At 45.9% G+C, this 72,089-nt stretch overlaps 2 protein-coding genes across 3 annotated transcripts; one reads left to right on the top strand and one right to left on the bottom strand.

Annotated features, from left to right (window-relative positions):
* Window positions 1–20,603: 20,603 nt before the first annotated feature.
* On the bottom strand, window positions 20,604–28,213 carry DNAJB9 (DnaJ heat shock protein family (Hsp40) member B9). Of its 2 annotated transcripts, none has more exons than XM_088457730.1 (3): window positions 28,107–28,213; window positions 23,581–23,807; window positions 20,604–22,601 (listed from the first exon to the last, which is right to left on the bottom strand). In XM_088457730.1, exons 2-3 carry the CDS (start codon window positions 23,795–23,797, stop codon window positions 22,153–22,155), a joined length of 666 nt encoding a protein of 221 aa, XP_088313856.1. In that variant the 5' UTR covers window positions 23,798–23,807; window positions 28,107–28,213; the 3' UTR covers window positions 20,604–22,152. The 2 variants fall into 2 exon arrangements, with proteins under 2 accessions (XP_088313856.1, XP_088313860.1); XM_088457734.1 differs by having other exon boundaries at window positions 28,074–28,212.
* Window positions 28,214–28,438: 225 nt separating this feature from the next.
* On the top strand, window positions 28,439–59,120 carry THAP5 (THAP domain containing 5). The gene is made up of 4 exons (XM_088457745.1): window positions 28,439–28,705; window positions 32,703–32,761; window positions 41,110–41,290; window positions 56,702–59,120. Exon 4 carries the CDS (start codon window positions 56,738–56,740, stop codon window positions 57,335–57,337), a length of 600 nt encoding a protein of 199 aa, XP_088313871.1. The 5' UTR covers window positions 28,439–28,705; window positions 32,703–32,761; window positions 41,110–41,290; window positions 56,702–56,737; the 3' UTR covers window positions 57,338–59,120.
* The last annotated feature ends 12,969 nt before the right edge of the window (window positions 59,121–72,089 follow it).

Below are 72,089 nucleotides of genomic sequence, written 5' to 3' on the forward strand. Positions count from 1 at the left end.
TCCACTGACTCCAAGGGCTCAAAAGGCGGACCCTGTAAGGCCCGAAGAACCACCGCCAAATCCCACGGGGCCACAGGTGGCACAAAGGGAGGCTGGATTCTTAAAACTCCCTGGAAAAAGGTGTGTACGTCCGGCATAGCAGCGATCCTGCGCTGGAACCACACCGACAGAGCAGACACGTGCACCTTCAGTGAGGAAAGACGTAATCCTAAGTCGAAACCCGACTGAAGGAAAGCCAAAGTACGCGAAACCCGGAACACCTGGGGATCATATTTTCTGGCCTCGCACCACTGAAAGTAAGTGTGCCACACTCTGTGATAGATCCTCGCGGAAGCAGGCTTGCGCGCCCTCAGCATGGTGGTAATAACGGAGCTAGAAAAGCCCCGAGACCTCAGGACGGCTGTCTCAAGAGCCACGCCGTCAAAGATAGTCGACCCAGATCCGGGTGAAGACAGGGCCCCTGAGACAACAGGTCCCGCCGTTGAGGTAGGAGGAACGGAGCGTCGATGGACAAGCTCCGCAGATCGGAGTACCACGGCCTTCTGGGCCACGCTGGGGCCACCAGGACCAGTGTGCCTCCGTCCTGTTTGAACTTGCGCAGGACCCGAGGCAGCAGAGATATCGGAAGGAACAAGTAAGCCAGTTGAAACAGCCATCTTACCGACAGCGCGTCTATCAGACTTGCGCCTGCGTCCCTTGTCCTTGACCCGTACACGGGCAGCTTGTGATTGTGATGGGACGCCATCAGGTCCAGCTCTGGCAGCCCCCACTTGTCCACGAGTAGTTGGAATACCTCTGGATGAAGCGACCATTCCCCGGGATGCACGTCATAACGGCTGAGGAAGTCTGCCTCCCAATTGAGGACTTCTGGGATAAAAACTGCCGAGAGAGCTGGAAGATAGCGCTCCGCCCAAGCCAGGACGCGGGACACCTCCGACATCGCAGCTCGACTGCGAGTACCTCCCTGGTGATTGATGTACGCCACCATGGTGGCGTTGTCTGACTGCACCTGAACGGCCCTTCCGTGAAGAGCGGTGGCGGACCACTGCAGGGCTCTGTATACTGCCCTCAGTTCCAGGATGTTGATGGGAAGAATCGCTTCCTCCGCCGACCAAAGACCCTGAAGTGACAAGGAGCCTGTCACCGCCCCCCAACCCCGGAGACTGGCATCTGTCATGAGCAGAACCCATTCCGGGATCCAAAAGGGGCGCCCCTCTAGGAGATGAGCTGTCTACAGCCACCAGGCTAGGGACAGACGCACCTCCGAGGACAACACCAGCATCTGAGAGCGGATCCTGTGTGGCAATCCGTTCCATTCCGAAAGAATCAGCTGGAATGGAACTGGGCAAACTCCACCATGTCGAATGCCGACACCATGGACCCCAAAACTCTCATCGCTGAGTGCACCGACACTCTGCCACTGCTCAGACAGCCGTGAATCCGCAGCTGTAAGGAGGAGACCTTCTCTGGAGTCAGAAAAATCCGTTGCTGACGAGAGTCCAGCAGGGCCCCCAAATGAACCATCCGCTGTGATGGGATGAGGGAGGACTTCTTCCAGTTGATCAACCAGCTGTGGAGAGACCAAAGGGTAGAGCCCTGAATTGGTAGTGGTTGTGGAGAATAGCAAACCGCAGAAACTGTTGGTGCGATGTTGCTATAGGCACATGGAGGTAGGCGTCCTGGATATCCAGGGAGACCATATAATCCCCCGGTTCCATCGCCAGAATGATGGAACGCAAAGTTTCCATCCTGAATTTGGGAACCCTGAGAAACCTGTTCAGGGACTTCAAATTGAGGATGGGGCGATGAGAGCCATTGGGTTTCTGCACCAGAAACAGCGTAGAGTAATACCCCATCCCACGTTGAGACTGTGGTACGGGTATAATGACCCCCGCCGTCAGCAAGGCCTCTATGGCTTCCTGAACCTGTAAGGCCTTGGTTTTGTCCTGAGAAGGACTTGTGCAAAAAAACTGGCAAGGCGGCCTGTGCCGAAAAGACATGGCGTACCCCTGGGAGACCACTTCTCGCACCCAGGCATCCGTGGTGGTATTGTGCCAGCACTGGGCGAATTGAAGAAGTCGGCCTCCCACTCTGGGGTCCCCCAGAGGGAGGCCCGTCCCATCACGCAGAAGGCTTATCCTCTGGCTTGGAAGAAGGGCGCCTAGCACTCCAGGCTTGCTTCTTTGGCTTTGAGGCGGTCTTGGGTGCGGACTGCCTCGGGAAGGACTGACCCTTTGCCTTGCCCTGAACCCGAAAGGAACGAAAGGCCGAGCTCCGGACCTTAGCAGGTGTAGTAGCTGAAGGGAGGAAGGCTGACTTGGATTTCGCCAGGGTATCTACTATTTTGGCCAGGTCCGGACCAAATAGTAATTCTCCATTAAAAGGTAAGGCCTCCAAGCCTTTCTTTGAATCCGCGTCTGCTCTCCAAGACCGCAACCACAAGGATCTACGAGCAGACACTGCTGCCGCCGAAACCCTAGAGGTCAACAGGCTAGCATCCAAAGATGCTTCTCCAGTGTAGGAGGCGGCATCTCATCTGTCCTAACAACGCCCTCTGGACGTCTGGAGCTTCATCCGTAAACGCGTCCTCCAAGGCGTTGGCCGACCCCTCAATGGCCTTGGCCACCCAGGAGATGGCCATGGACGGCCGGGCTACCGCCCCTGAGAGAGAATATATAGACTTTAGACAAGTCTCCACCTTCCTGTCCGTAGGATCCTTCAGCGAGGATATAGACGGCAATGGCAAAGTAGCACTCCTGATGAGGCGTGTTACATGGGAATCGACTGCAGGCGGAGTTTCCCATTTCTTACAATACGCCTCCGGGAATGGATAATTGGACGCCAAGCGTTTCTGTGGCAGGAAACGCTTACTGGGTGTCTGCCAGGCCACCACCATGTGATCAGTCAACTGATCAGACAAGGGGAACGCTGCAGAAGTAACCTTAGCTCTTTTAAAACTAGGATACCTCGACTTGGGAGCGGGTGCCTCATCCTCAATCAGAAGAATGGCCCGCACCGCCTTAACCAGAGCCCGCACATTGATGGAAGACTTAGTGTCTACCACCTGGACTGAGGCATCTGAGGCTGAGTCATCCTGCACCTCACCATCGTCCGAGGACCCCTCAGAATCCGGAAGATGCGCAGCCTGCGCCATGACTGAGCGTTTAGACACCCTGGAGGGCACGTCACTGCGCAACATCGACTGAAAGGCCGAAGATGTTGCCGCCAAATCTTGGACAGTGTGGGAAAGCGCATCCACCCAGGGTGAAGGAGTTGCCACAGGAGCCTGAAACTGCACCACAGCCTGCTGTGCCACAGGGGTGGACTGAATATACATTGGCAACCCCGCATAGAGACCAACAGGCTGAGACCCCGGGGGAGTCTGCAATAATTGTGGGACACCCGGGGAATGGGGGATGGCAGGCTGGGGCAACGCCCTAGTAGGGGCGGCAGTCGGGACCGACAGACGGTCCGCGATGGACACCAGCACCTGGGAAAACATCGCCCACGGTGGCTCCTGCGACATGGAAGGTTTAGACATACCAGGGAGCGCCTGGCACCGTCCGCACAGGCCGTCCTGTGACAAATCCTCCCTATCCACTCCTGCAGAACAGCGCCTGCAGGAGAACAATACCGGAGCCCCGGAGTGCTCAATCTCCTCCTCGGACATGACGTTGGAAGAAAACGTGCGCACTCACCCGTGTGCTGGACAACAGCCCACAATATGGCACCGTGTAGCACACAACTGTATGTGACGGACCTCACAAATACGTGATTTATATAAGTGAGCTCAGTAGAAACACCCTTCCCCCGCACACCTGTAGGGCTTGTAGGAGAAGGAAAGGGATAGGTATAGGCTGACAGTAAGTAGAAAAAAGACAGACAGGCAGCACTAGCAAAAGTTACATACCATGCAGGAAGATATACTCACTGCACCTTTCCACTACAATCAACCTCCCAGATTCAGTGTCTGGGAGGGCTATAGTGCTGTGTACACTGTCCTTGTCGGGGGAGAGGTACACAGGGGGACCGGTCCGCGTGCTCCCTGAGAGTATCCACGCTGCCACAGAGAAAATGGCTGCTGGAGACCTCAGAGGAGGAGTGGCCCGAGTAGCTGCAGCTCAGCGACGCCAGACTCCGTGCTGAAAGGCACGCTGAGCTGAGGGGAGGAGCCGCTAGACAGGGAAGGCTTCCTCCCCTGGCTAGCATATTAACCCACGGGTTGCCAGCATCCCGCTTGCCGCTTAATTTACCCTGGTGGTCTAGTGGTCTGGCGGGGTATGCCTCCGCTGGAGGGGGGGCCCGTCGTCACCGCTAGCGCCCCCGGTCTGTCCCCTAGAACCGGGGGCATGGGACTGCATTTGAAAGGAACCCGCGCACCGCCGCTAATCAGCGGTGCACGGCTTACCTGATCTCCCCGGCGTCTTCCGGCAGCAGTCCAGGGGGAAACCAGAGTCCGGCTGGTACAGACTCTGGCTTCCCCCGCCGCGATCCCCAGTTCAGTGCTGGTGTCGCAGCGCCAGCAGGGAGAAGGAGCGGCAGCGTGGGCATCTGTACAGACAGCCCAGCGCTGCCGCTCTGGAGAAAAACTGAAGTAAAAAATAAATAAATAAATTTAACTAAGTTAAATAAAAAATTAAAAGCTTTAGGGGGCTGCTCCTGCAGCCCACCCCGCAGGGTGACCCGACTCCGGCCGGGCACCATCTAAAACTGAGGAGCCTGTGGCTCGGGGGCGGGGTATAGGGGAGGTTGGACCCAAGTGCATCCTGGGAGCAGCTGAAAGCTTAACTCCGTGGTGCCCGAGGATCCAGCTATAACCAAAGGTCACCCTGTGGACCCCTATGGACCCTGAAGTAGAAAATAGGATTTAGTGCTTATTATGATAGATTATATATTGCAAGCAAATACACAACAATATGGAATTGTGGAAAGATTACCATGAAGATAAGCACAATTGCATAGCAGCCATTAGTAACCTATTGCAATAAGCATAACTGTTGAAGATAAAAGTGTGATGTAGAATTCGGTGTAAGAATTTACTTGTACCGGACATAGACACACACAAATTGTTACGTATCCATATGTATGTTATTTGTGCTTATAAAGGTGTAACAGAAGGGTGGGGGCTTGCAAGCATTGGCATAGTATATAGGTCATAAAGATGCATATGGGTGTGGTATGTTAGTTCAACATTCATCATGTCGACATGTATTAGGTTCATATGAGAATGTCAACATTGTCAAAATGTCCTGTGACATGATAGAATGTAAACCAAATGGCCCTGACCACTTACCTGGTCCCAGCAGCATCAGCAACTTATTACGACCTGGTGTTCACGTGTGCAGCAGTTCCGGTGCAGGCATCTGACGAGCGGCGATTATGGTATTATTCCCATAACCCTCCCCGCATCTCCTGTCAGCATTCTGAGAACGTTGACATGTCACATGGAATATGTATAGATAGCTGAATATATACAGATGTAGAAATGAGTGAGACAAACAATAGGCATGCAGCTAAAATTTGTGTTTCTTTTTAAACTGGTAACACAAGTTATTAAGACACTTGTTCCATTGGTCCCTTTTCAACAATTGCCCCATGCAAGACTTCCTTGTTGAAAACTGGGGAACACTTTTTTTTAACACTTCTAATTGTAAATAGACAACTTCCATTTTCTACCTTTCCCCTCCCGTAGAACGTAACACCTGGCTCCAATACAAGTACTTTGGGTGCTATTTTCCTGGGCAAACATTTGGTATGCTAACATTTATTACAGCTGTTACACTCTCGTAGGTTAATAGGTTTTTTTGTCTGCATTAGTCTTTGACTAATATCGCTTTTACACTTAACTTCCGGCTCTGACACGGAGGTTGGAACAGGGTTCTAATCCGGATCAGACCCAGAATATAGCCGGCGCCGTTCACACCGGAGCTGGGTCTGCACAGACCCGGCTTTTCCTGAGTTGAAGTGGACGCTTGGAGATGACGTCATCTCCAAGCGCCACTGAGGCCGGCCAATCGGCAGGCATGCGGCACGATCCAGGTCACCGTGACCCAGATTGCGCCATTTACACTGCAGAGTTTCAAGGGTTATTCCCGTGTTAAACCCTGCTAGTGACCTGGGTTGGATTGCCGGATCACTCTACCTGGAAATCCAGCCCTTTCCCCCTTTTACACCAAGGAGCGACCCGGGTTAACCCTGCAATAACCTGGGTTTTAGCTCTGGTGTAAAAGGGGTATAAGTAACTATCCATTCTACAAACTGCAAACTGCAAATCACAGCTTATCTACATTTGGCTATGCACAGGCTCAGGGCTGTAAAGGCATAAAAAAAAATGAAGGCATGTATATGTGAATATTTAAATCAATAAACTAATTTGTATTCTAGCTCCTGAAGATTAATCATTCTCTGTTTGGCAGATGTTATTTTATAATGGTTTACAACTAGATACTGGCTGTCAGCCACAGGCAATAAACCATTTAGGCATAAATAAAATACACCTGCAGCATTGCTGGCATAAAATGGTCTGTGATGAAATGTAGTAACTATGAATTAACGGTAGAATCCAGATGCTTAGCCAGTTTATTTTAAACACATAATTTGTTGACGATATCTTAGAACAATTTATTGGCTTTCAGCAGTGTAATGCAGCATAAAACCAGTGCATCGCCTAATGCTTATAATTGGTCCACCAGCATATATCTACATGCAAATATACATAGTACAGCTGTGAGACTTAATGTATCATTAATCTCAGAAGAACAGAGAGAACAGCATTCACAGGTAAACAAAATGAAATTTAAATAATAAAAATAAAAAAAATATGAGATATGGTAAGAACTTACCCTTGTTATCTCTATTTCTACGAAGTCCATAGGGTTCCACAGGATACCTTGGGGTATAGGTGTGACGTCAGTCGCAGGGCACCAAAGAGTTAAGCTTTCAGCCTCCCAGGATGCACTAGGTCCCCCTCCTATACCCCGCCCCCGAGCCAAGGCACCTCAGTTAGTTACCAAGCCATAGGCCGGAGGAGGAGAAGGAAGAGAGAGAACAAAGATCTGGACACATACAAGAATCACATTCTCACCAGAGGGAGACGGAAAACCGGTGACCAGAGCAAAGCCCATCTGCAGCACAGGTGCGACAGGGCGGGAGTCCTGTGGAACCCTATGGACTTCGTAGAAATAGAGATAACAAGGGTAAGTTCTTACCATATCTCATATTTTCTACTTCAGGGTCCATAGGGTATCCACAGGATACCTTGGGGATGTCCCAAAGCAGTATCCTTTAAGGGTGGGGACGCTCCTGTGCAGAAAGGAGAATCCGCCGCCCGAAGGAAGCATCCTGAGAGGCGAAGGTGTCAAACCTGTAATACCTCACGAAGGTATGGACAGAAGACCACGTAGCAGCCTTGCAGATCTGAACTGCCGAGGCACCACGTCGAGCTGCCCACGAAGGACCCACAGACCTAGTGGAATGAGCCTTCAGAGAAGGAGGGACCGGTAGGCCTTCATGAAGATAAGCTTCAGAAATAGCCATACGGATCCAGGCTGCCAAAGTTTGCTTTGAAGCAGGCCAACCCTTTTTACGGAAGCCAAAGAGGACAAACAAAGCGTCCGACTTCCTAAATGAAGAAGTGCGGTCAACATAAGTCCTTAAGGCCCGCACAACATCCAAAGAGGCCTCACCCACGGAAAGACCCGGTGAGTTAAAGGCCGGAACAACTATTTCCTCGTTAATATGAAACTGGGAAACAACTTTGGGAAGAAACTCGGGCCGAGTGCGGAGCACTGCCCTGTTCCCATAAAAAACCAAGAAAGGGGGTCTACAAGAAAGAGCCCCTAACTCAGAAACACGTCTGGCCGAAGCAATGGCCAGAAGGAAAACAGTCTTAGCTGTTAGCCATTTAAGATCCACTGAGCCCAGTGGTTCAAACGGCGGTCCTTGGAGAGCCCTCAGGACCACAGCCAAATCCCAAGGCGCCACAGGTGGAACAAAGGGCGGCTGAATGCGGAGAACACCCTGCATAAAGGTGCGCACATCCGGGATTGTAGCAATCCTACGGTGAAACCAGACAGATAGGGCCGAAACCTGTACCTTCAAAGAAGCAAGGCGAAGCCCATGATCTAGTCCCGCTTGCAGGAAGGCGAGAATCCGAGACAGACGAAACTCCCGCGGTGCATAACCTCTCGGTCGACACCACTGGAAGAACGTATGCCACACGCGATGGTATATCCTCGCGGAAGACGGTTTCCGAGCTCGCAACATGGTCCGCACCACAGAGCTGGAAAACCCCCGGGACCTCAGCATGGCCGTCTCAACAGCCACGCCGTCAAAGACAGCCGAGTCAGGTCCGGGTGAAGGCAAGGACCCTGAGACAGAAGGTCCGGTCGTAGCGGCAACCGCAGAGGAATGTCCACGGACAGACCCTGAAGGTCTGAGAACCAGTGCCGTCTGGGCCACGCGGGAGCTATCAACAGGAGCGTCCCTCCTTCCTGTTTGAATTTCCGGATTACCCGTGGAAGAAGGGAGACCGGAGGGAACAGGTATGCGAACCGGAACGTCCACCGGACGGACAGAGCATCCACCAGAGACGCCCCTTCGTCTCTTGTGCGAGACCCGTACACCGGCAACTTGTTGTTGTGCCGGGACGCCATGAGGTCGATTTCTGGAAGACCCCACCTGTCCACCAGTAGTTGAAAAACGTCCGGGTGCAGGGACCATTCCCCCGGATGAACGTCCTGGCGACTTAGAAAGTCCGCCTCCCAATTGAGCACTCCCGGGATGAAGACCGCTGATATGGCCGGAAGATTGCGCTCCGCCCAAACCAGGATCCGAGAGACCTCTACGAGAGCCGCCCGACTGCGAGTTCCTCCTTGCCTGTTTATGTAGGCCACGGTGGTAGCGTTGTCCGACTGGACCTGCACCGGGCGACCCTGGAGAAACCGCTGTGCCTGCTGGAGAGCATTGAAGACCGCACGGAGTTCCAAGATATTTATTGGAAGCTCCGCTTCTGTCGGCGTCCACCTGCCCTGGAACAAGTGTGGACCCGAAACTGCTCCCCAGCCCCGAAGACTGGCGTCCGTTGTCAACAGGACCCAATTTGGAACCCAGAACGGACGTCCCTTGTTGAGGTGGGTCGTCTGTAACCACCACGTAAGGGACAGGCGAACCTCCTGGGTGAGCACAATCGTCTGGGACTTCAGAGACTGAGTCAGCCCGTTCCACTTGGACAGGATCAGGTGCTGCAGAGGTCTGGAGTGAAACTGGGCATATTCCACAATGTCGAACACCGACACCATGGAGCCCAGTAACCTCATCGCCGAGTGTAAGGACACCCGGCGGCTGTGCAGACAACTGCGCACCCTTGACTGTAAAGCAGAGATCTTGTCCTCCGTCACGAAGATCCTTTGCTGTCCCGAGTCCAATAAGGCTCCAAGATGCAGAATCCTCCGAGACGGGATTAGAGTGGACTTCTGCCAGTTGATTAGCCAGCCGTGCCGTTGCAGCAGTGCAATGGTCAGGTCCAAGTGGCGTAACAGGAGCTCTGGAGATCCTGCCACCAATAACAGGTCGTCCAAATACGGCAACATGCGGACTCCCTGCAGCCGCAGAGAAGCCGCCATGACCGCCATCACCTTGGTGAAAACACGTGGTGCTGTTGCCAGGCCAAAAGGTAACGCCCGAAACTGGAAGTGGTCGCTGCTGATTGCAAACCTGAGGAACTGTTGATGGCGCCAAAGAATAGGGACATGCAGGTAAGCGTCCTGTATGTCCAATGACACCAAGTAGTCCCCAGGTTCCAGCGCCAGAATGATGGACCGTAGGGTCTCCATCCGAAACTTCGGGACCCTCAAAGACTTGTTGAGTGCTTTGAGGTTGAGAATCGGACGATATGACCCATTGGGTTTCTGTACCAAAAATAGATTTGAATAGAAACCCTGGCCCCTCTGGGAGAATGGAACCGCCACTATAACTCCAGCCTGGAGCATAGTGTGCAATACCTTCCGCAGCTCCGTAGCCTTGTTCCGGTCTGATGGGAGACCCGTGGTAAAGAAGCGAGCCGGGGGTCTGTGCCGGAAGGAGAGGGCGTATCCGTGGGAAACCACCTCCAGAACCCAAGTGTCTGTCGTAGTGGTCGACCAACACTGGGCGAACTGTAGCAGGCGGCCTCCCACCCTGGGATCCCCCAAAGGGAGGCCCGGACCGTCAGGCCGCAGGCTTGTCATCTGGCTTGGGGGCCGGACGTCTGGTACTCCATGCCTGCTTCCGGGGCTTGACCGATTTCTTAGGGCCAGCCTGTCGAGGAAACGACTGTGGTTTGGGCCTGCCCTGGGCCCTAGATGACCGAAAGGACGATGGTCCCGAACCAGAAGGAGCAGCGGCCGACGGGAGACAGGCAGATTTGGCTGCCGCCAGCGTGGCCACAATCTTATCCAGATCCGGACCGAAGAGAACTTCTCCGGCAAACGGCAACGCTTCCAGACCTTTCTTGGAATCTGCGTCCGCCTTCCAGGATCGCAGCCACAAGGTGCGACGAGCAGCTACCGCTGCTGAAGAAATTCTAGACACCAGAGTACTAATGTCTAGAGCCGCCTCGTTGATGTAGGTGGCCGAATCACGGAGATTGCCAATCAACTCCGCCTGATCGGCCGGACAGTCGGATTCAAAAGATGCCTCTAATGAATCCGCCCAGCGCTCCATCGCTCTGGCAACCCAGCAAATGGCCATAGCCGGCCGTGCTGCCCCCCCTGCAAGGGAATAAGCGGACTTCAGGCAGATTTCTACCTTGCGGTCCGTAGCATCCTTAAGGGAGGACATGGATGGCATCGGCAATGTGGCACTACGGACAAGACGGGTCACGTGAGAATCCACCTGTGGAGGGGATTCCCACTTCGCAAAATAATTATCCGCGAACGGATAAGCCACCGCCAGGCGTCTCTTCGGCTGGTATCTTTTGCCAGGTTGTTTCCACGCCTCCTCTAAATGGTCCACCAACTGACCCGAAAGAGGAAAGACTGTGGCATCGCCCTTCACATCTTTGAAAAAGGCATACTTAGATTTAGCCGCTGGGGGAACTTCGTCCTCAATCACCAAGGCTGTGCGGACCGCCCGAATAAGTCCAGGAATATATACTTTGGACTTAGCATCAGCGTCCTTAGTATGGAGAGGTTCCTGATCGTAAGGATCTAGAATCTCCCCATCATCAGACGTCCCTTCGTCATCCTCATAAGGAGCGGACAGAGACGCCACCGGCCTTTTATGAGACCACATCACAGACTCCCCTTGCAACACATCCGACAAGTGCTGTACAGAACTCGTCAGGGAGTTAACCCACGCTGGCTCCTGAGAACCCGGGAGCGGGGAAATAGGGAGACTGTGGGGTACCACCAATTGTCGTGGGAACCCCTGCATGGGTGACGACACCACAGACTGCTGGGACAAACCCATCGGAGTAAGCGCGGGCTGCGGAGCTAACTGGCCCACTAAAGCTGTTAACGCCTGAGCGAAACAAGCCCAGGGCGGCTCCTGTACCGGTGCTGTAACCGTAATAGGCCGCGCCAAGGACAAACACTGCCGGCAAAGGCCCTCCGCGCTACCCTCCCCCTCCGCTAACGGTACTTTGCACGTGGTACACTGTAGCCGGAGGGGAAAATCACTTTCAGACATGATGGCACCACGTATGTGACCTCTCTCACCAATTAAGTATTAAATAGGCGAGAGACCACCCTGCAGCACCGCACCGCAAGGGCTTTAGCAGAAAGAACAGGGACAGTAATAAAGCTGACAGTTTAGAGAAGAAAAGATTACAGGCAGCAGCGCTAGCACAGTCACATACAATGCAGAAAAATAACAATTCCTGCACTAACAGCGCTGATCACTCAACTACACAGACACAGGGCCTGGTAGGACACAGCGCTGCATACACAGACCTGACCACAGCGGAGGAGAGGTATGCGGGGGGACCCAGACCACGATGCTTCCTTCCAGCGCTTCCAGCAGCGTTCACCATGCGTTCTGGAGAAGATGGCCGCCGAGGAGCAGAGAGGAGGCTGGCCTGTGGGAGGAACGCTGCCACAGGACCAGTCGGCAGCATGCAGAGAGGGCTGTGTGCAGCGGGGGAGGCGCCGGCTGTGAGACAGGGAAGGCGCGCTCCCCTGGCATGCATTTAACCCCTGGGACGCCGCAGCGCTACCGCTCTGCTGCGGTCCGCTGTCCCAGGGGGTAGTGGAAGCGCAGGTTGGTCGCCTGGCTCCACGCTGCAGCCAGTCCCCAGGGAGCCCCCTGCCTGGGGACTTAGGACCATGTGATCAGCGGGGACCCACCGCGGGACCCCGCTGCTTACCCCTGTCCCCCTTGAATCCGGCCATGGTCCGGAGCATCTGGGGTCACCGCTAGCTGTGACCCCAGACGCCCACCAGCATCCCCGGATCAGTACCGGCGTTCTGGTACCGGCGGGGTGTAGGGAAGACAGCATGGACGTCAGGACTGACTGTCCATGCTGTTCATCCAGTTGTGCAGCCACAGCTGCATGAAGAATAAGCTTCAGGGGCTCTTCTAGCCCCCACTCCAACAGGTGCACCCGACTCCGGCCGGGCACCAAACTAAACTGAGGTGCCTTGGCTCGGGGGCGGGGTATAGGAGGGGGACCTAGTGCATCCTGGGAGGCTGAAAGCTTAACTCTTTGGTGCCCTGCGACTGACGTCACACCTATACCCCAAGGTATCCTGTGGATACCCTATGGACCCTGAAGTAGAAACAATTATTTTTGCAAAGATTTATCACATATTCCCCCCAATGTTAAAAATGTGATGTCCCACCTTGTAATGATCAGCAATTCTCTTTCATGCCATATTCTCCTATAACGCATTTTGCACAGTGCATGGTAAGTAGAAATGTGGAATGAGTGGGGTTGAGCAAAGCAGATATTACTGCTGTAGGCTACAATGTTAATATGACAATGTTCCGGATCTAAGACATCTTCCAATTCCTGCATCTCCAAATGGCATAGAATGACAATTATAAAACACTACACACGTACTACTAATACCTATGTCTTAATAAAGTCTGGCAGCTACTGCATAAACCAAGAGAGTAAGAAATTACAGCTCAATAAGTAGCACTCAAAATCCTAATGAAATGTTCCAAATGCTCTTGAGGACTGGACAAATCCCAGGAAACACAATGCAACAAAATATCTCCTGCTTGTGAATAACTTTTTTTGACTATTTATTGAAATCATATACTTGTCTGACTTCTACAGTATTTTGTTCACTCCTGATTACAATTCACGTATGCAGTGACATGCTCAGATTAACATTGTGCTAGTGAGTCATATCAGTAGGCAAGTAAAAACAATTGCCTCCCAAGTCCCCACCATTATAAACTACACATACCAGACAGCCACATTGTGCACCATCGTTCAAGGAGTCACTGGGATCAGGTTTATGAGCACATTTTTACAGAGCAGTTTTCTTTTCAAACCACTAACAATGCTTCTTGTGGAGTGAACTAAACAATGTATTATGCATGCTCATATCTTTGATTTCAATTAAATTGGTCTGGTGGGTGATAAAAATATTTCTGATGGTGACAGTTTATGTATTTGTTTTGTTCATTTAGGATTCTGAGTAGTTATCATTGAACATTTTCACAAACCCTCCACATTTACAAAGCAGAGGTGACCAGCAAAGGTTTATTGCTGGGACACCAGAGCACACTCTCACTAAAACCATAACACTATATAAGAAAGCTGCAGCACCTACTTCACCATAATTGGTCTAGTGAGGGACTAGCTAAGTTATCATAATGCTACAACTGGGATAAAGATGAAGTAGGAGGACAATAGCTTTGATTAATCATCCACAGAAGGATGACGGTTACATACTTTGGTGTCCTATTGTAGAATGTGTCTTAACAAAATGTAAGTCTTGTGGGGTTTTTTTCCCCGACTATACCCCATGCCACCACAGGAAAACAGACAGCGCAAGGTCTGGAACCATGATGAAACCTCATGTTAGGAGGTAAAAAAATAAAAATAAATGCCCACGCTTAAGGGGGAACATGCAGGACATTTTTCCCCTAGCACCACACAGCTCCAGGTCACTGCAGAATAAGGCCCATCCAGGCCTAGAAGGGTTACTTTTTATTCTACAAACCATAGGGAGGCTGTGGAACTGCCATAGTTGTGTCTTATAGGCATTCAGAATATAGATAAATGAAACAGTGGACAGCAATATGTCCAACACTGCTTGTAGACAGGGTAGTAATGAGATTGTTACAGTGAAGGCTTTGGGGGAAAAAAAAAAAATTAAGGTAAGGCATTGTTTAAAGTTCAATTATCAGACACTGTTACACAGCTTTAAATCGCAACACTACCATATGCAGTGTTCGACATAAGCTGTTGACAGTGACAACAGGGACAGTGTTAAACTACATCCTATAGAATAGTGGGTGGGTGCATATGGTTAGGCATACCCAGATAGTCACCTGTGCAATACAATGTAGCATTGGGGCTGAAAGCAGGAGGCTGAACACATACAGCCATGGCCAAAAGTTCTGAGAATTACACCAGTATTGGTTTTCACAAAGGTTGCTGCTTCAGTGTTTAGACCTTTTTGTCAGATGTTACAATGGTACAGTGCATCCGGAAAGTATGCACAACGCTTCAATTTTTCCACATTTTGTTATGTTACAGCCTTATTAAAAAATGGAATAAATTCAATTTTGTCCTCAAAATTCTACACACCATACCACATAACGACAACGTGTAAAAAGTTTTTTGCGATTTTTGCAAATCTAAATAGAAAAAAAAAAAAAAAACTAAAGAAATCGCATGTACATACAGTAAGTCTTCACAACCTTTGCTCAATACTTTGTTGATGCACCTTTGGCAGCGATTACAGCCTCAAGTCTTTTTAAATATGATGCCACAAGCTTGGCACACCTATCTTTGAGCAGTTTCGCCCATTCCATTTTGCAGCACTTCTCAAGCTCCATCAGGTTGGATGGGAAGAATCGGTGCAGCCATTTTCAGATCTCTCCAGAGATGTTCAATTGGATTAAAGTCTGAGCCACTCAAGGACACTCACTGAGTTGTCCTAAAGCCACTCCTTTGATATCTTGGCTGCGTGCTTAGGGTCGTTTTCCTGCTGAAAGATGAACAGTCACCCCAGTCTGAGGTCAAGAGCGCTCTGTAGCAGGTTTTCACCCAGGATGTGTCTGTACATTGCTGCATTCATCTTTCCCTCCATCCTGGACTAGTCTCCCAGTTCCAGCCACTGAAAAACATCCCCAAAGCATGATGCCGCCACCACCATGCTTCACTGTAGGGATGGTATTGGCCTGGTTGATGAGCGGTGTTTGGTTTCCTCCAAACAGAACGCCTAGCATTCACGCCAAAGAGTTCAGTCTTTGTTTCTCATGGTCTGAGAGTCCTTCAGGTGCATTTTGGCAAACTCCAGGCAGGCTGCCATGTGCTTTTTACTAAGGAGTGGCTTCCATCTGGCCACTCTACCATACAGGCCTCATTGGTGGATTGCTGCAGAGATGGTTGTCCTTCTGGAAGGTTCTCTTCTCTCCACAGAGGAATGCTGTAGCTCTGACAGAGTGACCATCGGGTTCTTGGTCACCTCCCTGACTAGGGCCCTTCTCCCCCGATCGCTCAGTTTAGATGGCCGGCCAAGTCTAGGAAGAGTCCTGGTGGTTCCGAACTTCTTCCATTTAGGGATGACTGAGGCCACTGTGCTCATTGGGACCTTCAAAAGCAGAAGATATTTTTCTGTACCCTTCCCAAGATTTGTGCATCGAGACAATCCTGTCTCAGAGGTCTACAGAAAATTCCTTGGACTTCATGATTGGTTTGTGCTCCGACATGCACTCTCAAGTGTGGGACCTTATATAGACAGATGTAAGCCTTTCAAAATCCTGTTCAAACAACTGATTTTTACCACAGGTGGACTCCAATTAAGCTGTAGGGACATCTCAAGGATGATCAGTGGAAACAGGATGCACCTGAGCAGAATTTTGAGCTTCATGGCAAAGGCCGTGAATACTTATGTACATGTGATTTTAGTTTTATTTTTTTATTCAATTTGCAAAAATCTCAAAAAAACACAAACTTTACACGTCGTCATTATGGGGTATTGTGTGTAAAATTTGGAGGACAAAAATTTTTTTTCCCCATACTGTAATAAGGCTGTAACATAAAATGTGGAAAAAGTGAAGCGTTGCGAATACTTTCCGGATGCACTGTATACTGAAGTAAAATTACAAGCATTTCATAAGTGTCAATGTAATTGTCAATAAGCGCCTTTAAGTTTATGTAAACAGTCAATATTTGCAGTGTTGATCCTTCTTTTTCAAGATCTCTGCAATTCGCCCTGGCATGCTGTCAATCACCTTCTGGGCCACATACTGACTGATGGCTGCCCATTCTTGCCTAATCAATGCTTTGAGTTTGTCAGAATTTGTGGGTTTTTCTTTGTCCACCCACTTCTGGAGGATTGACCACAAGTTCTCAATGGGATTAAGGTCTGGGGAGTTTCCTGGCCATGGACCCAAAATTTCAATGTTTTGTTCTCCGAGCCACTTCGTTATCACTTTTGCCTTATGGCAAGGTGCTCCATCATGCTGGAAGAGGCATTGTTAATCACCAAGCTATTCTTGGATGGTTGGGAGAAGTTGCTCTTGGAGGATGTTTTGGTACCATTCTTTATTCATGGCTGAGTTCTTAGGCAAAATTGTGCGTGATCCCACTTCCTTGGCTGAGAAGCAACCCCACACATGAATGGTCTCAGGATGCTTTACTGTTCTACAGGTCTGACTATACATGCGGGACTTTGCTACAACTGTAAGTGATAAACGGACAATAGTGTGTCCGTACAAAGGGCGAAGACTTTTGGAGGGTGGCCTGGTGTCAAGAATGGCAGCAAAGAAGCCACTTATTTCCAGGAAAAACATCAGGGACAGACTGATATTCTACAAAAGGTACAGGCATTGGACTGCTGAGGACTGGGGTAAAGCCATTTTCTCTGATGAATCCCCTTTCAGATTGTTTGGGGCATCTGGAAAAATGCTTGTCCAGAGAAGGAAAGGTGAGCGCTTCCATCAGTCCTGTATCATGCCAACAGTAAAGCATTCTGAGAACATTAATGTGTGGGGTTGCTTCTCAGTCAAGGGAGTGGGATCACTCACAATTTTGCCTAAGAACACAGCCATGAATAAAGAATGGTATCAAAACATCCTCCAATAGCAACTTCTCCCAACCATCCAAGAACAGCTTGGTGATGAACAATGCCTTTTCCACCATGATGGAACACCTTATCATAAGTCAAAAGTGACAACTAAGTGGCTCGGGGAACAAAACATTGAAATTTTGTGTCCATGGCAAGGAAACTCCCCAGACTTTAATCCCATTGAGAATTTGTGATCAATCCTCAAGAGGCAGGTGGACAAACAAAAACCCACAAAACTCAAAAGCATTGATTAGGCAAGAATGGGCGACCAGTCAGTATGTGGCCCGGAAGTTGATTGACAGCATGCCAGGGCGAATTGCAGAGGTCTTGAAAAAGATGGGTCAACACTGCAAATATTGGGGTAGATGTATTATAGCGGCACTTAACATGCCGCTATATTGCTTCCTGCTTCGCCTCTTTACCAAGGCGAAGCAGGAAGCACTACCGATGAGATGTTTATATATCTCATCAGCCGGAGGAACGATAACTTCCCTTCTCTGGCACTACCCGCTAGAGACCGCAAAGCATCAGCCTAGTGCTGATGCGTTGTGTCTCAGTCCCAGCCCATCCACCAAGCATGTGCGGGTTCTCGCAAGCATCGCGAGATCCCCACGTGCAGGGACAGCGCTGTCCCTGCTGTGGGGATAGGGCATCGCCACACTGTAGCTGTTGATAGCTATAGCGGGCCGAACAGTCAGGCGATCTGACCGTTCATACATGGCCCAGTCTATTGGCGAAGCCATCTTGTAGATAGCAGCGCCGATAATGACAGTGGCACAAAGCGCCTCTATCATTTACTGCCCAATCTCCTGATCATACATCGGGTAGAAGTGGTATCAGCGCACATAACATGCGCCAATACAGCTTCTTACATCTCCCCCTTTGACTCTTGCATAAGCTTAATGTTATTGTCAATAAAAGCATTTGACACTTATGAAATGCTTGTAATTTTACTTCAGAATACCAAAGTAACATCTGACAAAAATGTCTAAACACTGAAGCAGCAAACTTTGTGAAAACAAATACTTGTGTCATTCTCAAAACTTTTGGGCATGTCTGTACAGTGGTGCTTGAAAGTTTGTGAACCCTTAACAATTTTCTATATTTCTGCTGAAATTTGGCCTAAACCTACCTCAGATTTTCACTAAAGTAGATAAAAGAGAACCAAATCAAACAAATGAGAACAAAAAATTAGACATGCTTAATATATTGAGGAAAATGACCCAAATACCACATCTGTGAGTGGCAAAGGTATGTGAACCTTTAAACTGAGCAGATATTTTGAAGATGAAATTCGAGTCAGATATTTTCAGTCTACGAGATGACAACCTGTCTTTAAAAGAACAGGGATTTATCAAAATCTGATGTTCACAACACGTTTTTGTAAGTGTATCATGCCACGAACAAGGGACATTTCTGAGGACATCATCAAGAGTTGTTGATGCTCATCAGGTTGGAAAAGGTTACACAAACATCTCTAAAGAGTTTAGACTACACAAATCAAACAAATTGTGTACGAATGGAGGAAAATCCAGACCATTACTACCCTTCCCAGAAGTAGTCGAAAAACAAAGATCACATCAAGAGCAAGGAGTCTAATAATTCGCAAGGTCACAAAAGGAACCCAAGGTAACCTCTAAGCAACTGAAGGCCTCACATTAGGTAATGTTAATGTGTCCACTATCAGGAGGACACTGAACAATGGTGGGCATTGCAGGATTGCAAGGAGAAAGAAGCTGCTCTCCAAAAAGAACATTGCTGTCAGTCTGCTAAAGATCAGCTGGACAAGCCAGAAGACTATTTGAATAATCTCTTGTGAAAAGAAGATTCCAAAATAGAGCTTATTAGTTTAAATGAGAATCATTGTTTGGAGAAAGGGGAACACTGCATTCCAGCATAAAAACCTCATGCCATCTGTGAAACACTGTGGTGGTGGTGGTATCATGGTTTGGGCCTGTTTTGCTGCATGTGGCCCAGGAAGACTTGCCATCATTGATGAGATAATGAATTCTGAATTATACCAGAATATTCTAAAGGAAAATGTCAGGACATCAGTCCATGACCTTCATCTCAAGAGAATGTGGGTCATGCAGCAATACAACGACCCAAAATATACAAGTCATTCGACCAAGGAATGGTTAAAGAATAATAAATTTAAAGTTTAGGAATGGCCAAGTCAAAGTCCTGACCTTAATACAATCTAAATGTTTTGGAAGGACATGAAGCAAGTAGTTCATGGGAGGAAACTCACCAACATAACAGAGTTGAAGCGGTTTTATACAGAGAAATGGGGTGAAATTCCTCCAAGCCGATTTTGAGGACTAATCAATTACCGGAAACGTTTAAGAAGCAGTTATTGCTGCACAAGGGGGTGGTCATACCAGTTACTGAAAGCAAAGCTTCACATACTTCTGCCACTCAGATATGCGATATTGGATAATTTTCCCTAATAAAAATTATATATATATATATATATATATATATATATATCTATATCTATCTCATTTGGTTCTCTATCTACTTTTTAGGACTTGTGTGAAACTCTGGGAGGTAGCTTTAGGCCAAATTTCTGCAGAAATATTGAAAATTCTGATGGGTTCACAAACTTTCGAGCACCACTATACATCATAGCAAACATTTCTCCTGCCCATTGCCCAACATCAGCGATATTAAACTCAATGCTGATATTACTATTTATTGACCACAATAAAGACACTTGTTTAGTTTATGGTTTTCTCCTGCAGAGCAAAATATAGGTTATGTATTCTAAGCTAGTAAAGTCACTTTAAAAAAAAGCCCAACTGAAAGGGCTCACTTTGAGAAAATTTGAGAGGAAATGGGGATCTTTACATTTTCCACGTAAACTGTCTGAATGGAGTAACAAGCATACCACCTGGAGTTGAGAGTCAATTAGTTCTTAATATTAGCAAGCATCAAATTGCAGATCCAAACTTAATTTTTAAAACCCTACAAGAACTGGTTTGCATGTCAGGCTTCACAGGAATTGTGGTTGCTTGTATCCATTATAAGAATACTGTGGTGTTAAATGACCAAATTAGGAGAAGTATTGCTAGATTCTGAAATGCAGAGTATAGTACCTATTTATACATACACACATGCTGGTAAATGGATAAAAATATCAGATTCTGTTACTCAGCTTTTGAGTACAGATAATTCCAAAAAGGATGACTTCTACTCCTTGTGGAATCGCTACAGAGAAATTATGAGAACACTCACCAGCAAAAACAAAACATGGCCAATTCAGATTACTTTTGTACAGTGAGCCATTTGTAATATCAGCCTGTATTCTTTATGCAGGCGATTGATTTTGTAGAATAACCAGACAAATTTACATAAACAAAAACCCACTTGAAGTTACTGTATCGTTTATTTTCACTCAACACATGAGGTAAAACAGGTGGCATTTATACTATCCATAAGATGAATAGTCATATGGAGCATGCCAGGAAAAGTGCAGTAATATTACACAAAAATAAAAACATCTGATCACAAAGCACCATCAGGCACTATAAAAATATTGCACATTGCAAGTGTTCCACAGCTCTAGCTGGCTAGGCCAATAATGTATTGCTTGCATTACAATGGAAGTCAATGTAACCCCTTTAATGTTCTAGGGAATTAAAATATGTTGTGGGTAAAGTATATTTTTTTAAGAAGTCCAGAGAGGGTTATTGTAGAGGCAAGCCATAAGCTGGAAGACTGGTACATTGACATGGCACCCTAAAATCCCTCAAAGAATTTTGGGAGTTGCAATTCACTGGTATTTTCAACACCTTATCAAAATAAAGCAATATGGGAGAATGCATTTAGTCAAATTAGTAAACAGAAAAAAAAACTAGCAAACCGAAAACTTCATATGGTCGCTCAGTTAGGCTTTTATGACCACTTGAACTAGAGCATATAACAAGCTATAATCCACTTATGTTTTGAACACACACTCAAATAGTGCATGTCAAACAATGGGCAGTATTCAATTGTTTTATCGTGCCCGATCTCCAGTCTAAAGTGACGGGAAATGCAGGACAACTTTCAATTAATTGATTATTGCGACCATAGAGGTTGGGTTTAGTTGCATAAAACTGCTAAACCCGACCAAAGTGCTGGGCGCGATCGCGAAAAGTGCCAAAATGGGTCACTTTTCGCGCATTTCAGCTCGCCACCCCCAGGAGTAGCGATCTGAAATGCCGGCGTCTGCAACTGTTTGTGCCCGACAAGAGCAACAATTGAATAGATCCATCGGGTGCGAAGGGGGGACAGCTGCCGGCACCAACAATTGAGTAATGCCCAAGGTGTTAGAAAGAGCCAGCAAATTACTAAATTTGGTTTCCTCCTGCTTAAAGTGACATATATATATATATATATATATATATATATATATATATATATATATATATATATATATACATACATACATACATACATACACACACAATTTCTTTCATTTGAAATTGGAAAAGTGCAACAAAGAATGGGAAGAACACAGAATTTATCTTAGAGCATTTTGAAATATCTGGTTTTAAAGCCAAAATAAAACCATTCAATGTAGAAATTATACAGTGTATGCCATGCCTAAAGAAAGCTACTGGAATCATGCATAAACAAAAACTGAACTGTTCTTAAATTTGCAGGAAATAATGTACAACTGGTTAGGGTTCTATTATTACACATGTTTTCAAAACCCTAAAATAAATTATTAGTATGGCAATGTAATTATATAGCACCCTACTATTATGTTACAATACATGGTCTTCTACTGGTCACTGTGCATGAGTTAGCCATTTTCCTGCCATTTGATCTGCTTTATTGTATTTCTATATTCTAAAATAAAGCTTTGTTGGGTACAGTTCATAGGTTCTCCACTTTGCTGAAGTTTAGCGTTTTGTGCCAAGAGCACTGCTCACTGGCCTGAACAATCTGTATAGGTAGTAACCATATTGCCTCTTCGCTGAGTGACAGTCCTACAGTGCTTGCTGGATCCATGAAATCTATTTTCTGTTCTTCTATTGTGCCTCTGAGTATTATCAAAACTACCAAATGTAAACATTTTTTCCATGTCTTCAAACATGTCATTAAATAAACTTCCGCCAAATGCAAAGTCATCAAAGTGACGTCTGTGCCTACTTGAAGGATCCTGGTGGCCCCTAAAATGCTGGTTTTCAAAAGGTCTCTTCGAACGAGGGTTTTGATGCTCTCCAAATAAGTCAAAATCTTTAAACAGATCATCGAAATTGAAATTGAAAGATTGGTGGAAATTCTCAGTGCTTCCTCTTTCACCATTTGTGAAAGCATCATGGCCAAATTGATCATACTCTTTCCGTTTATGTTCATCTGAAAGGGTCTCATATGCTAAAATGGAGAAATAAGAAAAAGTTAGCATATTAAAGAAAAAAAAAAAAAAAAAACAACCACACAAGATATGCTTTAATCTACTTGCCCATCCCAAGACTGCAAATTATACTGAAATGTGACATTTAAGGCAGAATAATCCTATTGGTGCAAAGGAAGACAAGCATCTACAATATGCAAACAGAGTGAACAGAATTGCAAAGTGTCTACTACATCAGTTAGTTAAACCATCTTATATGACATACAGATGTCCAGAATATTTGCACAACTCTGACACTTATGGCTGGTATGCTCCTCGAGTGGTGCGAAAGGGGGGGGGGGGGGGGGGGGGGAAATAAAAAAAGGGGGAAGACCATTCTACCATAAACCAAGAACAGTAAAGCTGTGCTCATTCAATTGTGCACGCATGTAGACAGGGAAAGACCAATATATACATCTGAGAAAGCTGAATTATTTGCAAATGCAAATAGAAGATTATGGTCGACAGAACTAATGAAATGCTTGTAATTAGCTGTTTGATGCTGAAGATGACTGGTGTTTTCATTGTTCATCAAGCTGATTTTATGCTTCTGTGCATATTTAAGAATTTTTATATATTTTTTTTCCCCATTTCATTACACATGCAAGATTAAAGAGGTTTTTTTTAAGTATATGAAATGTAATTGATGCCTAATAGTGACTATGTATTACTATACATACTACTGGTGCCAACCTGCACATTTTTTGCAATTGTTACAGCTTCGCATATATAGGCAACTGCATCTTTTCTAGTGATGCAAAGTGCCCCAGTGATGCTAATTGAACAATAGTGGTCATTGAAGACAAATCATCAACATTAAATCCAATAAAACATAATAGTCTATTTTATTAGATTAACCAGCTATTTTATGGGTCACACTAAGCGAAAGTAGGAAAAAAAACAGTATTCTCAACAAACAAAACAAAAAAAACCCACAATCACATCATTAGGTTTCCTTACCTTCAGCTATTTCTCGAAACTTTGCTTCAGCATCAGGACTTTTATTCTTATCAGGGTGATATTTCATTGCAAGTTTGTGAAATGCTTTTTTGATCTGTCGTTCAGAGGCATTTTTTGGAACCCCTAAAATGTCATAATAGCTCTTTTTTGCCAATATAATCTCAGTTATCAATAATATACAAACTGCAAATGTGAGCACAGACTGAGCTGAAGCCATCTCTAGGGTTCTGTAAGACAAAGCAATTATTTGTTACAAAGTGCAAGATATGTTGCATCAGAAAACTGCTTTTAGCCTCCAAGCATAACAAAGTCTGGTGTAATACTTGCAGAAATCTACACAAGTGTTGAAGCTGTTTATATTACAATTGAAACACCACACACACAGCTATGGCTTGTACAGGGTGTCGCATAATGATGGAACATATTTTATTTTTAATTTACAAGAGCGTGGGTACTCGCCCACCTTTAAAATGTATTGTATTTCAAAGTCTGACTTTGGGAGTTAATGTTGGTCTACTTTCCAAGACATTGATACTTAGGGCTTGATCCAATTAGGTGCGAATTGCAAGTAGCGATTTTTTTTTCTTTAAACTCGCACACTTCTCTGCGAAGCGCACTCCCGACAATTCTCTAATCCAATTAAGAATGCCTTTTCGCACTACTCGCAGCGGAGGGGTGTGAATTGACTTCCAACTGAGATTTGCAGGAAATGCATGAAAATGTGGGGAGACCATCCTGGACGCCCCAAAATGGATAATTTCGTTAGCAGGACTGCATAGACAGCTGTTTGTGGGCATTAGGAAGGTACTGTAAGTATTGAAATGCTGTCAAATGGCTGATTTGTGCTTTTTTTTTTTTAAATGCAAGAAAATAATTAAAAAAAACAAAAAAAACCTTTTTCGTTTAACCTTAAACAAAAAAAAAAAAAGTAGGAAAAAAGGGTGATTTTGGGGTACTTTGAGGACACCTTGAAAAATTGGAGAAAAAATTATAAAAAATTATTTTTCAATTAAAAAATTGTAATTAAATTTGGGGTGCCTAAATTAACGAAAAAGTTGATTTTGGGGTAATTTGAGGAAATTTTTCTAATTTTCAAAAAAATAACATGTAATTATTGGACTAAAAAAGCTAATTAGAAACTTCCAATTGCCTAATTGGTCATGGGGGGGGGGGGGTCCAAGGTGTTCAGCACAGAGTCCCCCACATTTTAACCTTAAAATAAAGATTTTCCTTTCCATCTCTCACCCTCAGGGAGGTGCGAGTGGAAAGTTGCTAATTCAGTCTCACTGATCAGTGAGTGTTGCTATTTGGATTGCAAAATGAATTCGCTGTGCGAATTCAAAGTGAAAATTGCAACTCTCACCTGACACCTCGCAATTCACACCCAATAGGATTGACCCCTAAATGTTACGGCGGAGCAAAGAAGCTCTCACCCACTGGCTGACTAGTCTAGTCGTGGACAGACACAGACGCTGTAATTTTCGAGGTGGTGATCTTATTTCCCTCCCCTGATCTAAGAGATGTGATACTGAAACCTTTAAACAGTGCTATAAACTCCTGTGCATTGGTTATGTAGGGCCGTATTCAATTTGAGGCGAAATGTCGGAATTTTCGCCTATTTCAATTGTCCCCGTATTAAATTACTTTTTGCAGGTGCAAAAAGTCAATGTAAAAAAACGGGGATAAGTGTTCACCAGCCTTTTGCTGGCGTAAAAAAAAAAAAAAGTGTAGAATTGAGGTTTAGGGATGCAAGCTTAAAAAAAAAAAAAAAGGCGCAGCCTGCACCCCAGGGAATGTCCCCTAAAAAAGTTGTGTCGGAAAAAAAAAAAAAAAAATTCGGGACAACCCAAAAAAATTACCTTTAAATTTGGGGTGAAAAAAAAAAATAAAAAATACAGAATATACTTATAAAAAAGCCAAATTAAATCCAGAGAGGTTCCCTTATATGTGGCAGGTGTTTTCTCCATTGCTGGAATAGCGACAGGTTAATTTTTTAAGAATTTTTAAAAATCATTTTAGGGACTTTAAAATATGCTTACACCCATTTTCATGTACCCCAAATTTGATGGAACACATTAATCTTCCAAAGAAAAAAAAAAAAAAGACACCCAAGTGCTATTCTTCACTTCAATAGCCGCATTTAAGAAAATCAACCCATACGCACAGTGAGAAGTAGTAGCTTTGCACTGTCAATTTCAGCAATGCTTGCAACATTTAAGAATTAAGGCACTTATATTTAGAATAAGTTTCAAGGCACATACCATGAAAAGTACATTGCACACAACACTGTGGCACAACTTAAGACCTATTCAATAATTGGTCTTAGAGAAAAAACACGAAAAATGTTAAAAAAAAAACCTTATAAATAAAAGTCTTAGAAATATTAAGAGTGCCAGCAAACAATGCAGCACTTTTGGTAACAAACATGGTAATAATAAAAGACGGTATTAAAGGACAAACAAATCAATGAGAGACCAGCACTTACTGCATCAGTGGTTTTAAAAATCTGTGTTTAAGAAGCCTAAACATGCTTTGAGGTGATTCAATTGTTTTCTCCAGCAGCTGTTAGTAGTGGGCACCTGACAGCAATTCAATTGTTGCTCAGGTCTGTAATGAAAAGCAGTTGGCGCCAACATTTCTGCTTGCCACATCCGGAGGTGGCGAGCAGAAATGTGCGATAAGTCAGCACATTGGGTTCCCAAAGCAGTACTTTAGACTGGTTTAGTCGTGAGCCGGTGCTCTGGGCAGGCACTCACGCTCTATGGGCCCACAAAACTACTGAATTACTCCTTTAGGACTCATTAATATGAACCGGTCTAGTGCAGGGCTCGACAAATTTTTGTAAATCTAGGAGCCATCTTAAAAGTTTAGGAGCCAGACCATCGTCCACTACCAATATATATGAAAGCTTGTATTGACCACCACACATGCTCTTTCAGTGCTCCTCAACCTAGTTGTAAGCCCCCTGTAACAGCGCCCCCAGGAGCAAGCCCCTTGTAACAGCACCCCCAGGAGCAAGCCCCCTGTAATAGCGCCCCCAGTAGCAAGCCCCCTGTAATAGCGCCCCCAGTAGCAAGCCCCCTGTAATAGCGCCCCCAGTAGCAAGCCCCCTGTAATAGTGCCCCCAGTAGCAAGCCCCCTGTAATAGTGCCCCCAGTAGCAAGCCCCCTGTAATAGTGCCCCCAGTAGCAAGCCCCCTGTAATAGTGCCCCCAGTAGCAAGCCCCCTGTAATAGTGCCCCCAGTAGCAAGCCCCCTGTAATAGTGCCCCCAGTAGCAAGCCCCCTGTAATAGTGCAGAGCACACAAAAAAAATACAGCTTACTTAAGCCCACGATCCTGCGTCTGCTGCCATCCGCCGCTGCTCAGAACTATGGGAGAGACGTCATCCCCCCCCATAGTGCCCGTGGGGGGACCACACGCTGGAGCTCAGGAGTGAGCTCCTGCATCTGTCGCTCCTCGTTACTATGGGAGAGACGTCATGACATCTCTCCTATAGTGCCCATGGGGGGAGCCAGACGCCGTATCTCAGGTGAGAGCTCCGGCTGCGGGGATCGGGCGCCTGGCAATTGGAGCTTCCCTGCGGTGGTGGGGGTGGTGCTTTACTTGGAAAACTTGGTCGCCAGGAGTAAAATCTTAGTTGCCATGGCAACCGGGATTTGTCGAGCCCTGGTCTAGTGAGTAGTACTAAAGCTACCGTATGACGGGAGGAGCAGTCCAGATATGGAACAAGCAAACGTGAACACTTATCTAAAACACAAACGTGTCCTTATTTGTCTTTGATGGAGTCACGCCAAACAGTCCCTCTCAGGAGCAAGTTCATGTGAGAATCTTCTAGCACCGGGCCTCTTTTTTGCTGAAATTGCATCTAAGTCGCCATGTGATGTGACTAGGACACACCAGGAGACTGTGCTGATTAATTTGACATGTGACACTTGTATATATGTGGACCGAGTCTCTGAATCAGCATGCCAAGTGCTACGACACAGATTTTTTCCACACCAAGTTCTGTTTAGTCTCAAGTATACAGGTATACAAGCTCCCAACTGTCATTTTTTAAACAGTCTGTAAGATGACAGTTAGGAGCTGATTAGTTGGTCGTTTATCACTCTGCACTTTAGCACTTTCCAGGGCTTCATACATCTGCCCCACTATACTAGGAACAGCAAAATGAACCAACTCCACATTTAGACAAGTCACCATGCTTCTAGTTTAACAAGCAAATATCAGTAACAACTGGAGATACATATCTCACTGGATGTTTTTTTACAACTACCCTATTTATGTATATTTCTTAAACAAACTTTGCCAGAGTGCATTTGCCGCTTATATGTTATACACCTTCCCCACCTTCTGTGGGCCCAGTATGTGCAGTGCTCATTCTACCATAGGACCCCAGCAGCAGCTCTGCGCGAAGTAGCACCGCTATATATACACATACATACGAGGAGAAACCATTGGGAGGTAAAAGCACAAGAACAAATCACAGTCTCACCAGGGCCGGCGACAGTAGCAGCGCATCACTCACCCGCTTCCCGCTGTGCAGCAGCCTCTCGCCCGCAGCTAGGACTTTTCTGAGCTGACACCACGACCCCGCCCCCTCCACTAGCCGCTTAGCTACACGTCACGCTCCGCTATTGGCCACCACCGGTCATGTGATTTTAGGCGCACGTGGAAGGCTGTTGTTAACTTGCAATTGCATAAGGCACTCACATCACTTCCGCTGGGCGGTGCGGGTGTCAGAGACAAGCAGGGATCGCCATAGCCTGTGCGCCGCGTCACCGTTCGCCAGGAGGCGGGGCCTGTGAGAGGATCCCGGATGCCAGGCAGTGGGCGGAGCGCAGGCATATATCATCTATTCAGTAGCATTAGCAATATATTACTAGTCTGAATATATTAGCACTCGTTCATAAAATAAAGTTAATACAATGCTCGATGCCGCGCTAATAAGCTGTACAGAGGCGGCCGCGGGGCGGGAGACGACCCGTATGCGCTGCTCTCACCAGCAATCAGAATGTGTCAGGTCACAGGTGTCCGGATGCGGAAGACCTGCTGTACCAGGTGCCGCTGCCCGCTGCAGCCCGTCCTCCCTCCTCCGTGCCCGTTCCCGCCACGCTCCGCATCCTGGTGCGTACGCAGATGGCGATCGCTATAGGAGACAAGAAATGCTGCTAGGCTTTTTTGCGCTTCATAAATGACCTCATATCGCCATCTCGATACTTCTGAGGGTAGTAAGTGATGGAAGCTTTAGTGGACGCAACGCCTGCATCCCAGTAGCCATCCTGAGAAAAACAGCCATTCTCACAGAATTTATGAATTAAAACTCATAAATAGACCCCAGTCTACCCGATAGAAATGCCTACAGTGCGAGCACCTGGCAAGAATGATATTTTATTTTATTGGCTGTTTTATATTGAATTGAGATCAGGTTGAAGACGTGTACTTTTTCACTGTTCTAACCTAATTTCCACAACCCCAGATTGTTTGTATAATTTGTCACCTGCGATGTCTTGCATGAGATAATTGACTTATCTATGACCTTTGATTTTTTTCATAATAGATAAGATTCACGCTGCCTACCCACGGTATGCTGGCAGCGATCAGATGATCGTTGTCTGATCGTCCTGCATGTGTTGGATGTACATCCAGCACATGCAGTAACCCCTTAACGACTATAACGACCTGCGAACGTATAGTAAGCAGGCTAACCTTGTCGATATCGACCAGGTCTGCCTACTTGCACAGATGACGGTAGTTGGTCGATAATGACCATACGTGGCCGCGCATCGTATGGTCGTTTACAGGGGCCAGAGACTTATCAGATTTTAGCGATATGATCGTTATCGTTAAAATCTGACCGCTTATCGTACCGTGTGTACGCAGCATTAGGTGAGACTAATAAATCCTAAAAATTGTTAAAATAATCAAAACTTCTTAAGACCTTCACTAAAGTACCCACTTTGTTCCCTTTACTTGGAAAAATAAAATACATTTCTCTGGGAAAGGTCTGAGGGGTCTATTTACTAAGCTGTGAACGGAGATAAAGTCCCAGCCAATCAGCTTCTAACTGTCATGTCAGGCTGTGGTTGAAAAATGACAGGAGCTGGTTGGTTGGCATTTTATCTCCTTCCACTTTATCTCCATCCAAGGCTTAGTAAATAGACCCCCTATGTAGGAACAGGCAACCATGGGAAAAATCTAGACTGATGTTTTTAAAATTTTCATCCCCCCTCAACCAATGTATGTGAAGTAATCAGTGGCAGATTTTGCCTAAGGGCTGCAGCCCTCTCCAGGAAAATTCACCAGTATTCAAAGTGAGCACTGGCCCCCTGGATGTGACTAACAGTGGCAGTGACTTCCCGTTGGAAGCGTTTTCTGTTAATCATATGCAGGGCAGGTAGTCTCAAGGGGAAGTGTGTTCTACCCTTGGGACGGAATGGGAATGTAATGCCAGCTGTCAGAATACCAACAGCGGCATCACGATGGTTGGTATCACGACAGGGATCGGGTAAGTATACCTATCCTCCCCCTAACCCTCAATTTTTGTACCCTAACCCACCCCGCACCCTAACGTGACTAAACCTAATCCTCCCCCCCTTAATGCCTAACCCTCCCCCCTAGCGGTGCCTAACCTCCCTAAACCTACACCCCTCACCCCCGTGGCTAACACTAAGGGCGCCCCGGACTTATCTCGTTCGGGCTGGCGTTCCGGCGTCTGGATTAAGATAGGCGTCGGTATTTCGACACTTATTTTAAGACCCTTGTCGGGATTCAGCTGTCAGTATTGAGACCGACGGCATCACAGTCGCCGGTCTCCTAACTACATCCCCCTTGGGACTACCGGAGGGCGCTTCCAATGAGAAGCCACTCCCCTGCTATTAGGGCAGCCCTACCTAGCTTCTAGGGTCAACAGCTACTCCTGGCTCGTGTTTTGTGAGCTTGCTAGGGAGCAGAGGGTGCGCATGCACATACGGAAGTTCATGACCCCTAGAGAAAGAGTTCAAGGGCCAAAAACTGGAAGCAACATTATCTAATTCAGCATATAAGCAAAAATAATCTTTGTGCTGAACAACTAACATAGCACTTGCGTAGGCTAAGAAGTCCCTGAGAAACTGATGCAGCGCTAAACCAAGGGTTGGGTCATAGAAGCATAAACCACCTCCGGGACTTCGTTTCACCAAAGGTTTAGTAAAAAAAAGTATATGGATAGTTGCAGATATAGCCCTATTACACAGTATGACTATAATGTTCATTCTAGCACCCTGCACCTGTCACAACCCACAAGGTTTATCTTTCCTGCCTGGAGTGCCACTCTCTGCTCTGGTGCTTCTAGCACAATCTGGTAAGTATCTGAGCTGAGTGTACTAGAAGCACCAGAACAGAGAGCGATGCCCCAGGCAGGAAAGAGGAACTGTACAAGTTGTGACAAGTGCATGGTGCTAGAATGAACACTAGACTAATTTATCATAGACATTGGTATTTACTGCATATATCAGTGGTTCCCAAACTGTGCGCCGTGGTACCCTGGGGTGCCTCAGATTGGTGGTCCAGCACCAAAACAAATTCTTTATGGTCAATGTAAATATATGTACAAACAGAAGCACAAACCTGTCCACCATGATGGGCCATATTCAATACGGGAGCGAAAAGTCCGTGCTGGACTTTTCGTTCCACATCGGAGGTTAGAGTGGGGATAAAGTATCGGGCGCGTGCCCGCTTATCCCCGTATTCAGTTTAAAAGGAGCGAAAACGAAGTGGTGAAGAATAGCACTTACATTTTTTTTTAAAGTAGTCCTATCAAATTTGGGGTACATGAAAATGGGGGTAAGCATATTTTTAAGTCCCTAAAGTTAATTTTAAAATTCTGCAAAAATGCACCTGCCGCTACTCTGCCCAATGAAGAAGAAAACACCTGCCGCATACTTGGGGACCCCACCAGAATTAATTTAGTTAGTTTGGCATTTTATTCCCCAATTTATTTTTTTTTCACCCCCAAATTTAAAGTTAATTTTTTTGGGTGTCCCGATTTTTTTTTAAAACTTTTTTTGACACAGTTTTTTTTTAAAATGATACTCCCAGGGGTGCAGGCTAATTTTTTAAAGCCTGCACCCCTAAACCCCAATTCTGCACTTTTTTTCGTCACCTATTTCAGTGGTGAAAGGTTATCCCTGTTTTTTGTTTCAAAGACTTCTCGAACCTGCGAAAAGTCTTTGAAACTGAATATGGGGATAACTGAAAAATTATCGCCGATTCCGACATTTTGCTCCAAATTGATTATGGCCCTATATAACCAAACCTAAGGATGACACGTAAGCACAATTTACTTCACTACATTTTTCTGAATAACAAACTTTTGACTTAGGGGTGCCGTGAAAACAATGCTGTTGCACTAGGGCGCTGTGATTCAAAAAAGTTTGGGAACCACTTTGTGCAAATTACACAGCTAAGATGTTTATACTTTGTACCAAGGTTCCAATCTCCACTCTGAGCCACACTTGCCCATCTTTATTAGCTTAGCCCTTTTTCCCTTAAGGGGGCATCCACTACACGATTTTAGCAGGCGATTGAACGATAACGACGTCGTAATCGTTCAATCGTTTAAAAATCGATTGGACAGGGAGTAGATCAACTAAGGGGCACATCCACTAGATGATCTACTCCCTGTCCAATCTTTAAACGATTTTCCCTTGATTTTTTCCCTTGAAATTTTATCTTTCAGTCTGAACGATTTGCAAACTATCTTTAATAGATCAAGTGAAATTGACCTGCATGTTCAGTCGACTGACGAGACGATCAAACGACCAGCGGGAGCGCGCATCGTTAATCGTTAACGACCAAACTGCACGATTTATAAACGATTTTTAAACGATTGAACGATAACGACGTCGTTATCGTTCAATCGCCTGCTAAAATCGTGTAGTGGATGCCCCACTTTAGATTGTATGTTCTCTTATCAACAGGACCCTCTCTACCCTTTATTTTCACATCTGCAGTTACTTTGTCTGCCTTGTTTGTATTTGTTTTAGCTATGCTCCGATTTTCCCCACTTTATGGTGAGGTCTTGCAAATAAAAGACAATAATAATAATACAAATTTCTTATTTATTTGTTTATTTTTGCAATAGTGCGCTGGATTCATTCTCCAACTGGTTGCAGTCTCAATCAGAGCTACATTTTGGAATAGGTATGTATTTAAATGAAAAAGGACTTTTATTTTTAATTTTTTTCTTATGTTTAATATTCATCACCTTAAAGAATGTTAGTTGATAATTGGAGCAGTTGTAACTTTATAGGCAATAAAAATGTGTCCATATTTTAAATTCAATATGCACTTATCAGACACCACTTATTTTTTCAATGCCATTTGGTTAAAGCACATAAGCCACCAAAAGCTAGCTGGCTCTCCCCATCCACGGAACCACAAGAGCAAATCTATCAGTTGTAGTTCTCAGTATTGTTGTTTAACAGCCCTGGGTCAAAACACATGGCTTTGTGATGCAGAACGCAGAGGAAGGTTGGGGGCTGATGACTAATAAGAAAACATCATCACATATATTATGTATTATTATAATGTTGATAAGTTTTAATTATTCAGTTAAAACATGTAAGTGCCACAGTATGGGTTCACTGACTCTGCGAGCAAGCCAGTCATGGCGAAACGCATATCTGTCCGTCCAGGGGCACCTGTTGTGCGCACAGCAGTGTCCCACTCCAACCAAGCACCTACAGGAAGTATCTTCTAAAGGTATCCCTTTATAGTTTTCTCTTATTTCCACAATCTATTGACCTGCTCATTGTGGATTAACACTAATTTGGGCACCTTTTGCCCAAGCAAGCTCTAAGCTGATGGCTACCTTTTATATCCATTAGTTTGCACCTGATTAATTACAATGGGTCATTTGCTGCCTTGGTACACAATCAGTGTCCAATGCTACAAACATATTATGGATCTTTTCCCTACTTTGGCTCACTATTCTTTCTCTTTTTATGTACCCCAACTCTGTTCAGATTTCTGATCACTACATCTAGTATTTGAGTTGTTACACTGGGCATATATCCCTATTTCTCTTTAGTATACTTTCCTTAGGCATGTGTGGTTAATTTTCCACATCCCAGGGAATCCATCAGGTTAACAGATAACATACACGTGACCTTTCTCAATTTTGGACTGTATGGGAGCACTCTCATTAGTCATTCAGTTCATAACACATGACTAACTGCCGATACTTTGAACACCCTAGTATAGAGCCCTTTCTTACTTGTCTTATACTGTAATATGTCAGTACGACACAGTGTATATAAGTATTTTAGATACTGAGTTGTAGATCTCATTCCTGGTTACAACACTAATTAATGGTTAAGGGAATGCAGGTGCACACTCTAAGCACTAAGGGGGCGATTACGTTCTTTTATCAGGCACTTTAACTAATGGGTGCCCAATGGAGCAATTCAATTCGTGCTCCTTTCGGGCGAACATGCCGCGGCTAGACACATTTCTGCTCGCCACCTCCTGAGGTGGCAAACAGAAATGTAATCGGCAGTTTGGGCACACAAACAGGAGTTTCAAAGCAGTACTTTAGACGGGTTTAGCAGCTTTGCGCACCTAAACCCAGTGCAGTTGGGCGCGCACATGTGGTACAGGTACCCAAACAGAGCAACAATTAAATTGCTCCAGAGGGCACCCGTTAAGTAAGGTGGCAAATAAAATAGAGATTGTGAATGCAACTGCGTACAAACATGAATCAGGCCCATAGTGCAGAACCCCTTGGACACCTCTCCTAATGACTATTTAGGCATTTGGAAATTTTCAATGAGCTTAATTGGCCCAATAATTACATCATTTGCAGGTGTTAAAAAGATAAATGGCCTCACATTACCACAAAATCAACTTTTTCGTTAGTACAGGCACCACAAATGTCGCATGGTTTAGAAAATTTGCATACCCTCGCTGCGTGTAGTGTGAATAAGCATTTCTACTTGGATCTCACGTTTCTCTGGAGTTCACATTTGTGCAATGTTTGCAAGTTTCATAAATCAAACTCGCATTTGCACACTTACACCTAATTGGATTGCCCCCTTAGAGTTTGTTATAATTATTTTATAAAGCACTCTTTCTCCAATAGGACTCTGTTTTGATGATCAGTATTCTTAGGGGGTGATTAAATTTTTTTTAAGGCTTCGGTACTGCTGATCTTAGCAAGTTAAGTTGCCGGCCAAAAAAAGAAGATAAACGCCCACCAGAGCCATCGCAAATTCGTTTGCAACTGCGTGGATATACGCAGACTATACACAAGGACAAGGAACATTGGACCTCATTCAGAGCCGTACGCTCTGAGCAGAGCGCACGCTCTGCATGAGGGCCGGGCTCCTTTTTCATGGAGCGTCCTCCTGGATGCTCGTATAGCTGTGGGTCACCACCCACAGGCTATACGAGCGTGCATTTTGATGGCCGCGATGGTCGTGACCATCGCGACCATCGAAATTGCGAGCCGGAGCCTGCGGTTGAGGTTTTCAACCGCAAGCTCCGGAGTGATTTTGGCTCTATCAGAGCCAAAATCACTCCCACTGACATCACTAGTGATGTCAGTGGGCCGGCTTCTGACGGGAGGCGTTCCCGTGGGAACGCCCCCGTCAGGGAGGCACGCCCCCGGCACGCCCACCAAAGGGGGCGTGCTGTCAATCAACATTGACAGCACGCCCCCTTTGATCGGACACAACGAGCGAAGGAAAGTCCTTCGCTCGTCGTGTCTGGCGCATGCGCACGACGGAGCTCCCTCCGTCGTGCGCATGCTCAGTGCAGACCATCGACCCACTTGCGAGCGTACAGCCGCTCGCGAGTGGGTCTGAATCAGGCCCATTGACTGCTAGGGTAGCCCTGTGGATACATAGACAGGCTGCGTCAGTAGTGATCTAGGTGCCATGTTTCACATCGTACACGAACGCAGCCATGACACACCAGCTTTTTTCTAACCACTCTCCATTCATACCTCCAAACGGTCTTTCTTCATAGGGTCCACAGAATCTACCTTGGGGTATGTAGTTGGACAGATCCATTGCACTTAACAGCTACAGCTTTAAAGCTCCCAGCATGCACTGGTTCTCCTCCCTATATACCCCACCTCCAGCCATAGGCATTGTTTTTTTGTTTGGTGCGCGAACCTGTTTAACAGCGGGACTGCCTAGGCAGTCCCAGGTTTTTTCTTTTATGATTTACCTTAGTTTTTAGAACTTCTGAGATGAGCGATACTAAGCTCCGAATAGGACGTAGGTACTGCGACTCCATCTACCTCCGCCGATGCCGAAATGCAAGTACCGCTATATGCCCTGGGGATTTCGGTGGGCCTCAGCGAGGCTTAACTAGCGGCGGCACTGGGGTCCGGACTGTGATCGGATTCACGGAGATGGCAGATAAGCGTTTCCTCATGAGGGGATCGTGTGCAACGCAGTCCAGTCCTCCGGTGTAGTAGACGCACCAGAGGCGGCTACGGATGAAGGCCTCGTTTAACGTGTACTCACTAAGGCGGCCGGGGCCATGTCGTCTGTCGCCTGGGCTGGGTAGTAGACGCACTAGAGCGCATTAGTTAGCATCTACTACTGTGAGGCCAGCATAGCCGTGCCGTCAAAATTGCAGCTTAGGGGAGATAGGCGCTCCCCAGCTGTTCCTCCCCCGACCCAGACGCAACTACCAGTTACAGATTCCTGCCTCTGGGTTGCTACTTCTGACCACCTCATGTGTGAGATGCTCGCAGTTCGCATTTGTGTGTACTGCTGCAGGATGGTTGTCTTAGAGTTCTGGTCTGTCTCCCTGTATACCTCTCCTCTGGGTCTGGTATATAGCGCTCTATATCCTGCCAATACCCCGGCGGGGCAGGTCAGTTGATTCAGAGTCAATTTGCAATAGCAGTGTGTGTATGTATGCATTGTATATGACTTTCATGCTAGCTGCTGTGTATATATACTGCCTTTTGTTTTCAAACTGTCAGTTATACCTATCACTGTGTTTCTCCTCATCCCCCTGAAAAAGAGGTGTGTGGGATTCTTCATATATGAAGTGGGTCACATTGCATTTATACTGTACACCTTATACCGATCACACATTTGTCATGTCTGAGGGTAAAGGTGAGAAGGGTGTGCCTCCGGTGCTCAAGTCATGATTTTGTGCAAGATGGATTGTGTAGTGCCTGTTGTAAACAGCCACCTTTCCTATCTGGTACACCTGCATCTACACAAGAACCATCTTGGGTGGCGTCTTGTTCGCAGGTTTTGTCGCATATGGTGGACAAGGTCTCAGCGTTGCCTGCTCCTACCACTATATTGCCTCCTACTGTGGGATACCCACAGCAGTTGCATCCTTCAATGTACATGTCCCCTATGAATCCCTGTTAGGTGATTCTTCTGCTCACTCTAGTCAGAGTATGCTGCCGTCTATAGCCCCTCAGCAGTACAGGCGAATAGACCAGTGGCGGTAAAGAAGCAGGGACATAAGAGAGGCTCTCTTCAGACATTGCCTCAGAATTCTGGCTCAACCTCCTCATCACACTCTGATACTCATAGTTCTGGGTCTTACTCAGGGAAAGAAGACTATCAATCCTCTGTGGATGTCACCTCTTTCATGAGAGCGGTTAGATCTGTCCTCAGTATAGAGGAAGAGGAGGTTCCGCCGAAATCTAAGACTCCGGTATTTAGGTGTCAGAAGGTGGCTAAAGAATATTTTCCTCAGTCTGAACAACTGACGAATCTCATGTCTGCAGCATGGCGTACTCCAAATAAGCATTTTCATGTTACAAGGAATTTAACCTCTCGATACCCATTTGCACTTGGTGAGTGTAACAAATGGGAAGTTCCCACTACAGTAGATGCTCATATATCTAGATTGATCAAGAGCTCTACATTACCCATTCCTGCAGCATCCTCATTGAAAGAGGTTTAAGATAGAAACATTGATAGCTATTTAAAATCAGTGTTTTCATTATCTGGAGCTATTACCAGACCAGCTATGGCTGTAGCCTGGTAGCCAAAGCTATGGAAGAATGGACGAAGGCTCTGGAGGATAGCATGCCGAATGCTACCAGAGAACAGCTGTCTCATCTCAGGGTATGCAAGAAGCAGCTATGTATATGGAGGAAGCGGTCATTGATGCAGGTATTTTGGCTTCTAGGGTATTGGCAGCTTTGGTTGCGGCTAAAAACCTGGAAGGCGGATAGAGGGTCCAAGGCGGCCCTGGAGTCTTTTCCTTTTCTTGGGGTCTTCCTCTAGACGGGATAATTCCCACAAGAAGCTGCAGACCAGGAAATCCTGGTCAACCAGACGTCCTGCTTCCAAGCCGAATGATAAGCCCACTGCCTGATGGGGCGAGCCTTCCCCTGGAAGATCTCAGGGTGGGAGGCCGACATCTACAGTTTTCTCATGCCTGGCATCAGACAACTACGGATGTTTGGGTTCGAGAGGTGGTCTCATGGTTACACCATCACGTTCCTGAGGCATCCTCCTCAGAGGTTTGTTGGTACAACCCTTCCGGTAGTCCCGGTCAGATCTTTAGCCTTCTGGGAGGCTATTGGGGCCTTTCTGAGGTCGGGAGTCATAAATTTATTTTTGATTCAGAAGCCAAATGGGTCACATCGCCCTATCTCTCAGATTCAACCATGTGCCCAAATTCCATATGGAAACCCTGCGGTCAATTATGCTGGCAATGGAGCCTGGAGATTTCATACAGGATACTTAACTGCATGTTCCTATTGCACGATCTCACCAAGGATTTCTGAGAATGGCAGTAGATCAGCAACATTACCAATTTCAGGCTCATCTCAGATGACAAGGAGTCAGGATACTGCCATATTTGGATGACCTCCTGATATTGGCACAATCTCAGGAGATGTTACAATGTCATTTCCAGATGACTATGGTCTACAAGAGCACTGGTGGATAATCAATTGGAAAAAGTCTTCCCTTTCTCCAACTCGGCAAATGGTGCACTTAGGGGAGCTGCTGGATTCCCTGGGACAGAGGATTCTTCTGCCAGAGGAGAAGATTGCAGCACTTCAATCTCGGGTGCACAGTCTACTTTGCAAGCAGGAAGTATCAGTTCATTTGGCAATGCAGGTGCTGGGCTCCATGGTGTCCACATTCAACATGGTGGCGTATGCCCAGTTCCACTCCAGGTCCCTGCAGCAATGGATTCTATCTCATTGGGTCAGTATCATTGGATAAAGTCTCAGATGATACGCATCTCGCCAGAGGTTCGGCTCTCCCTTGCTTGGTTGCTGCAGACGACTCATTTAGACAAGGGTCGCCCATTATGGGTCCCAGAATGGGTGGTACTCACCATGGATGCAAGTCTGCGAGGATGGGGAGCAGTGACAGGTCAAGGTGAATGGATCAGGAAAGTCACCTACAGATAAATGTTTTGGAGCTTCGTGCAGTGCACAGAGCGCTCATTCTGCCACAGATCTACTTCAGGGCAGGCCTGTCCAGATTCCGTCTGACAATGCGATACACGCCGGAGAATGGGCTATTCATCCAGACGTCTTCCAACTCCTGGTGGACAGGTGGGGACTACCAGACGTAGACTTCATGGCATCTCATCACAACCACAAGGTCCCCAGGTTTGGGTCCAGAACAAGGGATCCCTCAGCCACCTTTGTGGACACTCTGGCGGTGAGATGGAACTTCAGGTTGGCATACCTGTTTCCTCCAATATCCCTCCTAAGGGTCGTCAGAAAGTTCAAGCAGGAGGGCGACAGGATAATGCTAATAGCTCCTGCCTGGCCCAGTAGACATTGGTTCACCGATCTGACATGTCTATTCATAGTCCACTTCCACTGCCTCTACGACCGAATTTACTAGTGCAGTGTCCCTGCCTATATCTGGATTTACCTCGGCTGGCTTTGACGGCATGGCTCTTGAGTTTTCCGTTTTAAAGACCAAAGGTTTCTCTATATCTGTGATCCAGACGATGCTGAGGGCAAGGAAGCCTGCTTCGGGCCGCATTTATATTTTCGTTGGTGTTCCCAAACAAAATATGACCCTAAGGTTTTCAAGGTTTCAAGAGTACTTGCTTTTCTGCAGGCTGGGTTAGACTTCGGTATGCACCTGGCTACCTTGAGGGTTTAGGTTTCTGCTTTGTCAGGTTTGTTCCAGCACAGAATTGCACCCCTGGGAGATGTAAGAACATTTTTGCAGGGGGTTCTCCGTTTGTCCCTGTGGTAGCACCATGGGATTTATCCGTGGTTCTCAGGGCGCTGGAAGCTCCCCCCTTTGAACCCTTGGATAAGGTGGACTTAAGATGGTGGACAGTGAAGACACTTTTTCTCCTCGCTATCTCCTCAGCTCGTAGAGTTTCTGACTTGGCAGCACTGTCATGTCGCTCTCCATATTTGATTTTTCATCAAAATAGAGCTGTCTTTCGTACGCAGTATCCCGTTTCCATATGAATGAGGAAATTGTAGTCCCGGCTTTTCAGTCTTCAAACATGTCTACAGGTGAAGCTTCCCTGGATGTGGTTCGAGCCCTTCGTATCTACATGGATCGTACCAGCTCCATCAGGAAATCAGATTCGCTCTTTGTGTTATATGGGTTTCACAAACGAGGCGGCCAGCTAACAAACAGACTTTGGCTCGCTGGCTGCATATGACTATTGCTCAGGTCTATATACAGGTTGATCTCCCTGTTCCTAACAAGGAGACAGCACATCCTACTCGGTCTGTCAGACAGTCGTGGGCGGTTAGACATGGCGTCTCGATTGAACAGCTGTGCAAGGCAGCCACTTGGTCTTCCGTCCATACCTTTATCAAATTCTATGCATTTGATACTTTTGCCTCCAGGATGCTTCCTTTGGGCGGCAGATTCTCCTCTCTGCTCAGGAGCGTCCCCACCCTTAAAAGAACTGTTTTAGGACATCCCCAAGGTAGATTTTGTGGACCCTATGGACCCTGAAGAAGAAAATAAGAGTTATGGTATAACATACCTTAGTTAACTCTTTTTCTTCGAAATCCATAGGGGCTACAGAGCACCCACCCTGATGTACCTGGTCTCAGTTGGGATCTGTTCTTTGTTTTTTTGTATCACTGATTCCCTCTTCGTATTTTGAGTGTTTCTTGGGTACATTGTACTTCTTTCTCCAATTTCTGTCTCTTGCCGTTAGGCTTGGTTACAAACTGAATGCCTGTGGTTGGAGGCGTGGTCTATAGGGAGGGGCACCAGTGCATGCTGGGAGCTTTAAAGCTGTAGCTGTTTGGTGCAATGGATCTCTCCAACTGTATACCTCAAGGTAGATTCTGTGGACCCTATGGACCTCGAAGAAAAAGAGTTAACTAAGGTATGTTATACCATAACTCTTATTTTTTCTGTCAATCACTTTGCGATTACATCCTCACTGCAAGCGACATTGCAAAGGTAAGTTGACGTGTGTGCAGTGCAATCGCAGCACATGTACAGTTGGCCGACAATAGCTCAGTTACGTGAACATCGAATCAGGCCCTGTGTCTGACATTTTTACCTTAAAATAAAAATTTTCCTAACTTTTTACACCCTCAGGGTTGTGCGCACAAAAATCTCGATTTTCCTCTGAAAAAAAATGTGTTTGGAATTGGATTGCAACTGTAATTTGCAGTGCGAGTTCCCATGAGAACTGCTCGCACAAGCCAACTCGCACCTAATTGGATTGGCTCCTAACAATTTATATGTCCAGCTACCACATCAAGGTGAACTTCATCAGGTAGGTTACTACCAAACCTAGTGTTGACACATAATATACTTTTATCCAGGATTTACATATTAGTATCAATTCCAACATTCAAGATATGCCTAATTATTGAATTTGGCACTGTCTTGAAGAGAATGGTAGTCATTATCACAATAGTTGTAACCATCAAAAGGGTCACACCAGTAACCTATTGTAGATATTTACAGCTTATGTATATATCAAAGGATTCATAGCAATCCTTTTATGGTTACAACTATTGTGATAATGACTACCATTCTCTTCAACACAGTGCCAATGTCAATGTTTAAGCATATCTTGAGTGTTTACACAAGACCATTTTATGATTTTTATATTATCATGGCAAAATTTGTGTTTACTACTATCATTAGAGTTATGTTTTTAATAACGGATATACCTTCTAAAATGTGCCCCACCAGTGAGTGTTGTTATCTTTCAACTTTGCTTCCAGTGGATCTAAAAGAACATTTGAAATTTAAGAAATATGACACTTTGTGGCTCTTTTATTAAGATAGTTGAATAGATCATTAATGCCATGTCATTAGTGTTTATCTGTAAGGAGCCACAAAACGGCAGCAATAAATAGTCTAAGTAAAAAAATCAAGCAAAATGCAATGTCACATAAAAACAGTACAAATACAGACTAGGTTGATGAAGCAAGTACATATGTGAGACTAAGGATAGAGAAGGTCCTACTCAGGAGTCTGAGGAGAGGGTAATGTTGAGGGGAAGCAATCGGGAAGCCGACTGCCTAAATACCGGCAGCCAGCTTCCCGACTGTCTTATCCCGGCATGGGTGAAATGCCGGGCGTCTAGATGTAGACGCCCGCATTTCTCCGACGCCGGGAGACCGGCGCCCGGCATCACGATCGTAGTGATGCCGGGCGCCGCGAGCGGACAGCCGCGGGGGGGGAGGGTTAGGTTTAGGGCTCCCGAGGGGGACTTGGGGTTAGGCACCCCCCCCCCCCGGGAGGGTTAGGCTAGGGGGAGAGAGGGAGGGTTAGGCACCCCTGGGGGGGACTTAGGGTTAGGCACCCCCCGGGGGACTTAGGTTTAGGCAGCGGGGAAGGGGGTGGTTAGGGTTAGGCACTTAGAGGGGGGATTAGGGTTAGGCGGCCGGCGGTATATCATACCCATTCCATGTTGAGACAATAGGAGCAGGGGGACCTAAAGTCCACATGGGATTGGAGGAGGTAGTACATTCAAATGGAGTAGTATGAAGTGGGGGTAAGGTAGACCAAACTGAAGAGCTGGGTTTTGACAGCATGAAGATTGAAGAATGGAGGAATAGTCCGTTCAGGTGAGATAGTGAGTTCCATAAGACCGGAACAACCTGGAACAAGCCTTGTCGGATAAAGAAAGAGGTGATTACAAGAGGAGGAGAGGTGTAGATCTGAACCAGAACGCAGAGTTGGATTGTGTCCTGACAAGGTCATACATATATGAAGTGGAGGAGCTGGTGATGGTAAAAGGAAGAGGGGGTGGGCAGAGAGGTGGGAAGTAGGGATCTATAGTAGGATTACCTGCCAAGAAAGATAGACATATAATATGTGAGGATATATTTGTAATGTAGGAAGTTGGTGTTGTAGCAAGATTGTGTACATTTTTACACAGGCTGTGCTAGGGCATGTGTGAAGTGCCATCATTGAGGTTTGGATTGTCTAAACGATGTGTGGTGGCTGGAGCTGTCTCGTCTTGGGCCGTGGTGAGTTTTGTATTGTGCAATGAGACAATAGCATTAGAGCAGGACAATGTAGAAATAAGAGTGGGGTGTTTGAAGTGAGGTGGAGATTTTTTTGGAATGGGTATGTAATACTGGCTTTCGGGATACCTCCTGTCAAAATACCGACAGCGGCATCCCGATGGTCGAGTAAGTATACTATCCCTCCCCCCTTCTCACCCTAACCCTCCCTTCTTGTAACCTAACCCTCCCCACCCCGCACCCTAACACTCCCTGTCAGTTCCTAAATCTCCCCTCATAGTGCCTAACCCCACCCCTCAGTGGTGCCTTACCCTAACCCCCCCCTCTAGAGGTACCTAACCCCCCCCTCCCAAAACCTAACCCCGCTATGCTGCCTAAACCTAACACCATAACTCCCCCCCCTCACGGCTAACAGCTAAGATGCCACTGCTTACCTCATTCAGGATGGCGTCTGTCTAGATTCCGTCGTTGGGATTAAGATAGGCATCGGTATTACTACGCCTATCTTAAGTCCCGTGTCAGGCTTGTACCGTCAGGATTTAGACCGGCGGCATCCCGTTCGCGGGTCTGCTAACTGCATCCCGATTTTTTTGTGTATGGAGGAGGAAGGGAAGTTGTAATAAAAGCAGAAAGGCAGAGTCTCAGAAACTGGATATGAGAGATGAGAGTCCATCCCAATGGGTGGAACATGATAACCCCTGGGGAGATACCACAGGATACAGTAAGTGTAAGGAGTTTAAAGGTGGCGGTAGTTCTGTCAACGGGGATATTGAAATCCCCTAGAATAAGAGTTGGTAGTTCAGAGAATAGGAAGTGGTGATATTTAACAGCATTGCGATATCGATGGAAGCAGAAGAGAGGCTTTCTGAAAGTCCAGAGATCACTATATCTCCCCATTTAGCAGGGGCGTATCTATAATTAGTGCAGGGCCCCTGGGTCCACGGGGCCCACACCGCACATCCTGCACCCATATTTTTAATACTTTCCTTTACCACGTCAGCGGTATCAGCGCTGTACAAATCACCTTGAAACTGGCCGCTGCGGCCAATTTCCCGTTGTTTTGCGCATGAGCAGTAGGGAAATTGCAGGGAAAATGGCTGCCCCGCCACTTCCCCAGTGACCTGCAAATGCGTAGTAGACTCTGGGCACTGATTAGTGTCTACTACTACGCTCAGTGCGCTGCCGGAAAAAGAGGAGGGGACCCCGGACGGAAACTGCACACGTGCCCCCTCCTCTCTTAATACGCCCCTGCCATTTAGGGAGTAATTGGGACTGTTTTCATCAGTACAGCAGCTTTTAATTTCCACTGTGTGGATTGCTGTTTACAACTTTTTCATCAGGATTCCCCTGCAGTTTTTAGTGACTTATCATCCATAAACATCAGTTTGTTGTTCCCATTCACACTCAGGAGGTACTGATCAAAATTATTGAAACAATTAATAAAGGTTCCATAGAAGTGGAATAAACCACTGTTTCCATGGTTAAACAAATGACTCTTTTACATTCACTTTATAATATGTTAACTCCTTTGCTGTTGGGTTTCACACCCTTGTGCTGAGGTAATTTTTTATTGAAATTTTAAGGGAACTAAAAGCAAAGGTGATTTTTTTTTTTTTCTATGTTATGAGCAGCGCAAATAAATACTTTGGTTCTTGTTTCGCCAATAATCCACTTTTCCAAAATAGAAAAAGCAGATTATATCTATGTAAGTTTGACAACAAAAATCTACATTTGAAATGCAAATTAAATTTTTTTTATTTTTTTTCACTGTCTCAATATAAATGTTTCTTATGTGTAGGGACCATATGGTAGCCTTTAAATGAGGGACAACTTTTTTTATTTGACACAAGATGGGGCGATATGGGCTTTAGATCCCCCATCTGTGATCACCAGACAATATCTACTAGTGGGCCGCACAATTTGAAAGAGCGGACTCCCCTCCTTCAAATATGGGTGCCCACATAGTTGCCGGTGTCATTATGGGGGTGAGTGGGCACGTAGTAAGTGTAATTTATCCTCTTCATGCTATGGAATGAATTTGACTGTAGAGTCACAAACACACACACACAGTCAAGTCACATTATTATGACTACCTCCTACATTTGACGTCGGCAACGCGTAGCCCATGAAGTACATCATGGGGATGTAGTCTATATGCCAGCGGATGGGGTGCCGGCAGTCGAAATAACGACGCCATAATGCCGATGTCGATACCCCGAAGGACGTCAGGGTACCGGCGTCGGCATCCCAAACGTCCAGACCACTGTAAGTATGAGCAGGTAGCCAGGGATGGAGGGGTTGGGATTAGGCACCCCCAGGGGAGGGTTGGGATTAGGCACCCCCAGGGGAGGGTTAGGATTAGGCTGAAGGGAGGGGGGGTTAGGCACCACTTGGGGGAAGTTAGGGTTAGACACCCTCATGGGAGGGTTAGGTTTAGGGTGCGGGAAGGGGGGGTTAGGGTTAAGCACCACTAAGGGATGGTAGGGGGGGAGGGGAGGGTTAGGGTCCTTAGCTGCGCCTGTCAGGATTCTCACAATTCGCCTTCCAGCGACGGTATTTGAACCGATTCGACGTCACGTGCCATACGCTGGCTTGGTGGGTATATAAGGTGTGCGATAGGCCGTCTGCACACATATTACTCATTGCTGGGTAAAAGGGGCTATTTATCCGAGTTGCAAAAAGGGATGATTATTGGCTTTCGGGCCAAGGGTGGCAGTATTTCTGAAACAGCGCAGTTTGTGAACTGTTCGTGGGCTGCTGTGGTGAAGGTGTATCGTGACTGGACAAATGGCACCATTGCGAATAACCACGTGGAAACTGTAGAGCACCACGTGCCATAGATGTGAGGGGTGAACGTCTGCTACGAATGTGTGTGAGGACCGACTGACACGCTACAGTGGAGCAGCTCACCATCAAAATGAACCTGGGGGCCACCCGACGTGTGTCTAAAACGATAGTTCAGCGAACTCTGGTGAGTATGGGGCTCCGAAGCAAACCGATGGTCACTGCACCTATGCTAACGACGATACATCAGCGGAAAAGGCTTCAATTTTCATACCTGTATCAGAATTGGACCTTTGCTGATTGGCGAAGGGTTGCCTTCTCCAATGTGTCACGTTTTCTGCTTCATCAAATGGATGGACGTTGGCGTGTCAGGCGAGAAACGTCGGAGAACAAACACCCAGCAACTATTGCTGGAAAAATATAAGCTGGTCTGGGGAATGTTTTCATGGCATTCTCTGGGCCCACTCATCCATGTGGAAGGCACCCTCAACCGATTTGGTTATGAATCCATCCTTGCAGAGCATGTACACCCATACATGCTGATTGTCTTCCCTGAGGCAGATGGGATCTTCCAGCAAGACAATGTGACATGTCACACGGCTAGAAATGTCCGACAGTGGTTGGACGAGCTCGACCAAGACTTCCAAGTTCTTCCCTGGCCCCCTAATTCCCTGGACTTGAACCCAATTGACCACTTTTAACGTTCGCTCTATGGATACTCCACCATGCACCCTCCAGCAGCTGTGGGATGCACTGCAGTCAGCATGTCTCCAGTTACCTGTGCCAACCTATCAGCACCTTATTGAGTCACTCCCAGCCCGTTTAACTGCTGTCCGTGCTGCACACAGTGGTTACTTTGTCTATTAGCTGGTGGTTATAATAATGTGATTCGACTGTGTGTGTGTGTGTGTGTGTGTGTGTGTGTATATATATATATATATATATATATATATATATATATAATATATATGCAGATAGTAGGAATAGCGCACTCGTGAGAATGGTATAAAAAGTATAATTTTACTTGTAATAATGCTCACATACATCAAAGTTAAGAACTTTGTACATAGCCCAGTAATCAGCTCTTCTCAGCTGGCAGATCTCTTAGTCGCCACTGCTATAGGAGCCTCTGGGTCAGCTCTGCTTCTGGAGATAGCAGATGACTTCAACGTCTCACATCAGTTTAGACCACGCCCAACCGGTTTCGTCAATTAAACCGGTTGGGCGTGGTCTAAACTGATGTGAGACGTAGAAGTCATCTGCTATCTCCAGAAGCAGTGCTGCAGTGCATGGTTCTAGTGAAAACTCTATATATGTTGCTTATGGAAACAGTATGGCCGGCGTTTCAAATCCCGACAGCGAAACCCGACAATGAAGATCCCGACAAGTAAGTATTTTTTCTATTTACTATTTATTTTCTCCAGGCTCAGCCACAGCTCTCTCAGGGAGAAACAAGGTCCGGTCCCCCTACATACTTCTCCCTAGAGTCAGGTTATGTAGTGCTATAGCCTACCAGATGCTGAGTCACTGACCACAGAATCTGTGTACTTGATTTTAGTGCCATTTTGCAGTAATATTGTATTTCTGCATTGTATGTGACTTATGCTGGCGCTGCCTGTCTGTCTATTTCTTTATACTGTCAGTATATATCTTTCTCGCTAACATACAGGTGTATTAAGGGCTTTTCCCAGTACCGCACATATCTACAATAAATGTATTGGTGAGGGTTGTCACATACAGTAGGTTACTGCACAGTGCCATATTTGTGCTGTGTGCTCCTGCAGCTTGCCTAAGACAGGCAGTATATTGCATTCATACTTGTATCCTACATACCCAGTGGTTGCATTATACCCCATACCATATTGTGTGCTATATTACTCTACAGCTATGTCTAGCAAAGGAAAGAGTAGCAAGCAAGCAGCTGCACCCATACTGCTCTCATGCAAACTATGTGATGCACGCTTATATTAGGTTTTAATACAGGATGGGCTATGTGCTAAGTTATACCCTACCAGGCCCATCAGACCCCCCAGCCCCGGCTCAGGAGCCCCCTAAGGCTTCCTTTTCTCAGGTGCTATTGCGGATCGCCTAGCAGTCCCGGCTATAATTCCCCCTATGGGGTTGCCACAACATGTACAAGCAATACAGGTACCTCCTATGCCCCCTCCCTTGGTAGACATGCTCTCTAACTCAGTACAAAGTCTGGCGGCTACCTCTACAGCCTTTAAAAATATGTTGCAAGGTAAAAAGCCCCTACCCAGTAAGACTGCTAATTATGTGCTGCATGCTTAAATGAGGAGGATTTGATACAATATGTGTTAAGTGTTATACTCCACCAGGCCTATCAGACCCCCCACCTCCTGCACAAGAGTCCCCTTGGGCTTCCTTTTCTCAGGTACTGGCTAGTATTGCAGACCGCCTAGCGGTTCCAACTGTAATTTCCCCAATGGGATTACCACAGCAGGCCGTAATTCCCTCTCTGGGTGTCACGACCAGGGCTGTGCAAGCTTGGTACTAGTTCTCTCTGCTCCCTTGCTGTTATCCTCAGACCCTGCTCGCTCCATACTCCAGTCACCCTCGTCAGATCTCTGTGTGACAGCAGTGCTACTCTAGGCTACCATCCCTAGGGGGACTTCTGCTGATATCTAAACAGTCTGTGCTTCTCTCCAGCCATCTGGTTACCAGTCGCCTGTACCCTGCATACCTATTGGGTATACTTCCATCTGGATCACCACCTGCCAGTGGGCCACTCATGAATAATACCCCTCTGAAGCCTGCATCCTTCCAGTACCAGCAATCTGCCCTGAAAACCTGTTTCCACTCCGGGAAAGTCCTCTTTCACCCGTGACAGTGACCCTTAGTCGTCGCAGTAAATATAAGCCAAATTAGAGACGTATAGGGGCTGATTGCGAATTTGCAAGTTGAAAGTACACAATGCAAATGCCATATGTTGAATGATTATGCATTGCAGAAACATAAAATGAATGTATGCAAATTTGGCTATGCAAAGTTGTACGCAATTTGGGCTTATCACCCCTTATGACCGAGGAGTTCAGTTCATGGCATAATTTTGGAGAGCCTTATGTTCTGCTCTACAAGTCAGGTTGAAATTCTCCACACCCTATCACCCCCAAACCAACGGGAGCACAAAGAGTGAATCAGGATCTAGAAACATTCTTAAGCATGTACACACAACTACTCATATCATTCTTCCGGGCAGACTCCTTTTCTCGTGGTTTATGGTCATCATCCCTGAGTTCCAAAGTCTTCCAGCCTTCGATGTTCCAGCTGTATCCACCTCTCTGCAAGATTTCTCCCGAATTAGGGCTCAGATTCATGCCTCTCTACTGAAAACATCCCATCGTTACAAATTAGGGGCTGACAGGAAAAGGAGGTTTGTTCCTAGTATGAAAGTGGGGGACCAGGTATGGCTTTCCACCCATAGCCTACGACTCCGAGTGGCTTCTATGAAGTTTGCTCCTCGCTTCATCGGCCCGTTTACTATTACAGAGGTGATCAATCCCGTGGCCTACAGACTACTACTTCCTACATATCTTAAAATTCCAAACTCCTTCCACATCTCTCTTCTCAAACCATTAGTTTTAAATCGATTTTTTTTCCAACTCTGCCTCCATCTCCCAAGATCCATACCGAGAGAGGAGTGGAGTTTGAGATTAAACAAATCCTGGATTGCTGATACTGCTATTGACAACTCCAATATTTGTTGGACTGGAGGGGGTACGGTCCTGAAGAAAGGTGTTGGGTAAAAGAAGAGGACGTCAATGCTCCCCGTCTTCTTCGCAAGTTCCATTCTGAAAATCCTGAAAAGCCCAATAGGTGCCCGGAGGTCATCCGTAAAGGAGGGGTACTGTCACGACCAGGGCTGTGTGTCCGGGGCCAGCGAGCCTTACCTGTTCGGACGCTGTGGCGGAGTCCCTCTGGCGGGGGCGCAGGCATCTGGAGGTCAGCGCTGCATACCTCAGGGTCACGCAGGCACAGAGTCCTGAATGCAGGTGTCAGGTTTAGACAGCTGCAGCTCGACATGGGTGCCGCCATCTTGGATTTCATCAGGTGACTCATTTCAGCCCATCCAGCCAGAGCATTATCAGGAATCCTAGCGACCATGCACCTCCTTTGGTATTTAAGGGCTGCTGAGCAGTCCTTTCTTTGCCAGTGCAACATTTATACCAGTGCAAGCTGGGTACTAGTTCTCTGTGCTCCCTTGCTTTTTCCTGTTCCTAGCTGTTATCCTCAGACCCTGCTCGCTTCAGGCTCCAGTCACCCTCTCCAGACCTCTGTGTGACAGCAGTGCTACTCCAGGCTACCACCCCTAGGGGGACTTCTGCTGATATCCGAACAGTCTGTGCTTCTCCCCAGCCATCCGGTTACCAGTCGCCTGTACCCTGCATACCTATCAGGTATACTTCCGTCTGGATCACCACCTGCCAGTGGGCCACTCTTGAATAATACCCCTCTGAAACCTGCATCCTTCCAGTACCAGCAATCTGCCCTGAAAACCTCTCCTGGTTCCACTCTGGATCCAAGTCCTCTTTCACCCGTGACAGTAACGTTTATCTCAGTGCAAGCTGGGTACTAGTTCTCTGTGCTCGCTTGCTGTTCCTAGCAGTTATCCTCAGACCCTGCTCGCTCCAGACTCCAGTCACCCTCGTCAGACCTCTGTCTGTCAGCAGTACTACTCCAGGCTACCACCCCTAGGTGTACTTCTGCTGATATCCAAACAGTCTGTGCTTCTCCCCAGCCATTCGGTTACCAGTCGCCTGTACCTTGCATACCTATCGGGTATACTTCTGTCTGGATCACCACCTGCCAGTGGGCCACTCATGAATAATACCCCTCTGAAGCCTGCATCCTTCCAGTACCAGCAATCTGCCTTAACAAACTCGGGGTCCAAGTCCTCAGGGTGTCCAACTGTTGTCATATCTGGACGACCTCCTGCTCTTAGCAGGATCCCCAGAAGTGCTTCACTGCCAGCTGCGGCTAACCATTGCTTTCCTTCACTAGCACGGATGGTTAATCAACTAGAAGAAGTCCTCCATGAATCCCTCACAGAGAATGATTCATTTGGGAGCCCTGCTGGATTCTCAGGATCAGAGAATCTTTCTGACATCAAACAAGATCTCCACACTTCAACTACGAGTGCACCGAGGTCTCCACAGTCGCCGGGTGTCGATCCACTCAGTAATGCAGGTTCTGGGATCCATTGTGTCCACCTTTGACATTGTGGAGTATGCTCAGTTCCACTCCAGGCCTTCGCAAAGGCCTCTCCCGGTGGAACGGGTTACCCCATTGGATCAAAGCTCAGACAATGGTACTCTCTCCGGAGGTACATCTGTCCCCTTGGTGGCTACAGTCAGCTCATTTAACCAAGGATCGCCCCTTTTGGATCCCGGACTGGGTACTCCTAACAACGGACGCCAGTCTCTGGGGCCGGAGCACAGTAACCGGTCCACACTCCTTTCAGGGTCGCTGGGCATCGGTCGAATCAACCCTGCCAATCAACATATTGGAACTTCGAGATGTCTACAGGGCTCTCATACTGGCCCAGAACATACCGTATATACTCGAGTATAAGCCGAGTTTTTCAGCACAAAAAATGTGCTGAAAAAGTACCCCCTCGGCTTATACTCGAGTGAAGTGTAGCGCTGACCGGACGGAGTTCGGTCAGCGCTACACACTGCCAAACACACAGCCGCCGGAGCCGGCAGCTGTGTGTTTGCTGTAATCAGCAGCCGCTGAGAGTCTGTCAGACTCTCTGGCTGCTGCTGCTCCCACTGCGGGAGCCATCTTCCGGCTCCCACAGTGGGTGATGGGAGACACGTCGTCATGACGACGTCTCTCCCATGCAAAGCGGCCGGAGGAGGGGGAACTACCAGGGGGGGATTACTACAGGGGGCACTAAAAGGGGGGATTACCACTGGGGGAACTACCAGGGGAGTATTACTACAGGGGCACTACCAGTGGGGGATTACTACAGGGGGCACTAAAAGGGGGGATTACCACTGGGGGTACTACCAGGGGGGGGATTACTCCTGGAGGCACTGAAAGGGGGGATTACCACTGGGGGCACTACCAGGAGGGATTACTACTGGGGGCACAACTAGGGGGAATTACTACTGGGGGCACTACCAGCTGCTGCCATTTCCCACACTAGGCTTATACTCAACTCAATAAGTTTTCCCAGTTTTTTGGGGTAAAAGTAGGTACCTCGGCTTATATTCGGGTCGGCTTATACTCGAGTATATACGGTAGTTCACGGAAAAGCTGTACAGGTACAGTCCGACAGTGCCACAACAGTGGCTTACATCAACCATGAAGGAGGCACTCGGAGTTGGACAGTGATGACAGAAGTGTCATGCATTCTGACATGGGCTGAGCGTCACTTCCCGGCCATCTCTGCAGTGTTTATTCCGGGAACTCTCAATTGGGAAGCAGACTTTTTCAGCCGTCACGACGTGCATCCCAGGGAATGGTCTCTTCGCCAAGAGGTTTTTCAACTCCTAGTGAGCAGATGGTGCCTCCCAGAGGTAGACCTCATGGCCTCCCGACACAATCACAAGCTGCCAGTGTACGGGTCCAGAACAAGAGATGCCGAGGCAACTTTTCAGTTTGCGTACCTATTCCCTCCAGTCTCCCTTCTTCCTCGAGTTCTTCGAAAGTTCAAACAAGACGGAGGCACTGTTCTGTTGGTGGCTCCAGCTTGGCCCAAACGTCAATGGTACTCAGATCTTTGGAGTCTCTCCATCGACACTCCATTCCTGCTGCCTCAACGAACGGACCTGTTGTCTTTAGGGTCCTTGTCTTTACCCGGGCCTGGGTCGTCTGTCTTTGACGGGATGGCTCTTGAGATATCCTTCCTGAGGTCCAAAGGATTCTCTAGCCCTGTAGTCAAACTATGCTCAGGGCACGTAAGCCAGCCTCTGCTCGGATCTGCCACAGAGTGTGGCATACATATTTCCAATGGTGTCGTACCAGAAGCTACAACCCCCAAGTGTTTAGGATTTCCAGAGTCCTGGCCTTCTTTCAAGCTGGATTGGACCTTGGACTCCACCTAGCCTCACTGAAAGTACATGTCTCTGCTCTATCCATTTGGTTCCAGCGTAGACTTGCTCCACTTCCGGATTTCCACACCTTCCTCCAGGTTGTCCTTCACATACATCCTCCATTTGTCCCACCATTGGCTCATTGGGATTTGACAGTAGTGCTTCGTGCCCTCCAGGGTCCTCAGTTTGAACCCCTGGATTCTGTGGAACTCAAGTGGCTCACAACGAAGACTCTTTTTCTTCTGGCTATGGCGTCCTTCAGAAGGGTGTCTGATTTAGTGGAGCTCTCCTGTCGCTCCCCATTTTTGATATTCCATCAGGACAGGGCTGTGCTTCGGACTCGCCCTGGTTTACTTCCTAAAGTAGTTACTAGTTTCCACATTAATGAGGAAATTGTAGTACCGGCCTTTCAATCACCATACCTATCTACAGGTGAGCCCTCCTTGGATGTGGTCTGTGCCCTCAGGATATACGTGGACCGTAGCAGTTCCCTTCGGAGATCAGACTCCTTATTTGTGTTCTATGGATTTCACAAGAAGGGATGGCCAGCCAACAAACAGACATTGGCTAGATGGCTTTGCATGACTATCTCACAGGCTTACACGCAGGCAGGTCTTCCTGTACCGGCTACTGTTACTGCTCACTCTACTCGCTCTGTGGGTCCTTTGTGGGCAACTCGCCATGGTGCCTCAGCTGAACAGCTTTGTAAGGCGGCCACGTGGTCCTCTTTCCATAGATTTCTGAGGTTTTATACCTTTGATACATTTGCCTCTCAGGATGCTTGATTTGGACGCCAGATTCTACTCTCAGCTCAGGAGCATCCCCACCCTTAAATTATTGCTTTGGGACATCCCCAAGGTCTCCCTGTGGAGCCCTATGGACCCTGAAGAAGAAATGAGAGTTATGGTAAAACTTACCTTTGTTAACTCTTTCTTCGAAGTCCATAGGGTCCACAGGGCACCCACCCTGACGCACCTGGCTTCATATGGGCTAGGTTTCTGGTCACCGGTTTCCCCATCTCCTCCATGAGAGTGTGATTCTTGTGTGTACCAGTCTTCCTTCTCTTTTCTCCTCCTCCGGCCTTTGGCTTGTCACAAACTGAGGTGCCTCTGGCTCGGGGGCAGGGTATATAGGGGGTTGGACCAGTGCATCCTGGGAGCTGAAAGCTTTAACTGTGTGGTGCCCGGTCCTCAACCACCACCTACACCCCAAAGGCTCCCTGTGGATCCTATGGACTTCCAAAGAAAGAGAATTAACATAGGTAAGTTTTACCATAACACTCATTTTTTTTCCTAATTACCTTAATTGTGATAATTTCCTATATGATAGTTCTTTTATTTTTTTATTATATAGGTAAATTATTTTCTTTTTATTTCTCTTACTCTAAAGGCCCCTACACACTAGATGATATCGTGAAAGTTTTGTCCAATTCAGAAGCATCGGAACGACAGATCGTGTACACTTGGTCATGATGCCCAGACTTTTCAGAGCCAGTCCTGGTTGTGAAAATACAGGGGACAAAAGACGTAGGGGTCTCCTGCATTTAGCACAACCAGCACTGGACTCAGTGAGCCGGTCATGGTTTTGGAGAGACGGGACAAAATGAGTAGGGGTCCCCTGTATTTTCCATAACCAGCACCGGACTCTTTCTAGCAGGTGGTGTAATGCCACAGCCAAGAGAACCCTTTCACCGGGTCCCCCGGCCACAGCATGACACCTGACCGGTATTAAGGTCCCGCTGGTACCTCTAGTTCATCTGCATAAGTAATGTTAAAATAAAGACACACACCATGAAAGTAAAAGTTTTATTACACACACTCACCTTCAATCCCTGGACAGGTCGTCTTTTCCAAGTAGGCATCCACGACTTCTTAAAAAAAAAAGTCCCGACACAAGAACTTAGAGGACGGTACTCCCCGAATGACAGCTCAGTCGTGGCATTTCATCTCGGTGTTGAGCGTTCATTGGCTGAGAGAGGTGATTTACATAAAGAAATGCCTTTCTCAGCCAATGAACGGTTCCCACCATTGACTTCAATGGTGAGAACCGCTAGGTAACCTTTAGTAACTGCTTTTAGTGGGGGAACGCACGTCATTTTTTTTTTCATTTTACACTTTTTACACAGATGCATGCACGGATCTCACTGATGCAGCCCATTATTTTTTATGAAATCTTAAAGAGGGTCGTCAGGTCTTTGGGACATCAAACGATATATCGTTAATGATATGAGTTGGAACTTGTTAACGGCGAACAATATATCGTTTGATCGATGGTAAATTTCACAGTGTGTATGCACTATATCGTTAGTCCAGGAGTTACGGGGAGTTCAAGAAAAATCGTTAACGATATCTGATCATTTGCAAATCGTTTAATGTGTACCCAGCTTCAGTTACTATGTTGTATTTAGCCCTCCCTTTCACATGTCTCTGTGACCATTTCCCTTTGTCCTGCGACTAAACTATCTCTGTGTGTAAATCTCTTATCTGTATTTTTGTTTCTGTGCTTTATTGCTTCCTTTCCTCTTTTCTCTAATCTCTGTAAATTCTAAACTTCTGTCTTGCTGTCCTGTGTTTTTTTTTTTATTTAACTTATTCAATGTAGTTTCGGTCCCATTGCATTAGCCTACAGGCATTTTCTGTACTTTTCTTTCTTCCCGACAGTCTTCTCGCTTTTCTTTGTTAGCTGGCTACTCGATGTTACAGCCTGACTCTTTACTTTCTAATTTATAAACTCTCTTTCCTCTCCCTCTGTGTACTCAAACTCTCTTCTAAGTTCTTTGTCACTCCTAATTTGCTCCTTACTCTACATGACCCATGTTCTATTTTTTGTTTCTGGCATCCAGATTTTGTCCCCTTCTGCTTCTTTCTGTCACTATCTTTTCTTCAGATTTCCCCACTATAACTCCTCCCCCCTTTTGAGCCCCTTGGCATTACCTCTATGGTGGTGCGGTTTTCAGACTAAAGCTGGGTACACACCTTACAACGGTGAGACCAGCGATGTAATGGCACACACTGCACGATACGCCGTACGACAGCGGGATGTTTCATTATACTGTATGCTGCATATAACAGTTTATTGATTCGTCCCATTGGACGTGCAGCAAATCTAATGGGACGATTCCTTGAACGCCGGCCAGGAACGACAGATTTGGTGTACACACTATTGGTCTGATCCATTTGTGTCGATATAGCTGACGATATATTGTATGGTGTGTACCCATCTTAAGAAACAGTTAGACTTTTGTAAGCACAAGCTCCCTCCTAATTGGTCCTTCATTAAGGTGTGATGGGAGACTTGTGTCCGCCATATGGAAAAGCTGTGTCTCTACACCAGAGTTGGGCAATCTGAGAGAAGTGCAGGAGTTTGCTCTCTTAAGCCGGGTACACATTACACGATGTGTGTAGCCGGCTGACGATTGATGCGAGGAATGACATATCGTGGTAGTTTTACAACGCACGATCTGGTGAACTACCGCATGATATGTCATTCACCACCCGCACCCAGAAGCATGTTGTCGTTCATCAAATTGACATATTGAGCAACAGGTACGAAAAACTGCCCTGCGTACACACTGGCCAATCCGGCGACATATCTTCTAGTGTGTATTGACCATTACACTTGTTAAGTTATGTTTTACTCTACTTTCCATTTTGTTGTTTTCAAAAAATGTTATCTTGATCATTATAAACTATGTATGGAGCAACTTATTACTTTTCAAGTTTGGCTGTAAAATAAATATTCAGCTGAATACCCAAAGAAATTGAAATTTGCAAATAAGTTAGAATATTGGAGTATGAGATTGTGGTTTTGCGTTTATATTCATGATTATTTTCTTATATTTGTTTTTCCAAATTGCAGATAGCTATTCTTTGGACGAACAAAGCCAAACTTGAAATGCCAACCTGCCAAACTATGACTTTTGAGTTGCATCTGTCTTCCCTGGAAAATATATGTATTAACAGATCATCAGACTTCAAGATGTCTTTTAAAGTTCCATTAGCAGAGCAGGGTGACATTGTCACAGAGAATCTACATAGATTTTATGCAGATCATTTCAGCAGCAATCCAGGAGCATCTGACAAATCAGTAGCTTTTACTGTAATTAAGCAAACAATGGAACAAATGGATTTGCCTGAAGAACCTGTTATAACGATTATTGTGCCAGATGGAATTTCAGAAAAACAGCCTGTTTTGACAAGTCAGGTCATCTTGCATGATCAGTTCACTGATGATGAAAATCCTGATGTAGAAAACCTATTTTCCAATGAATCAGAAAAGACTGATGAGCATTCTTACTGCAAACCTGATGTTGACAGGAATTATTTATTGGAAACCATTGCTAAACTCCAGTCCAAAGTAGCACTTCTGGAAGTGCAAGAAAATGTAACTCTCTTACGCCTGAGATCACTGGAAACTCTTATAAGAAAATTAAAACAGGAAAATTTGCTGTCAGATGAAAAATTACAAATTATTGATAGTTATGATAGTTGTTAGAACAACTTTGGTTTTGCTATGGTGCAATAAATATTTTATTGCATACCTCTTTACTAATAAGGTTTTACAGACTGATATTGGGTTATGTAGTTTTCTTGATCATTAGTACATAATTAGGCTACTCTTCCACTCCTACACATAAATCAATCATCTTGTCATGGGGCTGTCATTTTGCACACTGGACTTTGACAAATTATTTATCTGCTAAACGCTCTTCTCTATTACATGAGTGTTTGTAACACTAGTACAATACACGTTAATGATGTTGACCTTTGAACCAATGCTATCCTGTGTCACCTTACAGACTTGTTTTTGGGAGTGGTGTACCTTTTTTGCGTTCAGCATAAGTCAGATGCATTGAGGTCACTGGAAGACACCCTAGATGCAGATACAAACACTCATTAACCACCACATGTACTGTAAAACATGTTTGTGTCACTGGCATTTGAGTTTTCATTGTAGAAACAACAATGTGTACAGTACCTGAGCTAAAGAACCACAAACCTAAATTACAAGTAGCCTGATATCAAGGAGAAAAAACATATACAAAGGTAAACGCTAGAATTGCCTTTCCTTTGCAGACCTTATTTATTTGTGTTGTGCATCTGAATGCAATCTGTTGCTGGTCTCTGCCATTTTTTAATAAATGTGGATTAAACAGGCTGACTACACTGTTCTGACTTGTTCTAATTAAAGGAAAACTCTATAAACATTCAAATTGCAGTGTTCTATTCGAAGGTATCGGCTGGAACATGATTGGACAATCAGCTTACAGCTATAATATCAACCCTTCAAAGAACGATTTCAACGTCTCCCGGTTGTGACTTTGGAGGATCATGGTAGCAGAGGGAACAAGCCAAATATGCCATATTTTTTACAATGTAGTGTAAAGAGCTAAGAGAAAGATAAATACTCATGGTATATTCAGACATGTGAGTAATGTGCCATACTGCATGCAGGCTGAACCTTGTATGTTGTAGTTTCATTCATTTTAAACAGTATGTTGAATACATTTCAAATCTAACTTTATCTTTACGGAAAACAATTTAACAGGTCTCCCATAGTAACACTGAAAATTGGGGAGTGTTTAAGTAAGGTGTGAAGGGGTGATGATCTCCATTAGTTATTATAGGCCTCTATTTCTCTTGTCTCAGTAACCAACCATCATGCCACAGAACTGGCAATATGGGGGATAAGAGAATACAATGTAATAGCCTGCAATATGCAGACATTGGCGCAATTCTGGCAAGTCTGCCTAAAATTTAAAGTGACGATAACACAAAAGGCAAAACCAGGTTGGTTTTGCCATTTAAATTATTGCCGCTTTAAAAAAACTGGGCAGAATCGCGCCGATTCCTTAACCTCACAGGTAATTACATGTTTCTCAAAGTATTAAGGTGCCCACACACATAGCGATGTGCTCACGATCCGACATCGTGCATGATTTCCCTTGAAAACTCTCCTCGGCAGCTCTGCACACGATTTGGTGTTTGCAGTGTCCAATTTTAAACGATCTATCGTGCATTCAGACTTTTTCCAGTGCATTTGTATCCCAGATTGGCAGATCTGAAGATGCGATGTACGACCAGCGGGGGTGCGCATCGTGAGTGGGGACTCACGATTTGGCCATATTTTACACGATCTGTCGTTCCAATGTGTCGGAATCGGCCAGATCGTGTAAAATATCGCTATGTGTGTGGGCACCTTTAGTGTACCAAGTATCAGGTCGAGGGATGGGCTAGAATTTTCAACATCTCTCTTTTGACTGGACAGCCAGCAAAATCAAGACAATTCCCATCATTTGACTGTAAAGTCAGAGTCTTTTAAATTAAAATTTCAATGCATTTCTTTTATTAAATCTCTGGTTTTATCAATCTCATTATATTTATTGTCGGCCATAGCAGTTTTAGGTGAAAGTTTCTGTGCTGGTCTATATGATGCAAAAAGACCACCACTATTTTTCAGTGGGCAATAGCACACAAGGAAGAGAGGTCTGGCTATAGCCCAATGTGTGGTCACTACGTGTATCCAGAGTTTTTCTCCATCTACATCACAGTTTGGCCTTTACATAATGCTGGTCCCACTGCATTAGTGCCACACTAATGAGAAAATTGAGTTTGAAGTACTTAATGCTCTTAGCCCCCCTACACAACAAAATGTAATATGTATTTTCATTATTGAATATGTCTTTAACCATCTAGTTATTCGGTTTGTTTACTCTGAAAGTGTAGTATGTATGTAGCTACAAGCTCGTATAGCTAGGCTTGTGTAAAATATAATACTTAATCCCTACAACTCTAGTGGCATGGTTGCAATAAAAGATGCTAATAAGAGGTAACTAGTACCCTACCAATTATCTTGGGTAAAATGCAAGGATCCAGACACTTTTAGATATATTTTAATAGCAATTTTACTAAAATAAAAATACTGATACACAGCATTGTATGTTCTGCCAAAATATTTAGAGGAGGAAAAGCAATTGTTTGTTACTTTGGTACACTAACATGCAGTATAGTAGTGTACAAGCATTTTACAACCCAGATTGCAGAGTTGTTCCTATTGGGCACTCCATGGAAGATATTATACTACAGGTAAAGACAAGGGTACATTTCTGCTGATTCTTATTTAAAGCTTTGAAATAATTATTGCATCAGTAGAGCAAACCTGAAACTGTTTGGTTTTATTTTTATGAATATCCTTTTAAAACTGGCACATGCAATTGTTGCCTCAGATTCTAGCATACAGCTGCATCTCTGGGGAAGATGAACTTGCAAAACAAAATGTTTTGTATCTGGTAAACACATGCTCCTCCAGATCAATTGTACAATGCATCCGGAAAGCATTCACAAAGCTTCACTTTTTACCACATTTTGTTATGTTACAGCTTTATTCCAAAATGGAATAAATTATTTTTTGTCCTCAAAATTCTACACACAATGCCCCATAATGACAACGTGTAAAAAGTTTTTTTGAGATTTTTGCAAATTTAATAAAAAAAAAACCCACAAAGAAATCACATATACATGAGTATTCACGGCCTTTGCCATAAAGCTCAAAATTGAGCTCAGGTGCATCCTGTTTCCACTGATCATCCTTGAGATGTTCCTACAGCTTAATTGGAGTCCACCTGTGGTAAATTCAGTTGATTGGACATGATTTTGAAAGGCATACACCTGTCTATATGAGGTATCACACTTGACAGTGCATGTCAGAGCACAAAACAAGCATAAAGTCCACGGAAGTATCTGTAGACCTCCGAGACAGGATTGTCTTGAGGCACAAATTCAGGGAAGGGTACAGAAAAATATTTGCTGCTTTGAAGGTACCAATGAGCACAGTGGCCTCCATCTTGTGTTCACTCTAGCTCCGGTGGCAGGCAGGGCGCAGGAGCTAGAGAGGGCACTTCCGTGCGCGTGCCCGAAAAGGGGGCATGTCCATTGAAAAGGGGGTGTGTCTAAGACGCATCCCCTTTTCGTCACTCCTTGGGAGCATGTCCGGCACTTAAGGACACGCCGGTCAGCCCCCAAGCGCTGCCGACAGGGAGAATAGATGCCGGGCGCAAGCGCCCGGCGGTGACAGGGTCAACACACATTTCCCCACCCGCGGGACACTGCGACCCGCGGGTGAAGACGGCACCCGCAGGCTGTGAGGGCAGGGTGCTTTTTGCCCTCCTTCTGGAGGGCAGGGTACGTTTTACCCTCCAGAAGAAGGGCAGGGCGCTGCGCCCCGCCAAAACAGCCTAGCGGGAACGCTAATCATACGTAAATGGAAGAAGTTAGGAACCACCAGAACTCTTCCTAGAGTTGGCCGGCCATCTAAACTGAGCGATTGGGGGAGAAGAACCCTAGTCAGGGAAGTGACCAAGAACCCAATACAACATTCCTCTGTGAAGAGAGGAGAACCTTCCAGAAGGACAACCATCTCTTCAGCAATCCACCAATCAGGCCTGTATATTAGAGTGGCCAGACGGAAGCCACTCCTTAGCAAAAAGCACATGGCAGCCCCCCTGGAGTTTGCCAAAATGCACCTGAAGGACTCTGGTCTGATGAGACAAAGATTGAACTCTTTGGCGTGAATGCCAGGAGTTATGTTTGGAGCAAACCAGGCACCGCTCATCACCAGGCCAATACCATCCCTACAATGAAGCATGGTGGTGGCAGCATCATACTGTGGGGTTGTTTTTCAGTGGCAGGAACTGGGAGAGTAGTCAAGATAGAGGGAAAAATGACTGCAGCAATGTACAGAGACATCCTGGAAAAAACCTGCTCCAGAGCGCTTGTGACCTCAGACTGAGGTGACGGTTCATCTTTCAGCAGGACAACGACCCTAAGCGCACAGCCAAGATATCAAAGGATTGGCTTCAGGACAACTCTGTGAATGTCCTTGAGTGGCCCAGCCAGAGCCCAGACTTGAATCCAATTGAACATCTCTGGAGAGATCTGAAAATGGCTGTGCACCGATGCTTCCCATCCAACCTGATGGAGCTTGAGAGGTGCTGCAAAGAAGAATGGGCGAAACTGCCCAAAGATAGGTGTGCCAAGTTTGTGTCATATTCAAAAATACTTGAGGCTGTAATTGCTGCCAAAGGTGCATCAACAAATTATTGAGCAAAGGTTGTGAATAGTTATGTACGTGTAATTCTTAGTTGGTTTTTATAATTAAATTTGCAAAAATCTCAAAAAAACTTTTTACACGTCATTATGGGGTATTGTGTGTAGAATTTTGAGGACAAAAATTTACTTATTCCATTTTGGAATAAGGCTGTAACATAACAAAATATGGAAAAAGTGAAGCGTTGTGAATACTTTCCGAATGCACTGTGGGCCTGATTCAGAGCCGGACGCTCTGAATCTGGGCCCTCCTACATGAAAATGGAGCGGCCTTATGGACGCTCGCATAGCTGTGGGTTACCACCCACAGCTATAGCGAGCGTCCATGATGATGGTCGCGATGGTCAAGACCATTGCGATCATTGGGCTTGCGACGGAGACCCTGCGGTAGGGTCTCGCTGCCGCAAGCCCTGGAGTCATTTTCGCTCTATCAGAGCCAAAATCACTCCCACTGACATCACTACTGATGTCAGTGGGGCCGGCTTCAGACGGTAGGCGTTCCCATGGGAACGCCTCCGTCTGGCAGCCACGCCCCCGGCACGCCCACCAAAGGGGGCTTGCTGTCAATTAACATCGACAGCACGTCCCCTTTGGTGCGAGACCCAGAGCGACGGAGAGGCCGTCGCTAGCCAGGTCTCGCGCATGCGCACGACGGAGCTCCCTCCGTCGTGCGCATGCGCAGTGGGGAAACATTGACCCGCTTGCGAGCGTGCTGCGCTCGCGAGCGGGTCTGAATGACCCCTGTATCACCTACCTTGACATATTTTGCTTTTCTTGAAAGCTTTTAAGTTAAGCTGGCCATACGTGATGGGGATCCGACGTCCTACATGTGGCCGACCGCCTGATTTGCCAGTTCCCCCCTTCCCCACCCGCATAGCACAGCATGGGATCACACATCGCATCCCCAGATCGACTGAACCTTCAGTAAGATCTGAGGGTGCGAAGTACGACCCCACGGGTGCCCGCTCTGTCCGATATCATATTTTTTACATGTATTCCCGCGAGATCCTGTAGAAGTAAGATAGATTTCTTGTAGAGAATAAAGCTGGGTACACACCTTGAGATCACTCTTTTGAAGCGATGTTTCGGTCGACTTCACTCCTGAGCATAGTGCCGATTCGCATGTACACACTTATATAAGCATACTTGCAACCTTCGATCTCTGACTGCTAAAATATTGAAAGAAAATGATTGTACCTCCAACAGAGGCGGCGCTGCAGCTGGTGTAGAATCACAAGAGCGGTTGAACGTACACAATGCAGTTTTGGTCCGATCTGGCCCAGTCGAATCGGATGAATATTAAACTGCACATTAGGGGCCTGATTCAGAACCGCTCGTAAGCAGTCGCTCGTTCGCTCTGAGCGATGTTCGTACAACTGCGCATGCGTATGGGTCGTAATGCGCATGCGCAAACCAGTTATTGTGGTCGGAAATCGTGCGCTCGCAAAACAGCGAGGGGCTACTAATTTGATTGACAGAATGTACCGTTTGTGGGTGGTAACGGGAAGGTGCTTGAAAACGGGGGGTGGAGATCCGAACACAGGCGTGCCAAACGGTCAAAAGGGCGTTTAGTGGGAGTGCATAATTAGTAAAGGAGCGTCATCGACCACGTCACTTGGTTGTCTTTTAGCCTGAACTGCTCGCAGTGATAGCGGTAAGAAAAACCTACCACAAGCACTGCGAGCAGTTCAGATGCCTTTCGATTTACCTGATTAATAAATACCGGAGATGATGTGTGATGCGAATGGCAAAGGGTCATCTTTACAAAATAGCAAGCGCATTTTTCGCTCGCTCAAACATAGAGGCGTCAACAAACTGCAAAGAGCGAGTGCTCAATTTAAATAGCCGGCCCCTTTTTTGGAACGACCGTCCGCAAATAGCGTCCGGCTCTGAATCAGGCCCTAGATGTGATCCTTCAATTCAATCAGTCTCCATCCGACAAAACATGATCAAAGATGCGCACATACTTTTTAGATATAGAAAGAACGGGTCGAAATCTAAAGAATGGCGCGACCATTGTATGGGTGTGTACCCAGCCTAAGTCAGACAAGTTTAATAACGTGCCCTTTTCAAAATACATTGCATGGGACCTCTGTAGAAGTTCAACCTCATCTAAAGATACTATCTTAAAGTATGGTACTTAGGGCCTGATTCAGAGCCGCTCGCTAGATGCGATCGCTAGCACGATGTGTATGCAAATTTCGTAGGCACTGCAATCGCACAGCAATGCATTAGCACACCCACTATTTCTTAGAGAGCGATCACATAGTGTATGCAGACACCCACCAGCCTGTTTTAAGACGCCCACTTGTGCACGTCATGTCCAGGAAGTGTATGCAACCATCAGTACATCGGATGCTATCGCAGCGCTTGAGGTTAACCATACCCTGCCACAAGCTCTGCGAGCACTTCAGTGTAAAAACAAGCCAGGTGACGTGTACTATGATGCTGTCTTATAATTATGCATGCCTCTAAAACACTGTTGAGATGCTCAGGCACACCTGCATTTGCACCTCCACTCCCCCCGTTACCACCTACAAAGGGTAACGATACTGCCTTAGAACATCTATACACTCCTTCCTATACCTTCTAATATCCTGCCTATACCTTCTAAGGATGACGCTAATTTGCGTACGCAGTCATACAGTAAATAAAGACTTCATACCTGGAATCTGTGGTTCCAAAGCACAAGTATTATTCAAGTAAAAGTACAATCAGTTACACGCTATTGATCCATACACAATTAGGCGCAAAGGAATAATACAGACCCAAGTACAGTATACATACGCAGCGCTTCCGGACCAGATGTTAGGCATCAGCAAGAAACCCCTCATCAATCAGCACGAAGACTAAAGACCCAGTGTTGGAGCACACATATTTATACCCCCCAGAAATAGACAACACAATAGAGAAGTTTGTTGCTGATGCCATTGGTTCCCAAGAGGGATGCATCTGTTGCAGAGCATTTAACAGGCTGATTCAAATAGACCCAACCCAGCCTCTAACAACTGGGGGTCTCTGGATTCCCGCCTTATGCAACATCCTAACAGTTGTTCATATAATATACATTTTGTTGCTTGAAGTCTCTGCGGTCCATAAGTTGAGAATGCATGATGCGATCTCCACGCAGATGATATCGGAATACTGTAGAAAGAGTACGCATCAGTACAAAACCAAACACTGCTTACTTAGCATGTATAAAACTTTAGTTACCAAATAATCTTTATTTCACAGCATTTATACTAAATGAACAAACTTAAATCTTATACCTTTAAAGCTTATGGAACCTTGTATGTGGATATGTAATGTGTGAGTATGCGGGGTTTGGTATAAAGACGCTAGTTAACTTGGAGCAGATGTGTGCGCATATAGCTAGGATCTTATGCATTCGAAAATATGCGACTAGTTAACAGCGCAATTGTGCGTATTAATGTGTATATGAGGAATGGTGAAACATGCAATCGCATGGTGCTAATAGTAATATCGCCATATGTACTTAAATGTGAATTTATCTAAAATGGCGCATGGGCGGCCATTCGCAAAATGGCGTCTTGCGATCTCATTTCCAAGATGGCGTCTTGCGGCCAGTTGCAAGATGGCATCGCTGCGATTCAATTTTAAACTGATCTTGTCTTAGCCAATAATCCAGCTTCGACAGTCCACCCTTTGATAGCGAACAACATGCTATCACAATCTGATTTTAAAATATAATTTAGGCTTACATTTATATACTATTTAGTGTTATTATGGGATGGCACAAGGTGGTTCTTAAGCCATCAATAATGTGTCTCTGGGTGGGGACATAAAACTACTATTATACGCACACCGCGGATCTTGGAAGATCATGTGAAAGGCGTGGGAATGCACCAGTCTTATAAAAGCGGTCTTGAAGGGGAATTGAGACTTTACATTATCTGAGGTGTTTTAAAAATAACATTTCAATAATACATTCTTTGCACGTCTAAATATAATACATTAAATGATGGTATTTCCTAGTTCAGGGTTGTAATGCAGTTCTATATTTACCTCGGTATTTATATTGTCATTACTGACCACCATCATAGTTTCGTTCTTGCATTTTACTCTATTTTTACATTTTCCACACTTCAACACAATAGGAACACACCGGACACATATGCCAATTATTATTATGACAATCAATATAAGGATCAAGAATTTGCCTATGCTGGCGATCACTTCCTGAACCCATTCCCCTAGACCTGAGAACCATTTCACTGGGTTCAGCCATGAAACCCATCCTTCTATCTTTTCCCCTACTTCAGCCACTGAAGCGTTATGGTTCTTACGAAACTCCCATTTTAGCTGCAGAATTTCATCCATCTTCCGGTCTATCACCTCCTTGTGGTCGCTGGTATCATTGGTGACATAGGTGCAACATTTTACTCCAAATTGGGTGGCTAATGTTACGCAATACCCTCCAGTAACAGCAGTTAAATAATTCAACACTAGCCTGTGTTGCACCAGTTCTTTCTTGTATGCTTGCAATTCTCTCCCTGTTTACCTGAATGTGTCATCGTACATCTCGGTGATATTATCTATCAATTTAGCACGTTCCTGAATATATCTAAAATTGAATGTACCCCGAGCAATCCTGGTGGGATCCAGTGCGACTAAAACTTGAAAGCCAGTTGTCTCACTAATTAACTGAGTGGCTTTATGCACGTCACCAGGTATCATATTTCTTTTTCCTCTGTGTTCATATTGTGTGTGAGGATATGGTGACGGTGTGTTTTTATGTATACCAAGCATTTCAACATGTGTGAGGGTCATAACTTCTGGAACTACTCTTCCCAGGTAACACAAACCTTCGGAACTCGGGGAGAGCCACTTATATGCTTTTCTTCCACATATACAATATACATTATCAGGGAGAACATAAAGGATGGTATTCATCATTATCATTAAGCACATTTCTCTTGCAAACAATCCTATTTCTGGGTATTCCATCTGGTTCATGCAAGTCTCTGGCTGTATTATTTTAGCACAAAAACCATCTGGCACCTTACCAATAATTTCTTTGGTGGAACTTAATGTATACCGATACCTAAAATGTTTCCCACCAGATTTAATTGAGCATAACAGATCATGGTTTATGGACTCATTATCAGCTCTTTGTGAGAAGGTCATCGTATGATTATTCCCCGTCACTTCCCAACTCCCGGGTTTATTGGGGTTGGTTATGTTTAAACACAAAAGTGATCTATCTACTTGGATTTGATAGAGTTTGAAATGAGGTGGTTTGGATGAGAGGAATTTTCCATCCAATGTTTTCCCTTTTTGTAATTCTAACATTTCCGTGATATTCAGCAGAAATGGCACCAACCCTACATTATGCTGTCCCTGTGGCACATGTGAACAGTTTGATTTAACACTTTGCCTACCATGCTATGATAATCCTCTAAAGGATACCCACCCCAGTACGGGTTATATTTAGGTTGGCACCGTTGGATACAGTTCTCATCAACTAGGGACCCACAAAGCTCACAAATACAGGAATCTTCAGACGATAAACCTCCACACCGTCCCCGAGTATCTGGAATGACAGCTCTCTTAACAATAACAGTACTAAGATTGGTCAGACACTCCCCTGATTGGCATTGCACTCCTCCTGACTCCACTCCATCAGCACTGCCATCAGCTCCCATTTACTCAATCGGTCTCCCATCACAGAAACTGGATATTCCCGAACCGACCAGGATGGTGACCACTCTAAAAGAGAATATGAAAATGAACACAGCAGGCCCGTCCATTGTCACAACAAGACCTGCAAATTTCTCTTAGTTCAGGTATCTCACTACGACCTTTTCAATCCTCCCGGAACAAGCTCGCGAGCGACAGGTCCACGCTATCAGCCTTGTCTCCGACTTGTTTCTCCACCGGTTGATTGACCTTTTTGCAGTGAGTGGAATGGACCCAGGTATCTCTCAGCCACCTTCAAAGATGTAGTACTTGTCAGCAGCACCTGGTACGGACCTTCCCACCGGTCAGTCAAACAACCTGAACGCAAGAAATTTCTGATCATAACATATTCTCCTGGTTCAACATCATGACCGTTAGTTTCAGGCATATCATGGGACAACAACATCAGTTTCTGCTGCTGTTGCTTTAGCTGCTTACTCATTGATATAAGATACTTTACAGTTACCTCGTTGTTACCCTTCAAGTCTTCCTGTGGACTTATAATCAAATGAGGTTGTCTACCGAACAGTATTTCAAATGGGGACAGATTTAGAGGGGGTCTAGGAGTGGTTCTTATGCTATGTAGGACCAAAGGTAACGCTGCTGGCCATCCTAGTCCAGTCTCTGCCATGATTTTACTTAACTTATTTTTAATAGTCCCATTCATCCTCTCTACCTTGGCACTGGCTTGCGGTCGGTAGGGGGTGTGAAGTCGGCTATTAATACCCATCAGCTTACACATATTTTGAAAAACATCACCTGTGAAATGAGTACCCCTGTCACTCTCGATGATTTTAGGGATACCATACCTGCATACAAATTCCTGAACTATTTTCTTGGCAGTAAATGCAGCAGTATTTGTGGCCGCTGGGTAGGCCTCAACCCAATTAGAAAATACATCAGTGCACACTAATACTTACTTAAGATTCCTGCAGGGTGGTAATTGGATGAAATCCATTTGTATCATCTGGAAAGGTCCATCGGTCGGTGGAATGTGGGACAGTTCGGTAGGGATCGCTTTCCCTATGTTCTTCCTCAAGCAGGTCAGACAGGACATTGCTATCTTTTCTGCTTGTGAAGAAAAACCTGGTGCACACCAGTATGCTCTCACCAACTTGCACATACCTTGTTTTTCCAGATGAGTCAGACCGTGTGCTGCCTCAGCCAGGCTGGGGTAATATGCCTTGGGGCTACTGGTTTACCTTGTCAGTCCCTCCAGAGCCCGGAGGACTCTTGCCCACATCCCTTGGACTTCCAAATGGATTTTTCCTGAATTGAACACAAATTTTGCATCTCAATTAATTTCAGCATATCAATTGTTTGGAAAGACATAATTTTTTCAGTTGGAGAAAACATTTTTAACCCTGCTGCCCATTTTGCAGCTTCATCGGCTCTGTTGTTGCCCAGTGACACCGGATCATCCTCACATGTATGGGCTTTACATTTAATTACTGCCACCGCTTTGGGCAGTTGGATTGCTTCTAAAAGATGTTTTATGTGTCGGGAATGTGCAACTGGTGTGCCTGCTGCTGTCATAAAATTTCTCAGACGCCATAGAGCCCCAAAATCGTGCACCACCCCGAACGCGTACCTCGAGTCAGTGTAAATGTTAGCAGATTTGCATGCTGCCAGTTCACACGCTCTAGTTAGTGCTACTAACTCTGCCACCTGGGCTGAGTGAGGAGGACCAAGAGATTTAGCTACTATGATGTCTGTGTCATTCTCACCTCCCGCCAGCAACTCGCCTCCTTCCACCCTTTTACATCATGTTGTACATATGGTAAATACGTTGCTGGATTCAGCGTGGTGCAATGTTTAACAGTGATGTTTGCGGGTGCGATTATTTGGTATTTGGTAAACCTAGCCGAAGAGACGTGTTTGGTTTGAGCTGAGTTCAACAGAGCAGATACAGCATGGGGAGTGTAGACAATCATATCGTGACCCAGTACTACGTCCTCACTTTTACTCACCAATAGAGCGGTAGCTGCTACACTTCTCAAACAAGTGGGGTGTGATCTTGCTACAGTGTCCAATTGGACACTGTAGTATGCTACGGGCCTACTGACAACACCATGTTTTTGTGTAAGGACACCTGCAGCACAACCATCGGCTTCCGAACAATACAAATCAAAAGGTTTTTCAGAATCAGGTATTCCCAATGCAGGAGCTTTTGTCAGATTAAGATTAAGGAAAGCCTGCTCTGATTCCTCTGTGTGTATGACACGATCGGGCTTTGAGGAAGAGACTAATTCCTGTAAAGGCAAGGCCAAAATAGAAAAACCAGGGATCCACATTCTACAGTATCCACACATTCCCAAGAAGGTACAAATTTGCTGTTGATTCTGCGGCAGTGTCATGTTTTGTATGGCCTGGATTCTATCATTTGTAAAATGTCGTAACCCCTGGGTTAGGCAGTGTCCCAAATATTTTACTCTGGATTGGCACGGCTGTAGTTTGTCCTTAGCCACCTTGTGTCCTGTATGCGAGAGATGAAGTAACAAAAGTTTAGTATCATTCAAACATGACATAAATGAGTCAGAACATAGCAATAAATTGTCCACATATTGAATTAGAACAGATCCATTGGCAGGTTGAAAAGATTGTAAACAGTCGTGCAATGCCTGGGAGAAGATACTTGGGCTGTCTATGAAACCTTGGGGTAACCGTGTCCATGTATATTGTACACCTCTGTATGTAAATGTGAATAGATACTGACAGTCAGGGTGGAGAGGCACAGAGAAGAAAGCAGAACAGAGGTCAATGACAGTGAAATTGGTTGCATTTGGTGGGATCTGCATCAGAATGACAGCTGGATTTGGCACTACAGGAAATTGGCTCTGTACCACCTTATTAACACCTCTAAGGTCTTGTACCAGCCTATAACCCCTCCCACCACTCTTCTTCACTGGAAAGATGGGACTGTTGGCTACACTAGCTGCACGAAGTAATATTCCCTGTTGCAATAATCGCTCAGTTATTGGAAAAACCTCTAACTCTACCTCCTGTTTTAGTGGGTACTGGGGAATTTTTGGAGCTTGCCTACCGCTTTTTAAATTTACCATTACAGGGCTTACGTTTGCCATTAATCCAGTGTCCTGTCCATCCTTAGTCCAAAGAGAATCTGGAATTTGGGACATTTCATCTCTCTGAGATGGATTTTTGTTTAAACTTGTAGAGTGATACATTATCCTTCGGGGAGTGTCCAACATATCCCGCACCTCGTGTGCAACTCTCTCTGGGATATCTAAAAATACACCATCAGGGGTGCAATGTATAACACATCCCATGTCTCTACCCAGCAGGTTAGTAGGAGTCGCAGCAGCCAGAAGGAAAGAATGCCTGGTATGCAACGGCCCAATAGTAACTTCTGTGGACTTTGTTAAAGGATAATGTTCCACTTTACCTGTTACATGTTGGTATTGTCTCGTTGGTCACCTGTAAATTAATGGGAGATTTTATCACTGTCCTGGTCGCCCCTGTGTCTCCAAGAAAAGGATATTCAGTACCAGCTACATCAACCATCATGACCGGTTCTTCCCTAGTACTTCCCGTTAACCTGACTATCTGTAGACTACAGGTATGACCTGACCCCTAGCGTTGGCTACCATTCTCCAATAAAGCATTTACGGCCACAATTGAAGCTGGTGCCTGCTGGACATTTGCTGGTCTCTGTGCATATCCCTTATGGGGATATCCAGGTCTTCCCTGATTTGGGGAAGTCCTGTCTGTTTACAATTAAAACATGTTCGTGGATCGGGTGAAGACATGTGTTGTGAGGTTTGAGCAGAGGGTAAAGGTGGTGGGTATGGGTAAGGATAGGAAGGGTAAGGGTATTGTGGGGGATATGAAGTTTGTGAGTAGTATGGATCCTGTGGTTGTATTGGATTAGTGGAATAGAGCTGTGTTTGTTGTTGCGTGGGGTTAGTGAGAGCATATAACTGTTCAGATGTAAGTGTGTGTGCAGGTGCGAGTGTGTCTGTTGGCTGTGATGTTACCGTCATTCCCTCCAGAGCTTGGATACTGACAGCCATTAGTTTTTTGCTCTGGGCCTCTCTCTTCTTTGAGATATTTTTATGATGTTCTATGGCAGATTCTATGAGGGTATCTATTGTGAGTCCCCTCCAGCCAGGTTGTGAGGTCTGAACCCGAGTCTTTAAATACTCTTTCAGACCATCCATGAGTACTGTGACTATCATTCCCCTGTGGTGAGTGCTATCTTTAATATCTTCTATCCCAGTGTACTGGGTGATAGCCTGCAGAGCCCGGTCGCAATAATCTTCTGCAGATTCACTCTCCTTTTGCTTAATAGTGAAAATTTTGTTCCAGTTAACTACTACTGGAAAATATATACCCAATTGAGTTACAATGCGGGAAATGTTACCTTGGTTTACTTGGTCTGTTAAGGGAACGTCACCATCCAATACACAATCCGTGATAAATTT

The sequence above is a fragment of the Taudactylus pleione genome, unplaced genomic scaffold (genome assembly GCF_031769625.1).
Source record: "Taudactylus pleione unplaced genomic scaffold, aTauple2 ptg000041l, whole genome shotgun sequence".
In the NCBI taxonomy this organism is placed as follows: Eukaryota; Metazoa; Chordata; class Amphibia; order Anura; family Myobatrachidae; genus Taudactylus; species Taudactylus pleione.

Bases quoted from the DNA above. Each gene is read 5' to 3' on its own strand.
- DNAJB9 (XM_088457730.1), bottom strand. From the start codon at position 23,797: ATGGCTTCAGCTCAGTCTGTGCTCACATTTGCAGTTTGTATATTATTG. The intron at 22,602-23,580 runs GTAAGGAAACCT...TCTCCATTTTAG, and splicing joins GTTTCGAGAAATAGCTGAAG to CATATGAGACCCTTTCAGAT.
- THAP5 (XM_088457745.1), top strand. From the start codon at position 56,738: ATGCCAACCTGCCAAACTATGACTTTTGAGTTGCATCTGTCTTCCCTG.